Below are 60,948 nucleotides of genomic sequence, written 5' to 3'. Positions count from 1 at the left end.
TATGCCTTTTTAACCCATTGGTGCAAGCCCAGGGAATTCCTAAACTTATTCCCCACAGTCAGGCACTCTAAACGAATGAGCCACCCAGGTGCCCCATTTCTTCTGTTAATTTTAATCTGATAGTTCTGCTCTAAGTTTGTAGGTAAAAATAAAAGTATGCATGTCAGTAGATTAGAAAATATTGGGGTATTGTCTTTTCTAACTTAAACTTTTCTTTTTTTTTTTTAGTTGATTTTTTTTCCAATATATGAAATTTATTGTCCAATTGGTTTCCATACAACACCCAGTGCTCATCCCAAAAGGTGCCCTCCTCAATACCCATCACCCACCCTCCCCTCCCTCCCACCCTCCCCTCCCTCCCACCCTAACTTAAACTTTTCAAAATAAATATTCTAAAATGTAAAATAATACCCTGTTTTGTGGGTTTATGTGCTGTTACAAGACAGACAATGTATGTTTTGCCTCTTAGCCACATTTATAGTCAAGGTAGACATTTAAGCCCCATTAAATGCTGGCAGTCTGAGTAATTTACTATTTGTCTTATTGAAATAATTGCTTTTATAAACCATTATGTGTTTGTTGTAAAAAAAAAATTAAAGCAATGCAGAAAACTCAAATAAAGAAGAATTGTTGAAATACCACCATCCAGAGATAGTTTCCTAAACATCTCTCTACACATAGACTATCTTACATAAATATTTTTGTTCAATAATATATTGACATTTATTTCCTTATTAAAAATCCTTGTTTTACCCCATATACCAAGAAAAATACCTTGTGAAATACCTCTCTGTTGTAGGTCGCGATCGCTTATGAACTCCGGACAGCAAAAACAGGATCAAAACAAGTTATTACGGCCGGGCCAGACAGGGAAATACAACAGGTCCCGAAAGTCTGAACAAGCTTTGGGAATGTCTTATAAAGGCTGTATCGACCAAATGGGTTGCAAAGGGTGGCAGTTAGAAATGGCAGGCACCAATTACACAATGTTGTAGGTTTTTAAAATATAAGGCAGGCACCAATCACACAGTCCTGAAGAATTTTAAGATATAACTTGTTGACTCCAGCCAGTTGAATGCTGAATCATGTTTACAATATTAGTCTTCTATCTATTCGAACAAGATGCGGTGCCCGAGAATGGGGAAGGTGATTACGCCAAGCAGGTTTACAGAAGCTCAAACAAGCAGTTAAGAGGAAGTTGTATTTCTCAGCAACTCAGCAAATGTGGTTCTAAGCAGAACTAACATCTAGGGAACAGGAACAGCATTTCTAGGAGAGCCCAAAACAAACACTGGTTCAGCATCTCAACTCTGGGGTCCTTCTAAGCTTACATAGGTCATAGCTTACTCCCGGGCTACAGGAGGCTAGCCATGCTTGCCCTTTACACTGTCGTGAGGGGCGCCTGGGTGGCTCAGTCGTTTAAATGACTGACTCTTGGTTTCCACTCAGGTTATGATCTCACAGTTCCGCTCAAGTCATGACCTCAAGGATCCCTGCTTGGGATTCTCTCTGTCCCTCTCTCTCTGCCTCTCCCCACTTGCGCTGTCTCTGTCTCTCTCAAAATAAATACACTTAAAAAAGAAAAAAAAACTTAAAAAAAAAAAAACCTGGACACGCGTGCACACAAATGGAATAATACCTCAGGATGGAAAGCCCCTCTCTGAGACCTAACAAGAGCTGAAACTTCTTACTCAAGCCCCTTCTCGTGTTTCTTACATGTCACTTTTCAAAGGTCCGAAGAGGGCGCGATGACTTCACATTTAGCTGAAGTGTGCCGGTGCGCCTGGTGGTTTTCACGTTTGTGCCCTTTCGGTGACCTAGTTGGAAGGTAGCACGTCCAGTGTCACATTCCCACGTTTCTCAATGCCCCACAGAATGGAGCCAACAGCACTGCGGAAATGTATGGTTTTGTTACTGTTTTGTTTCCTCTTATCCTCCCCAGGTGGTAGCCGCAAGGCGCAAGGGTGTGACGTTTTCAGCCAGAGGGGAAGCCTAGAGGCATTGGCACAGGGACGCTGCTGTGCAAGCTCCATTCTGGACCTGCTGCCTGACTGCATCCTCTGTGGGTCAAATGCACATACTGAATCTTTATCAATGGGCTGCACTTATTATGGGGAAAACTGTAAAGTTACATTTCCAGGTTTTTGCAGTTAAAAAAAAAGTTAAACCAAACTATTCAGAGCCCTCGGTGAATTCTGGAGAGAAATCACCTACAATGAGGCTCACCTTGCTACGCTGTGTCCCTAGGGTTGAGAGAGAATAGGGTCAGGACTCGGGGCTCCGCCCCAAACCTTTAACCGACTATACCGTATGGTTAAAACTCCCTAAAGGAAAATTCTTGGGCAATATATCTTACAGGAATGCAGAAAACAGGACATCAGTTTAAAAGAAACTCGCAAAAGGACAGACGGTCAGCTTCCTGCAAACACCAAGCAGAGCCTGAAGGCAAGCGTGCAAAAAATTAGTGATATCCAGCCCAAACCAGTCTGCACCAGGGTGGACCTCTGATGCTGACCTCAGAGTATGCACTGTGACCACCAGGAGTGCCCTCAAGTTAACTTTCCCTCATTGAAATGCTAAAAGTCACACCCAGAGGGGGAGATTTAACATGCTAATGAGGCATGCATTGTTCGGAAAGCATAATCTCTCAGTACACAAGCGCCAAGAAAAACCCCACCTCTACATACTTAAACCTCACCCTTTTCCCACCTAAATTTCTTTACTCGGGGAGTCAGCCTGAGGATTCTTTCCTCTGCTGTCTCCCTTGTGCTGGACCATAAGCCCCAATAAAGCCTTGCCTAAAACTCTCATTTGGCCTCTTGTCAATTTCTTTCTTTTTTTTTTTTTAAGATTTTATTATTTTTTTCAATTTTAATTTTATTTGAGACAGAGAGGGCGAGGAGAGGGCGGGTGGGGGGGAGGAGAGAGAAAGAGAGAGAGAGCAAGAATCTCAAGCAGGCTCCATGCACAGTGCAGAGCCAGAGACAGGGCTTCATCCCACAACCCTGGGATCAGACCTGAGCTAAAATCAAGATTCAGACACTCGACGAACTGAGCCACCCAGGTGCCCCTTAAAGATTTTATTTTAAAATACTCTCTGTACCCAACATGGAGCCCAAACTCACACCCCAGAAATCAAGAACGGCTTGCTTTTCTGACTGAGCCACCAGGTGCCCCCTCTTGTCAATTTGTATCTCTTAGAGAAGCCTAAGGGCCTGGTTCACTAACAGTGAGCTCAGGTCCCAAGGTCTTGCTGTGTCACTTATTCCCTATCTCATCTGGGAGCGCTTGAGGTGGCCAAGGGTCCTCCTTGGCAGTTGGCCCCAGCTCCCCCCTTTCCCCCACCACCCATTTGCATCCAGGCACCAAGCCCTGCGGACTGGGTCTCCTGGCTCCCTTTTCTCCTCTTCCTGCAGCCATGGGCTTGGCCAAGGTCATCTCTTGCAGGTTTGATAAAATTGCCCTCCTGCAGATCCCCACCCTGGCTTTATGTTCCTCAACCACTTTACTGTCATCGCTGCCAGAGTGGTCAACACGAAGGTGACCCCTATGGTGACCGCTTAGAATCCATCGCTGGTTTCCTTCCACTTAGGACGGGTTCCACTCTTGGCCCTGTGCTCCAAACTGACACCAGCAACTCACACTCAGGCAAAAGGACAGATGTGCAGCTTCCTGAAAACATCAAGTAGTACCTGAAGGCGAGAGTGCAGGATGTGGGTGTCCCCAACACTGATCAAGCAGAGCCAGTGACATGCAGAAGAAAAGAAAGCAGATACACGAGATATGAAGGTCTTCCTTCCTTAACTCTGTTAGAACTCATAGCTATTCCCTGGTGTCTAGAAGCTGGGAAGTCCTTGGAGACGCTTCTTTATCCAAGCCCTGGAGGGGGGTCTGAGACTGGGCCAGTAGAGCTGCAGCATAACAGACACTCCAAGTGTCACTAAATGGGTTTGGTTGGCTGGAGGAGGGAGCCCTTTATGTGTCCGATTTACTAGAAGTCTGGCTTTTTCCTTTCTGCTACTGAAGGCCTCTTGCTCAGTCAACTAGGAACTGGGAATTTGCAGCTGGTGGGCATCCATGATGCCCTGGGGGCTCCAGATTGTTGTTGCCCCTCGGTGGGGCAAACTGCTGGGAAAGCTCTTAAATACATTGATCATTCAGTGACAAAGGAAGCCTAGAATTGTACACATTTGTTAAAACATCCTTTTTTGTGGGTGGAGGGGAAGCTTTTTATTAGGATGCAACCCCTGTCTAACATGTTTCAGATTGGGCCTAGCTGCCTTCATTGAATTTGCTAAATATTGCAGACTCTGCTTCCCGGCCTCCTCCCCTAAATTTCCCCTCCCCTCTTACCCAACCCTCTGTTCTGGCCCTTATCTTCATCTTCCCCTTCCCCACCTCTCCAACCCCTCCTGTCCCTCCATTCATTTCTAACAGTTACCCCTCCCCCACCATTTCTTTGCAGATCCAATATTTGGTATTTACCTTAATGATAGACTAATTGCCTGATTTGTCCATTTTTCTTTCTCAGTGAAAGCTCATACCAATATTTCATGGAGATATCCCTTATTTATTTAAGAAACACGCATTTGAACTGGTACACTCATCTCCTGTGGATATAAACTTACCAGTGTTAACGGAAAATACATGGTAAATTATGCTATTTGTTCTCTCGGTTTTGTTATTCACACAGCGCAGGAACCCAGTTACTGAAAAATGTAAATGTGTATGATGTATAGACGTTTCATCCCCAGAACTCTCATAATCCTCCATGTTTTCCCCAAGGGAACAACTAGAAAGTTTTTATTCTCTTAAACCTCATGGACATAATCAAATATATGTATGCCTGGCTGCCAGATGTGGTGTTGTGCTCACTTATACATGTTACATGTAATATGGTGGATTTTCTTCAGTGGTTTTTGTGGGTGGTCAGTATTAATATGTGGCTGACCAACAAGATTGGTAGGTATGGACACTTTCTCCTGTCCCTGGTGATGCTGGAGTAGGGCTGGGAGTTTCTTTCACAGGCTTTGCTTCTAGCAGCAAGGATGGGGAGCAGGCAGGTAAGTTATCACTCCTCCATTCTGGACTATTGGGTTCGTAAAGGAATTGAACTTATCCTGCCTGGCAAATCTGATTTCCTTACTATTATCCTAGCTGTGTGCTTTGAGGTGGCCTAAGTACCCTGTCCATCTCTATGCTTCTGAGATTCTTCCATCCATACTAAACATTTTAAAAATTATTAATTCTATCTCTTGTTATAAATCTGTTCAGATTTTGCATTTCTTCTTGAGTCAATTTCTGTAGGTCGCCTTTTTCTAGAATTTGTCCATTTCATCTGGGTTATCTAATTTGTTGAACAGCATACAATTGTTCATAGTATTTCCTTACACCCATTTTTATTTCTGTAAAGTCAGTAATAGTGTCCCCACTTTCATTTCCTTTTTTTTTTTTTTTTTTCAACGTTTATTTATTTTTGGGACAGAGAGAGACAGAGCATGAACGAGGGAGGGGCAGAGAGAGAGGGAGACACAGAATCGGAAACAGGCTCCAGGCTCCGAGCCATCAGCCCAGAGCCTGACGCGGGGCTCGAACTCACGGACCGCGAGATCGTGACCTGGCTGAAGTCGGACACTTAACCGACTGCGCCACCCAGGCGCCCCCCCACTTTCATTTCCAATATTATTTTCTCTCCTCTCTTTTCTTCTTAGTTTCGCTAAAGGTTTATCAATGTTGTTGATAGAACCAAATTTAGGGTCCATTGATTCTATTTTTATTCCCTATTTCATTTATTTCCTTTCTAACCCTTATTATTTCTTCCTCTGCTAGCTTTGGGTTTAGTTTGTTTTCCTTTTTCTAGTTTCTGAAGGTGGAAGTTTATTATTGTTATGAGACCTTTTTATTTATTTATTTTACAAAGAGAGAGGAGTGGGGAGAGGGAGAGAGGGAGAGAGAGAGAATCCCCAGTAGGCGCCATGCTCAGTGTGGAGCCCAATGCAGAGCTGGAGCCCACAACCCTGGGATCATAACTTGAGCTGAAATCAAGAGTTAGACCCTCAACCGACTGAGCCACCCAGGCACCCCGAGATCTTTTTAAATGTAGATATTTATAACTATGAATTTTGCTTTGAGTACTGGCTTCACTGCATCCCATACATTTTGGTGTGTCGTGTTTTCATTTCATCTCAACGTACTTTCTAATTTCCTTTCTGACGTCTTCTTTGACCCATTCATTATACAGGAGTGTGCTGTTTGAGCCCCACACATCTGTGAATTTTCCAGTCTTCCTTCTGTTATTGATTGCCAGTTGTATTCCACTGTGGCTGGAAAAACTGCTTGGTATGGTTTCAAACCTTTGAACTCTCTCTAGACTTGTTATAACCTAATACATGTTCTGTCTGAAGAGCGTTTCATGTGGACTTGAGGAGTGTGGATTCTGCTTTGCTGTGTGGTGTGCTCTAGAGAGCTGTCCAGTCTGTCAAATCTGGTTGAATGACAGTGTTCAGTTTCCAATTTCCTTGCTCATCTGCTAATTGTTTTATCCATTATTGAAAAGGGAGTACTGAAGTCTCAGTAATTATTGTTGAATGACTGATTTCTCCCTTTAATCCTGTCAGTTTTGCCTTATTTATTTTGAGGCTCTGTTGTTAGGGACATGTTATGTTTTTTGTTTTTGTTTTGTTTTGTTTTGTTTTGTTTTTTTAGAGAGATGGCACAAGTGAGTGAGGGGCAGAGAGAGAGAGACAGAGAGAGAGAGAGAGAGAGAGAGAGAGGATCCCACAAAGGGCAGAAAGGGAGAGAGAGAGAGAAGTAGGGCTCACCTGGGGCTCGTGCTCAACTGAAGCCTGGCTTGAGCTCACCTGATGTGGGACTTAAACTCACAAACTGTGAGATCATGACCTGAACCGAAGTCAGAGGCTTAACAACTGAGCCACCCAGGTGCCCAGAGGAGTATGTTATGCTTACAGAAAGATCTGTTCAGGGCAAGTTAGTCAATCCCTTTAACTTCATTTTCTGTAAAAACTCCTTATTGAAAATGCCAACAACGATATAAATTGAAAACTCAGGACTATTTGTGGAAACAAATCCTTAACAGTGCCAATCCCACTTTGAGTTACTCTGGGTCATTGGTCAGTGAGACTGTCTCTTCTTAAGAATTGTATCCATGGTGCTTAGCTGCCACAGCAACCCACAGATGCCTCCTTACTGCTTTACTAATGGTGTTCCAGAATGGCCTTCCATGAGGTTTATGCATTCTGTGTGTCAGGTTCCTTGCACACAAAAGCACAAACACCTCAAAATGAAGGCTATTTCTGGAGACAGTGGTGGAAGTTTTTCTAGCTATGACCCAATAAGGGTGGTTCCTCCAACCTGCAACAAGTGTTCTATCCATCGTTAAATGTGCTGTCACTCTTCCTGTGACAGTCAAGGCCTGTCCTTTTAGGCTAAATGGCTGCAGGCATTATTCAATTACCCCTGAATGTAAAATTTACCTCTAGAATTTTTATTAGGTTTTGTTTTATAATTTCTAAATCTTTATGGATATTCTCTCTTTGGTGACACATCATTTTCCTGGTTTCCTTGGACTCTTTGAACCTATCTTAAGACAGTCGATTTAAAGTCTTGGCCTAGTGGGGCACCTGGGAGGCTCAGTCAGGCGACCAACTTCAGCTCACGTCATGGTCTTGTGGGTTGTGGGTTTGAGCCCCACATCAGGCTCTATGCTGACAGCTTGGAGCCTGGAGCCTCCTTCAGATTCTGTGTCTCCCTCTCTCTCTACCCCTGCCCCTCACACTCTGTGTCTCTATCTCTCAAAACTAAATAAACATTAAAATTTTTTTTTTTTTAAGTCTTGGTCTAGTAAGCCCAATGTCTAGTCTTCCTCATAGATAGTTATCATTACTTTCTTATTTCCCTGTGAGTGGTTCATAATTTCTTGTTGTTGTTTTTTTTCTGGCATGCCTCATAATTTTTGGTTGAAAACTAGAGATTTTGAATAATATAATGTGGCAGTTCTAAAAATTAGGTTCTGCCCCATCCCAGGGTTTGTTGTTGCTGCTTGTTATGGATTGTTGTTGATTCAGTTACTTTTCTAAACTGTTTTTGTAAAGATTGTATTCTTTGTCATGTATAGCCATTGAAGTCTCTGTTCTCTTAGCTTAGTGGTCAGCTAATGATTTGATAGAGATTTCCTTAAACATCGAGAGCCAAAAATACAAAATACTCTCCAAGTTTTGCAGGTTGGCTCTGTGTGAAATATTTATTTAATGCTTAGCCAGGCTGTCTAAAACTCTGCCTTAGCCTTTACTTTCTCCTTCTGTGGAGCTGAAAAGTTAGCCAGAGGGGACAAATTAGGGTCTTCTCTAGTCTTTTCTGATCATATGTCCAGGCTGTGAGTGCATGCGGCCTTCTAGATTTCCTGGTATATGTGTGGGCTTTTTAAAGCACTCATTCCCCCAAGTGTCTCCTTACTTAACCTCTTCCTTCTCAGACTTTCTGGCTATCGATTGCTCTCCCTATCTGATATCTTGTGCCTCTGGTGGCTGAGGCTAATATGTTAATCTTTAAATGCTTTCAATAAATGCCATCTGAGAAGCTGCTTCTGTCTGGGGAAAGTCCAAGTCAGATGCAGCAAAGGCAAGCCCTCGAGCCAATCCTTCAGGGAGTCACCAGACTCCTCAAAACACACAACCATGGTTCCTTGGGAATAGGGTCCATATTGCTCCCTCTGGTAACAACCTGCACCCAAAATGTAGGCTACTGTCTTCATGGCTGCTGCTGAGCTGGGGGTGGGAGATGTTCAGCAAGTAAGATATAATGCCACAACACTCTCAGAAAAATTCTCCTGTCTTCACTTATCATTCCCTTGGTTGTTGTAAGGTTGTTGTTTTTTAAAATAGATTTCAGAGTTCTGAAAAAGTTGATTCTGACAGTTTCTGCCAACTTTTTCTTTACTTTTGTGGAGAGGAAGAATGTTGGAGTTCCTTACTCTGCCATTTTCAGTGACATCACTCCAGTATGACTGTGTTATCCTGTTAACAGCAATCAGAAGTGTATCATTTCCTTAAAAACAAAGGTCAGAAAAATTATAGGATGTTCAGAACCAGAAACATTCTTGGGAAATTTTTAGTACATGAATCTTTTCATGAACTAGGTGTTGAGTACTGTTGAAGAAATGTGAGAATACAAGACACAACACCAGGGTGCCTGCCTGGGTGGCTCAGTTAGTTAAGCATCCGACTTCAGCTCAGGTCATGATGTCACTGTGTGTAAGTTCAAGCCCCACCTGGTTGGGGGAGGGGGGGTGGCTCTGTGCTGACTGCTCAGAGCCTGGAGCCTGCTTCAGATTCTGTGTCTCCTTCTCTCTGCCCCTCCCCAACTCACGCTCTGTCTCTCTCTCAAAAATAAACATAGTTTTTTAAATAATAAATAAAAAAAAGAAAAAGAAGCGCCAGGCTCTAGAAAATTAAAAACAAACAAACACCTAGCTTCCAAAGAACTTGTATGTGTAGGTAGCATATAAAGGATTCTCATTGGAATAGAAGATGTACAGCCTCTCACATATTCAGAGGCATTAATTCTCTTAGTAAAGACATTTTCAGATACTGATTATGATTAAAATTGGGATATATGGTATAAACATGTGTGTTACGCTTTTTTCGTCCACTGGTAGTTATCCTGGTCAAAACAGTAATTCACTATGCTAGGACTTGAAAACTATCAAAGAGTAACAACCCCAGAAATTTATGATTTATAAAAATTTTGATAAAGGGACCTCAGTCAGTTAAATGTCCAGCTTTGGCTCGGGTCATGATCACGAGATTTGTGAGTTCGAGCCCCGTGTCGGGCTCTGTGCTGACGTCTGGGAGCCTGGAGCCTGCTTCAGATTCTATGTCTCCCTCTCTCTCAGCCCCTCCCCTGCTCAGGCTCTCTCTCTGTCTCTCAAAAATAAATAAATGTTAAAAAAGTTTTTTTTTAAATAAGAAATCATACTTCCAGGTCATTTTAAAAGAATAATCTGGCATAGGATTTATATGCAAATAATCTAGAGTTAGAGACGATCTGAATTAAAAAATCGTATTTCTGGATGACTTTGAAAAAAAATTGCCTTGAGATTTATGTCCAAAAAAATTCTACAATTTGAATATGGATTTAAAAACTTGCATTTCTGTGCCATTCTTTGGAAAAATTATGGTGAATAATTCATGTCCAAAATCTCCCAAGATTTAGCAGATTTGGATAAAATATTTTGTTTTTGCATCATTTTGGAGGAAAAATATGGCATAGAGTTATGTCCAAAAATACATTTTGAGAAAATTTAGATGAGAAGCTATCTTTCTGAACCATGTTGGAAGAAAAAAATTGCATGGGACTTCTATCTAAAGAACCCACTTCTTGGAAGAAAAAGCTAGCATAGAACTTATGTCCAAGAAATTGCATTTTGTAGTGAATTTGGGTTTAAAAAAATATGTTTGGGGATCCACTTTGAAAGAAAATATGCCACAGGACTTATATCTAATAAACCTCATAAATTTAAATAAAAAATAATATTTTATGGCCATTTACAAAGAACAGTCTGTCACAGGGCTTACCAAAAAACCATCTTACAATTTGAGGACATTTGGATGAAATATCACCATTTTAGGCCGCTCTGAAAGAAAATCTGGCATAGGAGTTGTTCAAAAAATGCCAAAAAAAAATATTTGAGCCAATTTGAAAAATCACACTTGCAGGCTTTTTAGAAGAAAAGTCTTACATGGGACTTATGTCCAAAAGATACCAAGATTTGAGTGAATTTGGATCAGAAGTCACATTTTCTGCATATTAAAAAAAAATATATATATATATATATCTGGTGTAGGTCCTAGTTTCAATAAGCCCCCAAATTTGAGCAGACTTGGATGAAAAACATCATATTTCTAGGGCATCTGGGGACAAATACCTAGCATATGACTTATTTCCCAAAACTCCACTACTTATATGAAATTGGATTTTAAAAAATCATGTTTCTTGCCCATTTGGGAGGAAAATTTGATGAAGGATTTATGCCCCCCAAAAACTAATGTTTTGAATGAGTTTGGATGAAAAAGTGTATCTGGGCAATTTTGTAAAATAATGTAACATAGAATAATTTGAGCACAGTTAGATGGAAAGTCACTTTTGGGTCATCTTAGAAAAGTCTGAGGTAAGAATTATTTCCACAAACCCATAAGACTTAATGAATTTGGATGAAAAATTATATTTTCAAGAACATAGTGTATTATAGACAGAAAATCCCAATTATTGTTCTAATTTTGATGAAAAATGTCTTTTTAGACCATTTTAGAAGAAAAACCAAGTGTGTGAGTTTAGGTGCAAAACTTAAGCTATTTGAGTAAGTTTGTATGAAAAGTTGCATTTCGTGGGCTATTTGAGAAGAAAATTTTGCTGTAGGGCTTATGTTCAAGAAACTCCAGTAATTATTGCTGTAGATTTAGTAAGCTTTGAAATTGGGAAGTTTAAGTCTTTCAATTTAGTTCTTATTTTCTAAAAATATGTTATTCTATTGCTTTTTAATGTAAAACATAGCAACACTGGCTGTAGCATTCTTAGACTGTTTTCCTTAACCCTCCCCCTACTGATTAATCTTGGAGATCTTCCCATGTAAATACGTAGAGATGTTTCTCATTCTTTGACAATATACAGCATATTGTTCTATTTATGCATGGCTGACTTTAATTAGATCCTCTATTGGTGAACATTTTTTTCTTTACTAAAATTTGAAGTTACCACTGCACTGAAGAACCTATATAAATGATTTTGCACAAGAACACCTACAGCTATTGGATAAATTCTATTGAGATTATGGACTCATCAGGGGAATATGAAGTTTTAATTTTGGTACATATCACCAAGTTGTCCACCATAAAACTTGTGCCAATTTATATTTCCAAGACTAACATGTAACCGTACCTGTTTCCACAGACTACAAGAGTATGTTTTCAAATTTTATAATTTTTGCCAGTCTGACAGGTTGTAAATCTCTCTGTGTGATTTTCATTTGTATCTTCACCAACATTAAGGACATTTTCAAATGAAAATAAGACTTCCTAAACTGTGATCTGAATCTGATCAGTCAGTTTGAGTATTTTTTGTTGCATTGTTGATTTTAAAAACTCCACTTCTTGGGGTGTCTGGGTGGCTCAGTCAGTTAAGCGTCGAACTTTGGTTCAGGTCATGATCTCACGGTTCGTGAGTTTGAGCCCCACATGGGGTTCTCTGCTGTCAGTGCAGAGCCTGATTTGGATCCTTTGTCTCCCTCTCTCTCTGCTCCTGCCCTGCTTGCACGTGCACTCTCTCTCTCTCTCAAAAATAAGTAGATATTTAAAAAAAGGGGGGGGGATTTCTCTAAAAAAAATAAAAACTCCATTTCTAGAGATATTTTGTAGCTCTTTATGATATGGACTTCAGCATTTTCCTCCAGTTTGTCTTTTGTTTTGGCTGAAGGTGTGAGTTGTCTTGTAGAATTTACCTCTGTGTAGCCAAACTCAATCTATTTTCATTATGGCTTCATGGTTTTAAGTCCTAGTTAGAAAAGTCAGCCCTATGTTACAAAGGTGTTACAACTATCTATTACTATGTAAGGACAACACTAAAATTTAGGGCTTAAGACAATTTTATCATCATCCCTCGCAGTTGTGTGGGTCGACTGAGCTCAGCTGAATAGTTCTCCTTTGAAGTGTGAAGGCTCCGCGATGGCTCAATCATGTAACTGCAGTTGATGTTTGCTGCTGGTTAGTGTAGCTAGGGCTACTGACCAGAATACCTCCATGAGGCCCCTCAGTGTGGCTTTGAGGTTTTTGCAGCATGGAAGTGGGATTCAAAGAGTAGAAACTGTAAGGATTGAACTAGTTTGAAACTGAACTAGCATCAGAAGTCCTGTAATATCACTTCTAGATTCTCTTGATCAAGCAAATCACTAAGGCCAATCCAGATCCATGTGGAGGGTAAATAGACCACACACACGAAGGAATTGATGATGTCCATCTTGGGAGACTATTTTCACAGGTCACCCTCTTGACAACAAACTTCATGTCCATCCCATGTGAAACATACATTCATCCCCAAGACTCCCAAATTCTTAGCCCATTAATGCATTGGCTCAAGGTTCAGAATCTTGTTATCTAAACCATGTCAAACAAAGTATGGATGATTCTTTATATGAAGACTTGAGAGCTAAAGACATGTTATCTAACACTCAATGTTGATTTAGGGATAAAATAACCACAACGAAGGCTTCTATTTTAAAAAAAGTAGAGCAATAACAAATACACAGCAGGCACCAGTTCATATAAATTTTGAAATTCAGCTGGGCACATGCCATCAGTTCCTTAATTAATGTCCAGTACTGCTCCCTGGCAGTGATTCTCCATTGCTTTTATGTCTACACTGAGTTATTCTTCCATTTCTCTAAGAAATGGCCTATTTTTGCAGTGTAGATTTATTTCTTAGCCTGCCTTTCTGCCCATAGAAAAGTAGGGAGTTTTCTCTGTCCTTTTCAGACTAGTCTGGTGTTTCTATTACAAAATCATGGGTTCTCCATGTTTCTTACAGAAGTTCACTATGTTAGACAAAACCACATCTACAAGCTCTTCAAGTGAAGGCTCTCTCTGGTTTGGGTTGCCAGGTGCTGTGGGATGATATCTTTAAAATTCATAGGAACCATTTTGTGTAGTTGAGAATCTAGGAGCTATACACTAATCCTTCTTAAGTCTTAAAAAAAAAAGGGTTTATAGCTGCATCCTTCAGATGACCTTTAAGGTAAAGGTAGTCCTAGTAGCACTATTGTTGGGTCATAGGGTAGCTCTATTTTCAATTTTTTGAGGAACCTCCACACTAAAACAAATTGTGTGGAGGTTATAGTGTGGAGGTTCCTCAAAAAATTAAAAATAGAACTACCCTATGACCCAACAATAGTGCTACTAGGAATTTATCCAGAGGCTACAGGAGTGCTGATTCATCGGGGCACATGTACCCCAATGTTTATAGAGCGCTTTCAATAGCCAAATTATGGAAAGAGCCCAAATGTTCATCAAGTGATGAATGAATAAAGATGTGGTTTATATATACAATGCAATACTACTTGGCAATGAGAAAGAATGAAATCTTGCCATTTGTAACAACATGGATGGAACTGGAGTATATTATGCTAAGTGAAATAAGTCAGTCAGAGAAAGATATCGTATGTTTTCACTCATATATGGAACTTGAGAAACTTAGAAGACCATGGGGGAAGAGAAGGGGAAAAAATAGTTTCAAACAGAGAGGGAGGCAAACCATAAGAGACTCTTAAAAACAGAGAACAGGGGCGCCTGGGTGGCGCAGTCAGTTGAGCGTCCGACTTCAGCCAAGTCACGATCTCGCGGTCCGTGAGTTCGAGCCCCGCGTCAGGCTCTGGGCTGATGGCTCGGAGCCTGGAGCCTGTTTCCGATTCTGTGTCTCCCTCTCTCTCTGCCCCTCGCCCATTCATGCTCTGTCTCTCTCTGTCCCAAAAATAAACGTTGAAAAAAACAAAACAAAACAAAAAAAAAAAAACAGAGAACAAACTAAGGGTTGATGGGGGGGGCAGAGGAGGGGGAAAATGGTGATGGGCGTAGAGAAGGGTACTTGTTGGGATGAGCACTGGGTGTTGTATGTTAGTGATGAATCATGAGAATCTGCCCCCAAAACCAAGAGCACAGTGTATACACACTATATGTTGGCTAACTTGACAATTACATATGTGTATATATGTATATATATATATATATATATATATATATATATGTTATTTGTTTTGAACAAAATCACTTTGGACTGGAACACAGTGAAAGTATGGTTAAGAATCTTCAAATATGCCTGAATATCTTTAACCTTGTGATGGGAGAGCTACTGAGGGTGTGTGGCTAAGGGACCTTGGACCAGTTCCTGGCTGGCTGGCATAGGGCCTGGGCCTAGGATGGAGGGCTGAAGAGTGTGTGATTAACGGTCATTACACTATTGGAGCGAGCTGATGAGGTGGTGTGGCTGGGGGTGGCTGGAGATCATCCATGTTCTTAGTGGTCTGATAGGAATGTGACTGGAGATACCAGGCTCTGAGATGAGAGAACTGGTTGGTCATGGCTGAAAGACCAGGCCTGGGGCCTGGAGTGCTGGCGACACTGTACTGTTGAAGGGACTCCATGGTGGGAGGACCAGGGACTAAATAATGCCTGAGAAAAAGCATTTAAGGTGGTTAGGGGCTGATTTAGCAACGGCAATAAAATGGACATTTGAGAGCTAGGAGGAGAGAAGCAGGAAAGGGAGCTATCACAGAAACCAAAGGAAGAGGATAGTTGCAAATAAAAGTGGACTGCTAGTCCACTTTTTTTGGAAGACACCTGGAAGATTCCCCTCACCTGAAATCCCTGAATACCCTTGCTAGGTTTTCTCCCTATACAAAGGACTGGACTTTCCAGTAGATATTCCACTGATTGTCTTCCAGGGAATTGAAATCTTGTGGAAGAGTGGACTTCAGAGCAATCCCTATCAAAATAACACAAGCATTCATCACAGAGCTAGAATAAACAATCCTAAAATTTGTATGGAACCAGAAAAGATCCTGAATAGCCAAAGCAATCTTGAAAAAGAAAACCAAAGCAGGAGGCATCACAATCCCAGACTTCAAGCTATACTACAAAGCTGTAATCATCAAGACAGTATGGTTCTGGTATAAAAACAGACACTTGGATCAATGGAACAGAACAGAGAACCCAGAAATGAACCCACAAACGTATGGCCAACTAATCTTTGACAAAGCAGTAAAGAATATCTAATGGAATAAAGACAGTCTCTTCAGTAAGTGGTGCTGGGAAAACTGGACAGCAACATGCAGAAAACCTGGATCACTTTTTTACACCAGACACAAAAATAAACTCAAAATGGAAGAAAGGCCTAAACATAAGGCAGGAAGCCACCAAAATCTTCGAGGAGAAAGCAGGCAAAAACCTCTTTGGCCTCGGCTGCAACAACCTCTTACTCAACATGTCTCTGGAGGCAAGGGAAACAAAAGCAAAAATGAACTATTGGGACCTCATCAAAATAAAAAGCTTCTGCACAGTGAAGGAAACAATCAGCAAAACTAAAAGGCAACCGACAGAATGGGAGAAGATATTCGCAAACAACGTATCAGATAAAGGGTTAGTATCCAAAATCTATAAAGAACTTATCAAACTCAACACCCAAAAAACAAATAATCCAGTGAAGAAATGGGTAAAAGACATGAATAGACACTTCTCCAAAGAAGACATCCAGATGGCCAACCGGCACATGAAAAATGCTCAACATCTCGCATCATCAAGGAACTATAAATCAAAACCATAAAGAGATACCACCTCACACCTGTCAAAATGGCTAACATTAACAACTCAGGCAACAACAGATGTTGGTGAGGATGTGGAGAAAGAGGATCTCTTTTGCACTGCTGATGGGAATGCAAGATGGTGCAGCCACTCTGGAAAACAGTGTGGAAGTTTCTGAAAAATTAAAAATAGAACTACCCTACAACCCAAAAATTGCACTACTAATTTATCCAAGGGATACAGGAATGCTGTGTTGTAGGGACACATGCACCCCCATGTTTATAGCAGCACTATCAACAACAGCCAAAGTATGGAAAGAGCCCAAATGTCCATCGATGGATGAATGGATAAAGAAGATGTGGTATATATATACAATGGAGTATTACTCGGCAATCAAAGAGAATGAAATCTTGCCATTTGCAACTACGTGGATGGAACTGAAGGGTATTATGCTAAGTGAAATTAGAGAAAGACAAATATCATATGGCTTCACTCATATGAGGACTTTAAGATACAAAACAGATGAACGTAAGGGAAGGGAAGCAAAAAGAATGTAAAACCAGGGAGGGGGATGAAACATAAAAGACTCATAAATACGGAGAACTAACAGAGGGTTACTGGAGGGAGTGGGGAATGGGCTAAATGGGTAAGGGGCCCTAAGGAATCTACTCCTGAAATCACTGTTGCACTATATGCTAACTAACTTGGATGTAAATTTAAAAAACAAAAAACAAAAAATGAGTGGACTTCGGAGTCCAAGGTATCTGCACCACTCCTTATTCCCTATCTTTACAGATGAGTGAATGAGGTGAGCAGTCAAGGTCACAGATTTGTAAAGAAGCAATGTTTATTAGAACAAAAGGCCACAAAACATGAAGACTTAGTGTGGAGAAAGTGAACTGAGTCAAATGTCCTTTGACCGCTTACGGAACGCATTTCTCTACTTCAATTCAAGGAAGTGTAACAATCTTGATTACTTAGTCCTCCTCACCATCCGCACTTTCAAAGAGAGTGTAAGAGGTCGGGAGACTGTCCGGAACAGGCCTCAGAGTCAGGCGTGAGTGGCGGTTTGTAGTGGACAGATTTCATCCTCCTGTGTCTGCTGAGGTGGGACTTCTGGCTGAAGCCTTGGCCGCACATCTTGCACACATAAGGCTTCTCCCCCTGGTGTGTCATCTGATGTAAGACGAGGTGTGACTTCTGGATAAAGCCCTGGCCACACTCTCTGCACACGCAAGGCTTCTCTTCTGAATGTACCCGTTTATGTGTGATTAAAGCTGACTTGTTGCTAAAGCCTAGTCCACACTGCCTGCACATGTACGGCTTCTCCCTCGAGTGTTTCCTCTTGTGCCTGATGAGACCTGCCTGGTGACCGAAGCCTCGCCCACACTCCCTGCACACGTACGGCTTTTCCCCTGAGTGTGTCCTCTGGTGTGCAACGAGGTTTGACTTCTGGCTGAAGCCTCGCCCGCACTCCTCACACACCATGGGCTTTTCCCCGGAGTGTGTCCTCTGGTGTCTGATGAGATTTGACTGCTGGCTGAAGCCTCGCCCACAATCCTTGCACACGATGGGCCTATCCCCTGAGTGTATGTTCTGGTGTCTGTTGAGGTGTGACTTCAGACTAAAGCCGCGCCCACACACCCCGCACACATAGGGCTTCTCCCCGGTGTGTGTCCGCCTGTGTGAGATGAGGGTTGAATTCTGGCTAAAGCTGTGTCCACACACTCCACACACGTAAGGCTTCTCTTTGGAGTGTGTCCTCTGGTGGTTGACAAGGGTCGTCCTCTGCCTAAAGCAGCGCCCGCACTCCTTGCAGGCGTAAGGTTTCTCCCCCGAGTGTGTTCTCTGGTGTGAGATGAGGTTCGACCGGTCACTGAAGCCCAGCCCACAATCACTGCACACAATGGTCTTCTCCTCTAAGTGTGTCCTCTGGTGTCTCACGACAGCAGACTTCTGGCTAAAGCCTTTCCCACACTCCCGGCACACGTAGGGCTTCTCCCCTGAGTGTGTCCTACGGTGTATGATGAGGTTTGACTTCTGACTGAAGCCTCGCCCGCACTCACTGCACATATAAGGCTTTTCGCCCGAGTGAGTCCTCTCGTGTATGATAAGTGTTGACTTCCGGTTAAATCCTCGGCCACACTCCCTGCACACAATAGGTTTCTCCCCCGAGTGGGCCTTCTGGTGTCTGGCAAGACTCTTCTTCAGACTGAAGCCCTTCTCACACACCCCACACACGTACGGCTTCTCCCCGGAGTGAATCCTCTGGTGACTGAGCAGGTTTGTCATCTTGCTGAAGCCCAGTCCACACTCTCTACAGTTGACCGTCCCAAATCCCAAGACTTCTATCCTCTTCAACAGTCTGTCCGCTTCCCCCGATGGAGCGGGGCTGGACTTGATTTCCACCCCTTTGATGCCGCTCCTAGAGCTCACTGGCTGCCTCTGGGGTGCCCTGGAGAACGTTCCCGAAGTCCTTTTCTTTGTCTTGCCAAACAGAGGCTTGGGGCCTTCTCTCTCTTGGCCTTCTGCTTTATCACTCCAGGAATCTCGATCAGAGGCTGGTTGCTGCTGCTTCCGGTCCCCTGGGCAGGGGTCCCCTGGCTCGACAGGAGTTTCTGCACACAAGCACGTAAAGACCCAGGGGGGATGGTTACACAGCATGTGTTGCATGTGGAACTTCTGACTGGAAAAATCCGAAGGGCAGAAAGGACACAGGTGGAGTTCCGGCTTTGGTTCTGCTGCAGAGAGAGAAGTTGGAGTCAGAATTGAGACTCAGTGAGGCAGCCTGAGCAATTCTGCCTAGTCTGACGGGGAGACTTGATTCCCTTCTTCAAAATGCTTACAACTTGAGCGCTACCCGGTCAAGACTTCCTTTAAATCACCTACTTTTCCAGGCTCAGAAAACCCACATCCTGGGGTGCCTGGATGGCTCAATCAGTTAAGTGTCTGACTTTGGCTCTGGTCATGATCTCACGGTTCATGAGTTCAAGCCCTACATCGGGCTGTCTGCTGTCAGCACAGAGCCTGCTTTGGATCCCCTGTCTCCCTCTCTCTCTGCCCCTCCCCTTCTCTTGCACGTGTGCTCTCTCTCAAAAAGCAAAAAACAAAAAACAGAAGAAAACCTGCTACTCAGCCTCTTCTATGTGGCCAGCTATAAAATAGCACAGGTGGTTTTGGCTCTTTAATTTTTTATTAAAATTTTTTTTCTTTTTGGGGCACCTGGGTGGCTCAGTTGGTTGAGCGTCTGACTTTGGCTCGGGTCGTGATCTCGCAGCTCATGAGTTCGAGCCCCACTTCGGGCTCTGTGCTGACAGCTCGGAGCCTGGAGCCTGCTTCGGATTCTGTGTCTCCCTCTCTCTCTGCCCCTTCCCGGCTCATGCTCTGTCTCTGTCTCTCAAAAATGAATTGGGGCGCCTGGGTGGCTCAGTCGGTTAAGTGGCCGACTTCGGCTCAGGTCATGATCTCGCGGTCCATGAGTTCAAGCCCCGCGTCGGGCTCTGTGCTGACAGCTCAGAGCCTGGAGCCTGTTTCAGATTCTGTGTCTCCCTCTTTCTCTGACCCTCCCCCGTTCATGCTCTGTCTCTCTCTGTCTCAAAAATAAATAAACGTTAAAAAAATTAAAAAAAAAATGAATAAAGGTTAAAAAAATTAACATAAATAAATAAAACATTTTTTCTTTTTAAGTTTATTTTTTTTGGTAATCTCCACACCCAACATGGGGCTTGAACTCACAACCCTGAGATCAAGAGTCATGTGTTCCTCTGACCAAGCCAGCCAGGCACCCCTCAGCTCTTTAAATGGGGCCAATAGGTAACAGTCTTTCCCTGCTATTACAATTACCTTCTAACAACCACCCACACGACATAAACTGTGTCCACAAGTATTTTCTCTGAGAGAGATCTAACCAGAGGACCCATATGTAAATGTCATGTCTTTCCCTATTTCCCCATGAGGACAAAGGGACAGATGGAGAGAGTGGTCATTCAGGTTGGAGAGCCCCTAGTATAGGAAGCAGCATAAAAACGGTTCAAGAATTGTGCGTGAGATGCCTGGAGGTCCCCCAGTCACTAAAAAAATTTATTAGAGGATGACTTTGTGCCAGAATTTCTACAAGGTTTTCAGCAATGGACAACACGAACACAGTCTAGTCCCCCACTGACTTAAAGATGTTCCCTCCTGGTGCCCCTGACCAGTTGAAGCCCTGTTAATTTTCAAAATTAATCTAAATTAAAATTTTCCCAGACATCAATATAGATTTCTTCTTCTAGCACCTCACGTATAGAAGATGTTAACATTGACTGTAATTGTTTCATCAAAGCTGGTTCTAGTCATCTGAATGCAACAAATAACCAAACAATTTGAGAAACCAGGTATTGATTGTACTAGACCAACCTGAACACAATTTTCCTTGATCAATGAACCGAACTTTAAAAACCAACTGTATATACATTTATATTCCAGTGTTCTATCCTATACAGAATGTTACTGTATTTGGAAATGGGGCTTGTTACTTAGTTTTTTCTAAAAATTTTTTTAAAGTTTATTTATTTATTTTGAGAGAAAGAGAGAATGCGCGTGAGAGCGCACAAGTGGGGGAGGGGCAGAGAGGAGAGACAGAATCCCAAGCAGGCTCCACACCATCAGCACAGAGCCCGACGTGGGGCTCGAACTCACAAATTGTGAGGTCATGACCTGAGCTGAGATCAAGAGTTGGACGCTTAACCAACTGTGCCACCCAAGCGCCCTGGAAATGGGGCCTTTAAAGAGGTAATTAAGGTTAAAGGGGGTCACAAGGGTAGAGGCCTGATCCAATGTGTCCTTACAAGAGGAGGAAGACACAGCCCTGCACTTGGGCGAGGATGAAGGTCTGGAAGGGAGGCCTCGCCCAGCAATGCAAACAACGTTCAGGAGTCAGGAGAACGGCTGCCCTCTCCAGCACCTGAGTGATGCCTCCTTTCTCCCACCCCCTGAGCCACCTGAAGCCCTGTGCTCCATTTGCCCAGTCTTCCCCACTCACCTGGACAGGTGGCTGGTGAGCATTTTCTCTCCTCTCTCCAGGTTTCCTTCCCTTGCTCCAGCTGCGTGATAAGTTTCGGTTTAGAAACCGGAATTCCTGTTCACAGGAAAAGAAAACAAGGTGGCTGTAGGTTAATGGCTTCAAGGCCCAACTCAGAAAGTGAGATGGCTACTTCAAGCATAGCCTAAAATGCCCAGCAGCAAGAAGGTGAGTCCTCAGAGATTCCAGGGCTTACCCAGTGAGACCAGGTTGCTGTAGTTTTCCAGCATCACCTCCCTGTACAGGGATCTCTGAGCAGGGCTCAGCAGCATCCACTCCTCCTGGCTGAAATCCACAGCCACATCTCTGAATGCCATGTGTGCCTGTAACAGAAAACACAGTCCTGCTCACTGAGGAGCCAGCCTTGCCCATGACTCAGGGTGAGGGGAAGGCAGAGGGTTGCCCTGTGGGAGGCAGGTGAGCTATTAAGATTCTGCCTTTGATTGTGACCCTGATGCCACGTGTTAAACCTCTGTTGCTATCCAGCCAACAACACTTGAGAGTCTACTACGTTCAAGATCTTGGGTGCGCTGTTTGGAGAATATGTGCAAAAAGGGTCCCCAACTTTTAAGAGCTTTAAATCAAGGCAAAAAGAAGAGGAAATAACATATAAAAATTAAATGAAAGTAAAGCATAACAGACTTTTTCAGAATTTAAATGATTAAATAATATCACCAATCATGTTAGTATTGACGCATCTGAATGACTAAAGTTTATACAATTCAATAGTGGCACAGGCTAAACTGTAACTCAGTCCTATCCCTAAATCCCATGGTCTCTTGGCTTCCTTGGATCTGAGAGGCACAAGTGGGTACTGGTGAAGTGCATGGGGTTGAACGTACTACCTGGGTTTGGGGTTCACTTCTGAGGTCAACAAGTGAAATGTAGACAATACTACATTAAATTTACAGCCCCACACTGTGGATGCTCCGGGTGGACCTTCTTGGCCACTCGACCTACAAATTCATCTCTACATTTGTTCTCATTCCCCTGCCCAGTTTTACTCATCTCCTTAACACTATTTAAAAATGGAGGACACAGATATCAGGAAAGGTATCCTGAGGCAGCCCCAGGAACTTATCTTAAAGGATGGGTAGGAGTCAAGAGGAGAGGGAAGTGCTAGGTATTCCAGATGAAGCATATGGGGAGCAGAGAAGAAGACACTGTGAGCAAAGGAAGGAAGGAAGCCACAACGTGGACAGGGAAGACAACCCGGGAGGAATAAAAGGTAGAATACAGAATAGGTGGAGTGTAGCAGTCTGTAGAACTTTTCATTTTTACTGTAAAATATACATAACAAATATTTTACTATAGCTACCATGTTAAATGTACATTTCAGTAGCATTAAGTGTACAACCATCACCACTCTCCGTCTCTAGAACTTGTTCATCATCCCATGCCGAAACTGTCACCATGAAAGAATAACTCCCTCCTCCTCTCAAACCCTGGTAACCACCATTTAGTTCCTATCTCTATGTATGTGGTTATTCTCCATACTGCAAATAAGTGGAATCACACAATATTTGTCCTTTTGTGTCTGGCTAATTTCAAGGTTCATTCATGCGGAAGCACAAACTCAGAATTTCCTCCCTTTTCAAGACTAAAAAAATACTCAATTTTATGTAAATACTGTTCATCTACTGATGGACATTTGGTTTGTATTCACTTTTTAACCACTATCAATAATACTACCTTGCAAATTGGTATCTAATGACCTGCTTTCAATTCCCTGGGGTATATACCCAGAAGTGAAATTACAAGAGCAAATGGTAATGTCATGTTCACTTTTTTCAAGAACCAGTTTTCCACAGCAACTACATCACTTTACATCCCTACCCAGCAATGCAGACGTGTTTTAATTTCTCCACATCCTCACCAACACTTGCTGCTTTTTTTTGATGACAGCCATCTAATGGGTGCAAAGTGGTACCTCATTGTGGACTTAATTTGCATCTCCCTAACGACTGGTGATGATAAGCATCTTTGCGTGTGCTTATTTGCCATTTGTATAACTTCTTTGCAAAATATCTTCAAGTTCTTGGTCCGTGCTTGAATTGGGGTGTTTGTATTTTCATTGTTGTTGGGTTACAGTTCTTTATATATTCTGAATATTAATCACTTATAAGTGATTTGCAAATATATTTGCACAGAAATTTTAAATTTTGATGATCAACTTATCTGTTTTATTTCTTTTGTTGCCCGGATTTTTTGTGTTAATGTCCAAGAAATCATCACTAAATCCAGTTTCATGAAGGTTTTCCCTTTTTTCCAAAGAGTTTCATAGTTTTAGTTCTTATCTTTTAGGTCTTTGCTCCATTTTGAGTTCATCTTTGTATATGGAGTGAGGTGATGGTCCAACTATATTCTTTTGCATGTAGGTATACTGTTTCCCCAGCAATATTTATTAAATAAGATTGTCCTTTCCACATTGAATGGTCTTGGTACTCTTGTCCAAAATCATTTGACCATATACATAAGGTTTATTTCTGGGCTCTCTGTTCTATTCCATTAGTCCATAATTCTGTTTTTATCCCAGTACCACACAGCTTGGATGACTGTAGCTTTATAGTAAACTTTGAAATCAAGAAGTGTAAGCCCTGCATGTTTGTTCCTTTTCAAGACTGTTTTGGCTATTCAGAGTCCCTTGAAATTTCATATGAATTTTAAGATGAACGTTTCTATTTCTGGGAAAAAAAAAAGTCATTGGGATTTTGGTAGCGATTGCACTGAATCAACTTGGGTCCTATTGTCATCTTAGCAATATTAAAATTTCCATTCATTAACTTGGTGTCTTTCCATTTCTTTAATTATTTCAGCAAGGTTTTGTACCTTTCAATGTACAAATCTTTCACCTCCTTGCTTAAGCTAATTTTTAAGTATTTTATTCTTTTTGATGCTATTAAGTTTTTCTTAATTCCCTTTTCGGATTGTTCATTGTTAGTGTTGTAGAAATGCAGCTGATTTTTGTGTGTTAATTTTGTTTCCTGCTATTTTGTTGAATTTGTGTATTAGTTCTAACAGGTTTTTGTGTGTCATTTGCAAACATAATTTTACTTCTTCCTTTCTGATTTAGATTTCTTCCTTCCTTCCTCCCTCCCTCCCTCCCTTCCTTCCTTCCTTTCTTTCTTTCAACTTTTCTTGCCTACTTACTCTGGCTAGAACTTCCAATACTGTGTTCAACAGAAGTGGCAGAAGTGAGCTTATTTGTCATATTTAATCTTACAGAAAAAGCTTTTAGTCTTCCACCATGGAGTATGATAGCTGTGAATTTTCCACATATGGCCTTTACTATGTTCAGGTAGTTTCCTTCTATTCCTAGTTTATTGAGTATTTTAATCATAAAAGAGTGCTGGATTTTGTCAAATACTTTCTGCATCAGTTGAGATGATCTTGAGGTTTTTGCCTTTCATCTGTTAATGTGGTATATTTGCTGATGTTTATATGTTGAAGCATCCTAGCATTCTAGGACTAAATCCCACTTGGTCAGTGGAATTCTTTTAATATGGTGTCTAATTCTATACAGCAACATAGAATTCTTTTACTAACATAGAAAAGCATGTAATTCTTTTAATATGCTGAATTTGGTTTGCTACAATTATGTTGAGAATTTTTGCACCAGTATTCATAAGGGATTATTGGCCTGTAGTTTCCTTTATTGTCTTTTTCTGGCTTTGGTACCACAGTGATGCTCACAGAATTAGCTAGGTAGTGTTCCTTCTTTGTTTTTGGGGGGAAATGTTTGAGAATTGTTTTTCTTTAAATGTATGGTAGAATTCACCTGTGAAGGTATCATGTCCAGGGCTGTTCTTTGTTGGGAGCTTTTGATTACTGATTCAATCCCCTTACTATTCTATTAAGGAATTTTATTTCTTAATGATTCTGTCCTGAAGTTATTCTGTTTCTAAGAAGCTGTCCATTTTAGCTAGGCGGTCCAGTTTGTTGGGGCACTATAGTTCATAACAGTCTCGCATAATCCTCATTTCCACAGAATCAGTAGTAATGCCCCACTTTTGTTTCTGATTTTAGCAATCTGAGCCCATTTGTTTTCTCAATCGAGCTAGCTAAAAGTTTTCAGTTTTGGTAAACTTTTTGAAGAACCAATTTTTTTGTTTTATTGATTTTCTATATTTAACTCTGTTCTTATCTTTATTATTTCTTTCCATCTGCTACCTTGGGTTTAGTTTGTTCTTTTTCTAGACTCTTAAGTTGTAAAACTACATTGTTTCCTGACAATCTTTTTCCTTTTCAATATACATATTGTAGCTATAAATTTCCCTCGTAGCACTTCTTTTGCTGTATCCCTTAAGTTTTGGTATGCTGTATTTTGTTTTTATTTGTTTATAAATATTTTTTAATGTTTATTTCTTTTGAGAGAGGGAGAGAGAAAATCCCAAGCAGGATCCATGCTGCCAGCACAGAGCCCAACACAGGCCTCAATCCCATGAGCCATGAGATCATGAGCTCAGCTGAAATCAAGAGTTGGACGCTCAACCGACTAAGCCACCCAGACGCCCGTGTTTGTAAGTATTTTCTAATTTCCACTGTGATTTCTTCTTTGGTCCACTGGTTGTTCAGGAGTGTGTTGTTTAATTTCCACAAATATGTGAACTGTCCATTTTCCTTCTGTTATTGGTTCCTAACTTCATCCCACTGTGAGAGAAGATACACAGATCTTTTAAATAAATCTATTGAGACTTAACTTGTTGTGTAACATATGGTCTATCCTGGAGAATGTCCCAGGTCCCAGGGGTACTTTGTTGTCAAGCAGGGTGTTCTGTATAGGTCTGTTAGTTCTGGTTAGTTTATTGTGTTCTTCAAGTCCTCTGTTTCCTTACTTCTGTCTGGTTGCTCTATTCATTGTTGAGGGTGGGGTATTGAAGCCTCCAACTATTGCTGTAGAACTGTCGATATCACCTTTTAATTCTATCAACTTTTGCTTCATGTATTTTGAGGGTCTGTTATTAGGTAGGTAAGTATGCAGAATTTTTATATCCACTTACTGCACTGAACTTTTTATTAATGTATAATGTCTTACCTTTGTAATCTTGTTTGGCTGAAAAATCTATTTTTCTCATACTGGTATAGCCACCTCTATTCTCTCTTGGTCATTATTTGCATGGAGTATCATTTGCTATCCTTTTGCTTTCAATGTATTTGTGTCTTTGAATCTAAAGCAAGTCTCTTATAGACAGTGTATAGTTGGATCATAGTTTTATTGTTGTTGTTGTTATACATTGTGCAAAATCCTGTGTTTTGACTGGAGGGTTTAATACGTTTACATACTATGTAACTTCTGATAAGAAGGGACTTCTGCCATTTTGCTATTTGTTTTCAACATGAGTTGTAGCTTTTCTGAACATCATTTCCTGCATTACTGTCTTGTTATTTAGTTGATTTTAGTACATTAAATTCCCCTCTTATTTCCTTTAGTGTACATTCTATATCTATTTTCATTATAGTTATCACAGTGATTAAATTTAACATCCTAAAGTTGTAAGACCCTAATCTGAATTGATATCAGTTTAACTTCAATACACAATTCTTCTCTCATATAGCTCCATCTTCACCTCCTGTCGTTATTAAAGTCATAAAATTACACCTGTATGCATCATGTGTCCAAAAATATAGACTTACAATTGCGTTTTTTGCTAAGGCATTAGTCTCTTAAATCATGCAGAAAAGAAAAAGTGTAGTAAACCAAAGTGACAATAACACTAGCTTATATAAGTGCAGATTTATTTATTTTTACTGTAGAACTATTTCTTCATATAGCATCAAGTAACTGTCTAGTATCCTCATACTGCAACCTGAAAGACTCCCATTAGCATTTCTTACAAGGCAAGTCTAGTGGCTGAAAACTGTATCACCTCTTATTTTTCTGGGAATGACTTCTCCCTTACTTTTGAAGGACAGTTTTGCTGGATATAGAATTCCTGGTTGACAGTTTTTTTTTCTTTCAGAACTGAATATATCAACCCATTGTCTTCTGGCTTCGAAAGTTACTGATTAGAAATCTGCTGATTTTAGAGCACAGTTTGTATGTGACACACTGCTTCTCTCTTGCTGCTTTCAAGATTTTCTGTTGCCTTTGGCTTTCAAGGGTTTGATTACATTGTATTGTGGTGTGGGTCTCTTTGATAGCTTATCCTACCTGGAATTTGTTGAGCTTCTTAGTTCCTTTTTAAGTTTTCTCTTTATTGATATTTCCATTTTGTCCTAACATAATTCTCTTGACTTTTCCACATCTTCCTTTAGCCCAGAGAATCTTTAAGACAGCTCTTTTAAAGTCTTTGTCTAGTAAGTCCACCATCTGGCCTTTATCAGGGAGTTTCTATTGATTTATTTGTTTCCTTTGAATGGACTGTACTGTCCTGTTTCTTTGTATGCCTCGTGATTTTGTGTGTGTGTAAAACTGGATATCTGAATCTTTTAATATGGCCGCTTTAGAACTCAGATTCTTCAGTATTTTCTGGATTTTAAAACTGCTGTATGCCATCTGCACTGAGATTCAGCCTAAGGTGTAAACTTAGGGTTTCCTCAGGTCTTTCTTATGCTTTTCTGATCCTGTGCTTTTCCATAGGCATGCATGGTAACTTTCTAAATAACCTGTATGTGCAGTTCTTTTGGATGTTCTAGTCTTAAAATGTCTGGCTCCCAAAAGGGGAAAAAGGGAAAAAATAAAGGGGGAAAAAAAACCCTGCCAGGATCTAGTTCTTTAAATACCCTACTTCAGTCAGAAGGAGTTGTAACAATGGTGCCCATTTATGTAATCAGAAGCAGCAATCAGAGCACGGGTCCTCGATATTTGGAGGACAAGGTCCTTACTGTCCACCCTGGCTTCCACAAGCTGTCAAACTGCTCCAGGTACACATGCATGGATTTCTGCCATGGGGATGGGGGTGGGTGATGGTTACTGCACTAAGAGCTGAAACTGACTGTTCCAAGCCTTCCTTTGGACGCTGCAAGCATTCAACTAGACTCCAGAGTTCCAAAATATTACATTAAACAGATTCTGGGTGCTTCCTACCTCATCATTTTCCCTGATGTCACTCTCAGCTTGTAAAAGTTTTAAAGCTGAAGAAAGGAATACAGACTCTATCCTGCCGTATAGAACTGTGTGTTGTTCAGAGTTAGCCACTTGGTGAATGACTTAAGTCATGGGTTGAACAGGTTTCAGGTAAGGTAAATCATACCTCCAGGACTAATGCTAGATTCTGCCAGGTATCATCAAGGCAGTCAGGATAAGAGAATGTGTCCATCCTGAAACAGCCAGTATGGAAATACAGAAAACACTCACCATTACCCTGGCTTTCCGGGACGCTGTGGCCATTTTTCCTGGTATCCCTAAAGAAGGATGATATCTCAGAAGGCAGATCTAGGTAAGGAAAACAGAAATGAAAGGGTGTCAGGTGGAAATGCTCTCCCCAACAGTGAGGCAGGGCCTCACTTGGGGGAAGGGAGAAGGGGGAAGCGTGGCATGATGGGGAATGTAACAGTCTGATTCCCTATCAGGGCCCTGGAAAAAGGTCCAGGGAGCCAAGCCTTCAGCAGGGTCAGTTCCAAACTCTCCTGATCACAACAAATTAAATGTAAAAGGAAATTTCTGAAGTCATTTATTTGGCAGTAGGTGATATTAAATGCACTATTATGAATTTGAAGAGTTGTGAAAATGGTATTCTGGTTGTTTTTCCAAAGAAATACATATTAAAGTATTTATGGATGAAAATGATTAAAAACATTTTAGAAAAAAATGAGACAAAAACGAGAAACAAAGATTGCAACATGGTGATGGCTGTTAAAGCTGAGGCTTTATTATAATATTCTTGCTTCTTTTGAACATGTTTGAAATTCTTCTGTTAATAAAGAGTTATTTTAAAATTCTTAAACACCACCAAAAAAGCTTATGTAATATGGTAAAGCATTAAGAAGTGTTAAATCAAGATGATGTACATAAGGATGGTAATTATGCTACTGTCTCCTTCATTTTTGCGCTTTCTCATTAAAAAGGCAAAAAGTATACAATTTTTCATTGGATAGCCAGGACAGAAAAAAACACAACAACGCTGTATTGAGAACAAAATTAGCAAAATCGAAAGCAATACCTGGGGACAGAAACTGGTAAGAATGAAGTATCAATTCTAAAAGAATAAAGTATGACAACTCAAATTAAACTAATAAATATTATGACTTGGATGAAGTGGTCAGGAAAGAAGTAAAATAAAACTGCAAATCACTCATAAGGGAAGTCAGAAAACATTTTTCAACAAATGTATTTTTGTGGTTTAACTTCATTCTATTTAATTATACAGGCAATTAAAATCTGTTACTGTTAGAAAGAATCCAGAGTAGTCTGAAGATTATAAAGGAAAAAGTTCAGTTCTCTTTCTGGACTCTGCCCCAGGCCCACATTCAGGTAACTGCTGTTAACTATTTTATGAGTACTCTTTGATTTATAATATTGTCTCTTCATTTTCATTCATATTTGGGTACACATGCAAATAATGTTACTTTCCTATAAATAAAAACCATCTGTATAATTCTTTGACTTGTGTGCATTTAATATTTTGGGGTTATGTGTACACCAATACTCACAGACCTAACTCAATTCTTTGATTATTATTACTTTATTAAAATCTTTGTTTATTTTTGAGAGAAAGAGACAGAGAGAGAGAATGTGCAAGCAGGGGAGGCACAGAGAGAGAGGGGAACAGAGGATCTAAAGCAGGGTCTGTGCTGACAGTTGAGATGTGGGGCTCAAACTTGTGAACTGCAAGATCATGACCTGAGCTGAAGTTGGAAGCTCAATAGACTTAGCCACTCAGGTGCCCCTTATTTTTTATGAGAGAGAGAGAGAGAGAGAGAGAGAGAGCACGAGTAGGGGAGAGGGGTAGAGGAAGAGAGAAAGAATCTTAAGCAGTCTCCACACTCAGCACAAAGGCCAATGTAGGGCTCAATCCAAAGACCCTGGGATCCTGACCTGAGCTGAAAACAAGAGTCAAACACTCAACCGACTAAGCGACCCATGCGCCCCTACTCCACTCTTATTGATAACTCATACTATGTCCATCAGCAGACCACATTTTCTTTAACAAAGTGTTCCTCTGTCAACTGACAGACTGTAGTGTTATATCACTAGAAAGTTAAAAGCAATACCTTTTTGCAAACTTTTTGCAAACATGTCAGTATTTCTGTATGAGTGCTAAAGGAGTGTAATTACTGGACTTAATACCAAACATATGCTCACACTGCCAAATTGCCCTCCAAAGGCCGACCAATTTACAATCCCAATGACTACACAATAAGTGTGCCCCTTTCCACACTTTTGGTAACACTTGATTCATCCAAGGGATTCTTCAAGTAAGATGATTATAGGAAAACAGTTGTACACATGCAAGAGTTTGAGGAATTCTATAGTCATGAGCTCTTTGTGAGGAATCTACTGGAAGATGAACATTAGACATAATAGGACAGGACAGGGAAAACCAGGTAAAGACCTGATAGTGAGCATTTAATATACATAATTGTAGATCTAGCACTAAATGGTGGGTAAGAGTGGGGAAGAAAAATATATACTAATGGTATAAGGCCTATGTGTCCAGATAAAGTAGAAATGCCACTAAAATGGGAGAAGAGAAAAGGCAATAGGGAAGTAGAAAAAGTTTACTGAATGTTGCATTAGGTAGGAGGTAAAGGAAAAACAAATGAAACCAAAGAATTTCTAAAAACAATGAAAACACTATGGATGTGTGAGATTTATTTAAAACAGTGAGGTGAGGGAAATGTATAGCTTTAGATATTTCAATAAAGACAAGAACATAAATTAATGAACAGAAAAAAGTATAAAAAGTGAAATCTTAACTTCTTAAAAATTAGTGAAATGAACACAGCTATTTTAGGAAATGAGAAAATATAAATATTCAAAATAAGAAACCACAAAGGGGAAATACTTGACTCCAGTTTTTTGAAGTGTCAATGTACTGGGTTTAAAAAAAACAACCAACTAATTGTTCTCACTTGCCTTCTACTCCAGAAAGTAGGAGAAAAACAAAAACTAAGAAAAGCAGAAGAAAATGTCTTTTTTTTTTTATAAAAAGAACGAGTAGCATTAGATTCTGATACTGAGGACAGCTTCTATCAAACTAACCCTCTTACTAACAACTATAAACCCTACTCAAAATACAAAAAACAACTATTTGAAGACACTACAACCAGAAGCAGTCAGAAACCAGAAGGGATATGATCCTTGAAAGGAAGGACGCACATGGGGTAAGACCTGTATTTAACTGTCTTTTCATTTAAGGGTGCTCCCCAGTACGTGTGGCACATGGGGAACAGATCAAAAGTCTGTGGCTTCCAGACTTCCTGGAAACTATATGGCATAATCCTAGAAAAGTGGCAGCAACAAAGGATGGAGCCTCAAATCTACACAAGCCCCTCCCACAGCTGGCTGAATACAGAAGGTAAGACAACAAAGAGCTAACGTGGATAACAATGGATGGAAGGTCAAATGAGCTGTGCAGGTGTCTGCTACTGTTCACAGGTGAGACTGAGTTCAGAGCTTGAGGCCAATCAAGGAAAAGATTGCTAAATACCTTAGATAACCTTCTACTGAAACACAGGTAATTTACACAAAACATACATCCTGTCAGCATACCTAGACAGAGAATATTCGAACTTCAAATTACTTGTAATAAAAATAAATAAGACATAAAACACTAAACCAGTGAGCTATCTCTTATACTCCCTACACAGAGCCAACGGGGAGCAGAAGAGGAGCTAAGAGGGAAACTACACGAAAGAGAGAAAAGAGGCACTGTGTGGACTTAGTTGAGAGGAAACGACCGCCCAAAAAGAAAAGCTACCATATATGAGAAAATACTGATAGGTTAGAGCACTTATAAAAGGGAAAGGACTTAAAAAGGGTAGGCAGACGGAGCACAGAAGTCTCGGGAAGGTACAGCTCCAGGGGAAAGGGGGATCACAAGCAAGGAAAAGGCACCTCTCGGCAATGTCAAGATAAAGGGAAAAATAAGCAAGGGGGTGGGGGGGAATACAGGGCCTTGCAAAACAGAAGAGAAAGAGGAAGAGGAAGAAGAAGGAGGAGGAGGAGGAGAAGGAAAAGAAGAAGAGGAGGAGGAAGAAGACACAATATCTCCTCCTCCTGCAATCCAGTAAAGAAACCATACTAGCTACATTGACAGAAGAGTTTTCCTGAACTAGAAAATTAGAAACACACTAGATCTTATTTACTAGATTTCTGTCTACAGAAATGCAGATGAGCAGTTCTCTTGTATAGAAAACCAAAACAGAAAATGAGAATCCAAAGTTCAGCTAAAGAAAATTCTACCAAAAACAAGTGACACAGAAATAGCTGTAATAAAACACTCTAAGCTGAGTTCAAGATCCTCAAACATTTGGGCATATGAGAAATCATGTTGAATCAAAAATTCAAATTTGTACCTATGTTATGAAAATGGATAGAATTAAACTTATTGTGATACATTTCCCAGTATATACATGTATCAAATCATTATGTTGTACACCTTAAACTAATGCAATGTTATATGTCAATTATACTTCAACAAAACTGGAAGCAAAATTTGAAAGCTAAAAACAAAAATGGGCCAAAAAGAAAAGAAACAAACAAAATGAAAGTTGATTGAACTTCAGAAAGAAATGAAACTAAGTTACAAGATACTGAAGAAGAATAGATTGAAATGAAAACAGGATGGGCACTTAAGTGTAGCAGGAAAACCACTTAAGAGAATAAAAATGAAATAAAGAATGGGTCGGAGATAAAGTGGTTGAAATGGAAAACAGACAAAAAAAGGATTATCACCCATATAATTGTAGTTCCTGAAGAAGAAAACAAAAACATACAAACAAAAAAGGAAACAGTATACTTAAAACTATAGTCCAAAGGGCACCTGGGTGGCTCAGTCACTTAAGCATCTGACTTCGGCTCAAGTCACGATCTCATGGTTGGTGGGTTCGAGTCCTGCGGCCGGCTCTGTGCTGACAGCTCAGAGCCTGGAGCCTGCTTGGGATTCTGTGTCTCCTTCTCTGTCTGCCCCCCCCCCTGCTCACACTCAGTCTCTCTGTCTCAAAAATAAATAAAACATGAAAAAAAAGTTTTTTTAAGCTATAGCCCAAGAAAACTTCAAAAATAGATGACCTGAATCTAAATATGAAAGGGCCTACTTCTGAGTACCAGAGTTTACTCACAAGCACCAACTTCAAGGTATCTACTGGAAAAATGGTCAGGCTTTTAAGAACAAAACTCCTAAGTGATTCCAAGCAAAAAATTTACCAGACTTCCATCATAATGATCAAAAGCATCATTCAACTGTTGCGCAGTGCTCAGAATGTACAATGGTGCAGCCACTATAGACAACAGTATAGTGGTTGCTCAAAAAATTAAAAATAGAATTACCATGTAATCTACCAATTCCACTTCTGGGAATATCCTAAAAGAATTGGAAGCAGGGACTCAGACAGATATTTGTATACTTATGGTTTGTTTTGTTGCGAGAGAAAGCGTATGTGCACGCACAAGCACGAGTAGGGGAGGGACAGAGAGAGGGGGAAGAGACAGAATCTTAAGCAGGCTCCATGCCCAGTATGGAGTGTGAGGCAGGGCTCAATCTCACAACCTTGAGATCATGATGTGAGCTGAAATCAAGAGTCAGACACTTAACCGACTGAGCCACCTAGGTGCCCTGTACACTTATGTTTATAGCAGTATTCATAATAGCTAAAAACATGGAAACAACCCAAGTGTCCATCAACAGATGAATGGATCAACAAAATATGACAGACACACACATGGATATTAAAAGGAAATTCTTACAAAGGAAGTTTTGACACATGCTACAACATGGATTAAACTTGAAGACATTAGGCTAAGTGAAATAACCTGTTAGAAACAAAAAGAGAAACATTGTATGATTCCACTTATATGAGGTACCTAGAGTAATCAAATTCACATGGACAGAAAGTTGAAGAGTGGTTGAGAGGGGCTCAGGGTAAGGGTAAATAGGGAATTATTGTTTAATGGGCACAAAGTTCCAGTTTGGAAAGGGAAACAGCGAGATGAGGGAAATGTATAGCTGGAGATTTTAAACACAGCTAACTTAATCAGGAAAAGAGAAAGCATAACTATTCCAAATAAGAAACAACAACGGGGAAATAACTACCAAATCACCAAAACACATTTTTTTAAAGTAATTTAAGAGTATTTTTCAGATCTCCATAAAATAATTGTACACCTAGATGAAGTGCATAACTTCTAAGGAAATATAATTGACCCTAAATGGTCACGAGGGAATTCAACCAAACTTTCAAACCAGAGTCCCAGTGCTCTGAATACTGTCCGGGAGCACTGAAAAATGAAGGGAACTTCCTTATTCTTTTTATAAAACAACTATAATGTTGACACCTCAACTTGATGGCAGTTCGGAAAATTAAAAATTAGGCACCTGGGTGGCTCAGTCGGTTGAGCATCTATCTGAATTCAGCTCAGGTCATGATCTCACGGTTTGTGAGTTCAAGCCCCACGTCGGACTTGCTGCTGTCAGTGCAGAGCCTGCTTCAGATCCTCTGTCCCCCTCTTTCTCTGCCCCTACCCCACTTGCACTCTCTCAAAAATAAAACAAAACATCAAAAATTTTTATAAAAAAATTAAAAATTAAAGACCATTATCACTTATGAATTTGGAGCAAAATTCTAGAAATATCAGCTAAGAGACTCCAACACAACAATAAGAAAATATTTCACCAAGACAAAGTGGGATTCCCAGAAATTCAAGATTGGGTCAATATTAGGAAATCCGTTGCTATAATACACCTTATTAATCAACAGATCTAAGGAGAAAAACCACGTGTTTTTATGCATGCTGAAAAATTATTAACAAAACTCAGCACCCATTACTTAAAAAAAAGTAAGTTTTTTCATTACTTAAAAAAAAAAACTCAAGAATATAAGATTGAAGGATTTTTAAAACTTTTTATTTTGAACTGATTTTAGACTTACAGAGAAGGTACAAAAATATCAGTTCTCATATAACCTTCATCCAGCTTCCTCTAGTGTTAACATCTTAGAAAACCATAGTACAATGATCAAAACCAGGAAATTAGCATTGACACAATACTGTTAACTAGACCACAGTCCTTAACCAAATTTTGTCAGTTTTTCACTAATGTCCTTTTTCTGGTCCAGGATTCAAATGAAGTTCCCACATTGTATTTAGTTGCCATGTATGTTTAGTTTTCTCCAATTTGTGACAGTTCCTGTCCTTTCTTGTCTTTCATGAACTTGACACTTTTGAAGAATATCTCTCAATTTTGGATTTGTCAGATGTTTTTTCATGATCAGAAGGAGGTTAGTTCATTTTTGGCTAGATTACTTGAGAAGTGATGTCATGTCCTTTTCAGTGCACTGCATCAAGGGGTTGATGATACTCATATGTCTCATTACTGATGATATTAACCTTGGTCTTGATCACTTGGTTAAGGCGATGTGCTGGGTTTTTATCATTAATAAGTATTTTGGGAGAGATACTTTGAGATCATACAAATATCCTGTTTCTGTTCAAACTTCCACTCACTAATGTCAGCATGCATCTGTGGGACGTGTCCGCAAGACGTATTACTGTGGTATTTACCAAATGACGATGTTCTAGTTCCCTTTTTGATTCTAAATTCGTTAACTGCTCTGTAAGCAAGAGCTGTCCCTTCTCCCTCATTTTTTTTTTTAATTTTTTTTTTATTAAATTTTTTTTTTTCAACGTTTTTATTTATTTTTGGGACAGAGAGAGACAGAGCATGAACGGGGGAGGGGCAGAGAGAGAGGGAGACACAGAATCGGAAACAGGCTCCAGGCTCCGAGCCATCAGCCCAGAGCCTGACGCGGGGCTCGAACTCACGGACCGCGAGATCGTGACCTGGCTGAAGTCAGACGCTTAACCGACTGCGCCACCCAGGCGCCCCTCCCTCATTTTTAAATTTATTCAATTATTTATATCAGTATGGATTCATATCTTATCCTATGAGTTACAAGAGAATATCATCACTATTTTCTTGCTCAAATTATTCCACCTTCAAACATCGGGAGCTCTTGCATGTTGGCCTTGTTCCTGTTTTAACCAATAAATGTGGCACAAGTGACACTGTGCCAGTTACTGATTTAGGTCTTAGGAAGGCTGGAGAGCTTATGTTCTAGGGAGGCCCAAGATACCATGCAACAAGTTCAACTCCTCTGCCAGAGAGACCATGCAGACGCCCTGATACTACATGGAGAGAGTGAGGCCCAATTGTCCCAGCTGACCCCAGCCTTCTAGTCAACCCATAAAGGGCCAAATATGTGAGGGAACCGTCTTTGAGGTTCCAACCCACACAAGTCCCTGAGAGACTGTGGCCACAGCCAGATCTATAACTCACACAGAGCAGAAGAACCACTAAGCTGATCCCAGTGGATACAAAGACTTGTGAGACATTATAGCATGCTGATTCTTTAAGCCGCTAAGTTTTGGGGGGGTTTGTTCTGCAGCAATCAATAATCAGAACCCTTCCAGACATGCTATGGCATCTTCCTCTTCAACCTACTTAATGACAGTAGCACCTTCCCTCTCGCCCATGTGCCTACTCAGGCACCAGGACTACTTCCCCACTTGCCACATCAAGCCCATTACCTGGGCCAACCGGTTCCATCTCCAAGAACTCTCTCAACCCCTCCCCGCTCCCACTCCAGCTGGGGTAAGACAATGGTCACAGTCTCTCCTGATAGGGTCTGCAGACCCTCTCCCAACATTCCAGTTGGCCTCATCCATTCCTACCAGAATTGGCTCCATATACATATGGCTGGATCGTTCATTCATTCAGTAAAATATTTATTAAGCTCCCACTGCACGATAGGCACGATTCAGACATTGGGGATACAAAAGTGAACAAAGGAAAAAGCCTGCCCTCATTGACACGAAAGTCCAGAGGAGGAAGATGAGCATACTCAATTAATGAATAAAACACACAGGATGCCAGGAACTGATGAGTGAGGTGAAGACCAATATGGCAGGGAAGGAGCAAAGTAACAGAAGCAGGGTGGGGTTCTGGAATTGTACCTAACAGTTCGACATGGCCTCTCTGACAAGGCAACAGAGTAGAAATCTGAGGGATATGAAGGAGTGACCAAGCAGGTAACTCTGAAAAGCGACAGTTCACTGTACTTGGTGTGCTGAGCATCACAGGTCAGAGACAGTGCACAGTTAAGGTACAGAGTTCACTGTGGCTGGGGTGCTGCTATGTTTGAGACCGCGTTGGGGAGATATAGTTCAAGTGTAAACACGGGGCGGGGAGATCAGACTCAGCTTTGCAGGATACTGGTTTTGACTTTGGGATAAGAAGCCACTGGAGGCTTTTGAGCAGATGCATGACACAATTTGATTGACATTTTTTTTTTAATTTTTTTTTTAACATTTATTTATTTTTGAGACTGAGAGAGACAGAGCATGAACGGGGGAGGGGCAGAGAGAGAGGGAGACACAGAATCGGAAGCAGGCTCCAGGCTCTGGGCCATCAGCCCAGAGCCTGACACGGGGCTCGAACTCATGGACCGCAAGATCGTGGCCTGAGCTGAAGTCGGATGCTCAACCGACTGAGCCACCCAGACGCCCCTTGATTGACATTTTTTAAAAACAATTTTATTTTTTTAATTTAAATGTTTATTTCTGAGAGAGAGAGAGAGAGAGAAAGAGAGAGAGAGAGATTGTGTGTGGGGGAGGGGCAGAGAGAGAGGGTGACAGAGGTTCTGAAGCAGGCTCTGCACTGGCAGGAGAGCCCAATGTGGGGCTTGAACTCACAAACTGTGAGATCGTGACCTGAGCCAAAGTCGGATGCTTAAACAACTGAGCCACCCAGGTGCCCTGACTGACATTTGAAAAGATTCCTCTGGGGGCGCCTGGGTGGCTCAGTCGGTTAAGCTTCTGACTTCAGCTCAGGTCACGATCTCACGGTCCGTGGGTTCGAGCCCCGCGTCAGACTCTGGGCTGATGGCTCAGAGCCTGGAGCCTGCTTCTGGTTCTGTGTCTCCCTCTCTCTCTGCCCCTCCCCCGTTCATGCTCTGTCTCTCTCTGTCTCAAAAATAAATAAACGTTAAAAAAAAAAATTTGAAAAGATTCCTCTGGTTGCCATACTAATATAGTTTAGGGGGACAAGGGAAGATGCAAAGGGATAATTCAAGGGCTCTGATCATCCAGGTGAGTGAGGTGAAATGGTGGTCCGGGCCCCAGTGGAAATAGTGGAGATTGGAGATAGTTAGAGTCCAGATTTGCTTAGTGGGGATGGAGTGTAAGAGCAAGAAAGAGTCAAGGGTGACTCCAAGGGTTTGAGCTGAGCAATCTGAAGGAAGGAGATGCCATGTCCCTGCTCCTTATTAGAGCTTATTAAACTCCCTGAAAGAGTGGTCTATACTCCACTTGGGCGGAGCATGTTTGGGAGGTGACCAGAGTTTACTGTTGGACACATTAAGTTTGGGATGCCCAAGAGATACCCAGGAGGAAATTCGAAGTAGACAGCAGGAGACTAGAATTTGGAGAGGAAGGCATGGGTCTAGGCTGAACCTCAAAGATGGCATTTAAGGCCTGGAGAGGAGACGGGGTCACAAGGGAGACAGTATGGCTGGAGAAGATGAAAAGTCCAAGAACCAAACCAGGGCCTTCCACAGTAGGGATCTGGGAGAAGGGAAGCTGGCAAGAGAGAGGAGGAGTGACCTATGAAATAGGAGGAAAACCCGGAAACCAGGAGCAACCAACGTGAAAGGGTATTTTAAGGAAGAGGACGTACGCAACTATGTAAAATGTTGCTGAGAACGGACTATGGCTTTAGCCACAGGGAGAGCATGGGCACCTTGACGACAATGTGTTTCAGTGGGGAGGGCCAAAAAGGCCTCATAGGAACATTTAAGAGATGAAGGAAGGACAGACATGGAGACAGCAAGCAGAGGCAATTCTTTCAAGCTTAGCTCTGACGGGGAGGAAAAACACAGAGCAACAGCTGGAGGGGGAAATCACGTCACTGCTCTGCTCCCTGCTGCCCTCAGATCAAGGCCACACTCACTAACTTGTCATTGAGGACTCATTCCAATAACACCCAACCCACACCTTTCCAATCAGATCTCCCCTGTGAACTTCCTTCCCAGCCAGCAAGAACGACAACTCTGTGCCTTCACACTGCATCACCTGCTTAGTTTAATTGGGTGCCCAATCCTCCAAGAACTACATCATGATCCAGTGGGACAGCTGGACAGTCACAGTGCAGCCTGGGAGCCCAAGAGTCCTGAGAGTGTCGACTGTTCTGCTGCTGACAAGGACACTGGAAGTACTGCCTGGGGAAATCCGGGAATGTTCTACAGTGGGATGGCATCTGAGCTCAATCAACAGGGTTTATACTGAAGCAGAGAGGCATGGAGAAATCAAAGGGGTCATGAATGAGGACACAAGGTCTGAAGAAGAGTCCCTGTGAAAACTGTCACCCTGACAATGGGCCTTCTTTCCTGGGGATGGGACATTGTAGGACACAAGATGCAAAGCTGAGCAAAGAAAACCCACTGTGGTTCGCCAAGCAAAAGGTAAAGGGTCCCCACCTGAAGCTGGATTGTCAGGAGCCGGGAGTCCTCTCTTTGCCCACCAGGCAGTCCTCTCTGGGCAGGCAGGGGCTGCGGGGGGCAGAGCAAGAACAAAAAAACGTTCAGAGTTACAGGAAACCCTCATGCTCCAGTAGGGTAGGGCCTCTTCCAACCTTCCTTCCTTTAAGGAGGAATGGACCTATCATAGAAGAAAAGACTGTGCACAGCTTGCTGGGAACACAGCTTGCCCTGACACGCTGCTGACACTGAGCAGGAGCTGATCCTCTCTCACCTTTGTTCTTAGTAAGAATAGTACTTAGTGGGCCCTGAGTATATACGAGTATACACCAGAGACTGTTCCAGGCACTGTGAGTTTTACCTTTCTCCTCACCCAGTGAAGTACAATTTATTATCTTCATTTTACAGATGAAAGAATTGAGGCAGAGCAAGGTCAGTCTCTTACCGGAGGTGGCACAGCTATAAAATGACTGAGCCTGGATGAAATCTGGCTGCAGAGGCCATATTCTTAACCAGTCAGGGCAGTGATGGTGAATCTCTGTGGGTTGCAAGGATTCTCAGTGTATCCACGATAAGAATCAAGAATGCTCCTTGGGTGATAAGCACTGAATTTGAGTAATGGGTCTAAGGAGTTCTATCTACTTCTGACTGTTTGAAATTTCTCCATAAAAAGTAAAAATGGAACTTAAAATTCCAAAGCCCGTTCACACCAGAGACGTGGGAATCTGGGATTCCTGTGGACAATGACGATCCTCGGGACCTTTGAAAAACTTGCCCAGTGGACCCTGGCCCGACCTCTTCCTCCAAAGCCGGAACCCAAGGGCGACCAGCCAAATTGAGAGCCTAGCATCGCGCCAAAATGGCCACTCCACACCCAGTGCAACTCGGGCACGTCTGGCCAAGCCAGCCTGCCCATCGTCCCGCCGCGGCAAAGCTGAGGGGTACACCCGAAAAAAGACGATCAGCACCCACCCACCCAAACCCCAGACACGTGGCCCCAGGGACGGCTCCCACACCACCACCTGGGAAATTATCAGACCCCCAAAGCCTACTTACTAAACTCCCCGCAAACCCGGGGAGTTGTGACACGAGCGACCCCCTCTCCCAATATCGCGATTTTGGCCAAGGCCGAACCTGTCCCCACCCACAAGAATCCCTGGACGAAAGGCCCAAGCCCAGCACCCACCACCACTGGACTTCGCCGCTGAGCTTCCCCCACGTTCCTCGGAGATGCGCGCCCACACCCCCAAAATAAGACATCCGGGAGAGCACGGCCTGAGCCACGACAGCGTGTCCCCACACTACCTCCTCTCCCCGCCATCTGCACCGACCCCAGCCTCAGCCCAAAGACTAGCCTTTCAGGACCTACCTTTCCGCGCCGGGAAGGGCACAGCTGCGGCAAGGGTCCCACGGGAGCCTTACTCGCCAGCACACCAAAGAACAAGGGATCACTCCAGCCACCAGCTGGGGACCTACTTCTGTAGGGCGCCGGGACTACACTCCCCAGCATCCTCGGTGTGGCGCCGGGACCACACTTCCCAAGATGCTCCGCGCAACCAGACGAGGGCTGACATCCCTCGGCTTCCACTGCCCTCCCTGGGAGCCGTTTCTGGGTAATGTGCCCGGTCACTGTGGAGAATGACCACTGTGGCACCTGGATCCCCGGTCTTTTTTCTTAAATCCGCGTCCGCAAAACATGCTTCCCGGGTGAAGCTTCTCGACCTGCCGTGACCTCCACGCTAACGCCTCGGCCTCAAAGACTACACTTCCCAGTGACCCCTACTGTGACTTCCGCAACCGGTGCCGGCCCGCCTCTCGGTGGGCGGAAATGACGCGTCAAGGGGGAAAGATCGGTTTGCCTTCTGGGATTGGCTGAGGTCGGCGGCGGTTGGGTGAAGTCGCCCTTCTCCAGCGGCGGGGTTGCACACCACGGTCGGGGGCGTTCAGTGAGCGCCCCGCAGGCGTGGTCTCGTCCAGCTCACGTGCCCTTTTAACTCGGTTGAGGCCCATGGAGGGCGGAAGCTGAGAGAGGCAGAGCAGTCTTCCCGAGGTCTCCAGTCCCGAGCGAGGTAGACCTGGATTCTGAGCATAAGCCCTCAACCCGAACAACCCATTTCGGATGCCCGGAGACCTTTTTCTTCTGCTGGAGTCCCCAGAGTTTTGGGCAAACTCTCATTTGTCTTCTGGAGAACAGGAGCCTCACTGTTGGACCATAGCTTGGGGTAGAGCCCACTGTCGACTTAGCTCTTTAGGTCTTTGTTCCGGGGTCTGGTTGAGAATAAGGGGTTTTTGTTTGTTTGTTTTTGTTTTTGGAAAATGAATCCATTCCCTTCTTTTGGCCCGCTGCCTGTTCATAGTGAGTTTAGTTCATCCCTGGTTCTGGAGAAATGCTCAGTCTTACTTGGAGCCCTCTTTTGACACTTCCTCTCTGCCCCACCCGTGACTCATTCACCAAGAAATTACCTGTTAACATCCATGAAGGTTCAAAGTAACAATGCAGACACATCCATGTGTAAGTGTCCAGGGATGCTTGCTGTATGCCAAGGGCAGAGATGGCTGGGATCCCAGGGGCCTTGGAGGTGAGAGCCAAGGGAGACTTCCAGGATGAGAGACTGCCTGAGCTCCCCTGAGGGAGTAGATGAGATGAGGAGTTGGAGAAAGGCCGGTGAGAAGAGAGCAAGAAGTAAGGTCAAGGTCTTAGGAGCTTGGTCACTGGGTAAATTGTCCTGGACTCAGTGAGGGAAGTTGTCAAAAGAAATTGACAGGGCACCTGGGTGGCTCAGTCGGTTGAACGTCCGACTTCGGCTCGGGTCATGATCTCACAGTTTGTGAGCTCAGGCCCCACGTTGGGCTCTGTGCTGACAGCTCAGAGCCTGGAGCCTGCTTCCAATTCTGTCTCTCCCTCTCTCTCTCTGCCCCTCCCTCACTTGTAGTCTGCCTCTCTCTCTCAAAAATAAATAAATGTTAAAAAAAAAAAAGAAATTGACACTATCTTTTGTCATCTTCAATCTTCTAAGCCCCTCTGGTAAATTTAAAATTTTTATTTATTATGCTCTTTAGTCCTACAATCCCCACTTGGTTCTTTTTTCATAATTTCCATCTTTCAGATGAGGTGCCCCCATCTGTTCACTCATTATGCACATGTGTTCCTTCATTATATTTATATTACCTGTTGTAAAGTCTTTGCTAAAACCTCTGGGCCATCTCAAGATCTGTTTCTGTTGACTGCTTTTTTTTTTTGTCTTGACTATGTTCCTCTGCATGTCCAGTAATTTTTCAACTTTATCCTGGGCATTTTTGTTAGCAAGACTAAATTCTCTTCTGTTCCTCTCCTCTGAGTGTATTTTTTATTCTTATAGATAGTTTAGTTATTGGCTGGTCATTTTGAACTTGCGTAGGCTTCTTTTATGCTTTATTAAGGTAGGTCTTTGAGCATTCAGGGTATTTATCAAGCCTCTCTAACTTGGCAGCACTCAAATTTAAAGTTCTTTCACCCATGCAAATATTACATCTTTATTCTAGTTTCTGTTAGATCACGTCTAGAGAAGATGTTACTGTAAGATGTGGTTTTTCTCAGTGGCGGATTAAATGTTACATTAGATAGTTGAGAGAGAATAAGTCAACTGGAAGATAAAGGCCACAAACTTACACAAAACGTAGCACAGAAAGACAAAGAGGGAAAATTTTTAAGGAGCAGTTAAGAGATACGGAAGATAAAATAAGAAAGAGACAATATAGGTAGTGGAGGAGAGAGAATAGATAAAGGAATAATGGATGAATTTTTTTCCAAAATTAATTTTTAATCCCTAGCAGCATAAAGGAAATTAATGAAAGAAATAAAAACTAGGAAATAAGAGGAAAGCCATGCCTGCACACATCAGTACTTAAAGACAAAAATTATATCGCAACAACAGAAAGAAATGAAGGAATGATTGGTTACAAAGAAACAGCAATTAGACTGACAGCAGATATTGCAACAGCAACAGTGACGATCAAAACCCTAAATAATATCTTCAGAATACTAAAGAAGAGTAATTCTCAACTTTTAATCCTATGCCGGCTAAATTATTATTCAAGGATAGTGTGTTAAAAAAGATGTTTTCATCTAACCTAAAATTTGGAAATTTGGGATTGTTAACAGTTATAGATGGTAAGATATTAGGTGAATACTGTAAAAAAAAAGATGTGGTTTGACCCCTGTGGCATGGCCTCTCTCGTTTCTCAGCTTGAATGACTGTGTCAGTGAGGCCTCCCCACTCTGGTGGAATCAAAACTGCAGTTGCTAGTCTCAACTTTCAATATTTCTGTCCTCTCAGCTGCACAGTAGCTTGTGTAGTTAATCCTTGTGTAGTTCATACCACACAGGCATGGCCCACCCTCAGCAGGGATGGGTGCTGCCCCTTCTGCACAGTTGCTTCCTCTTGAGATCTGCCCGACGTGTTTTGTCTGCTTTACCAAACCTGAAGTCCTTTTTGCCTCCTCACCTTAGTGGGACCAGAATGCTCTACACCCACCCCGCTATATCATGGTCAGAAATTATCCCCAAGCTTGCCAGTTAACCAGGGAAATGTGAGACTCCTGTAGGAGTTTCCTCTCCCTCAGGGATCACAGTCTTGTGCTGCCTGTGGTCCAGTGCCTAAAAACAGTTACCTCATACTTTCTCCACTGTTAGGATTATTTATCATGGAAATGATGGTTTGGTACCAGCTACTCTGTCATGGCCAACAGAGCACGTTCATCTGGTAGCTATTTTTTTTTTTTTTTTTTTAGAGTACACATGCACATGAACAGGGGAGGGACAGAGGAAGGGAGAGAGAATCTTAAGCATGCTTCATGCTCAGTGTGGCACCCAATGTGGGGCTTGATCTCATGACCCTGGACCATGACCTGAGCCGAAATCAAGAGTCGGACGTCCCTCATCTGGTAACTACTTTTTATTTTTTTTATTTTTTTTTATCCAACGTTTATTTATTTTTGGGACAGAGAGAGACAGAGCATGAATGGGGGAGGGGCGGAGAGAGCGGGAGACACAGAATCAGAAACAGGCTCCAGGCTCTGAGCCATCAGCCCAGAGCCCGACGCGGGGCTCGAACTCACGGACCGCGAGATCGTGACCTGGCTGAAGTCGGACGCTTAAGGACTGCGCCACCCAGGCGCCCCTGGTAACTACTTTTAACAACAAAATTTATATTTATTTTTCCAATCATTCTAATTCTAGGACTAATCCTTTGTATAGGCAACTAATTTGTTAGAATCAATAAGACCACTCATCTTCAGAAGGAAACCCTACCATTTGTGACAACACAGATGGACTTGGAAGACATTCTGCTGAGTGAAATAAGTCAGACACGGAAGGAGAAATACTACATGATTTCTATATGAGGCAGTTAAATAGTTAAAAAGGTACAGAAATAGACAATAGAATGATAGTTGGGGAAGGGGACTTGGGGAATTGTTCAGTGGGTATAAAGTTATAATATTACAAGATAAGTAAGTTCCAGAGACCTGGCAAATAACATAGGGACTATACTTAACAGCAAGATATTGTGCACTTAAAAATTTGTTAAGAGAATAGATCTAATGTCAAGTGTTCACACACACACACACACACACACACACACACACACAAGGACACAAGGAAACTTAGAGATAATAGATATCTTTATTACCTTGATTGTGGTGATAGCAATATGAGTGTACACACATGTCCAAACTCACTAAATTGTATATGTTAATCATGAGCAGTTTTCTGTATACCAGTTATATCTCAATAAAGAATTAGTAAGGCCATGGCTGTACAAGGAATTTTAATTGTTAGGTTTATCATTCTTTCTCTGGAATACTTGTAAGGTACATTTTATTAGGGCACCCTAAAAAAATTTCAGCAGCCATTGTGATAAAGTTCAGCCACAAAGTTAATTATGTTTCTCTTCAACTCACAAAAAAGATCTCACAGGTTAATGATATTCAGAGGAACCAGTTTTCAGGCAAAATAAGTTAGTTTAATGGATTGAACATTTCAAAGGTATGTGATTGGTGTTACTGTTATCCTCAGCTCTATGATAGTTTAGCCTTTTTGTAAAATTTTGTAATGTTTAATTGTGCTGACGTTAGATTACAGGACATAACTAATAATACTACATTAAACTAGTTAATCAATGTCCTTGTTCTGGTTGAATTAATTACACCTTTAAATCATAACCTTATGCATATTTTGTTATATTCCTGACATCTGATAAATACAGTTACAGAATGTATCAAATTTACTCTCGTTGTATCCCCTCCAGGCTTGATGTATTTATGCCAAGGTATGATCACCACATAAAGTCACTTTTGGAAAGAGGAAGAAGTCTGCCCAGGAGGAATGGTTTTATATTGTTATTTAGTTTAATATGTCTACATTCCTTGCCCAGATCTCAAATGACTTAATCTTCCCTCATCAATGTGCCTGTTGAAGTTCAGACTTCCCAGGAGGAAGTGCAGTCTTCCCAGGAGATTACTGGTTTCTATTGCTTTGTGTCCTGCTTTCTCCCTTGGTCTTGAGCACTTGAACTTAGTAGGACACATGTGGAACCTGTCCCTTGTGATGATGGCCATGCCCCATGTAACCTATGTCTACTATACAAACTCAAGAGAAAGCCTTAAATCACTTGCTGCAAAGACAAGGAATTGCTTTGAGATACTTATGTACCAAACAAGTTGGGATTTGTGTAGGGGCCGTCATTTTTGGTTGTATTTGGATACATCCTTCTGAATAATAGAGTGCAAGAACAAGCCAGTTGGTTATCCCAGGTAGGACAAACTCGACCGTCAAATTTTCCTTTACGTGACTCAGTTTGGCCAAATAGGAAGTTGGTTAGAGGATTCTCTACACGTGTTACTTAGGCTATTGTCATACTTGTTCCCAATTGTTGCTTCTGCCAAGTGTGTTGTTGAGAAGGTATTAAATACTTTGGCTACCAACCCATCAGTACAAACCACAGATGATTTTGTATCAAAAAGAAATTGAAGCAAGTCTGATAAAAGCAAAGAAACTCTGTGAGAATGACACTGAAAACACCGTGGAGGTGTAGAACTGAAAACCTGATCATTTGGCTGTGATCTATTTGCATGGCCATCCCATCATTTTAGGAAGGGAAAGGACCAGAAGGAGGGACAGTAAAAGGAAAATATTTTATTCAGAGCAACACTTACTTGGAAGATTATTAGACGCTGTCTCCTTGCAGCTAAATCTATTAAGAACCATGAACTTTGAATGACCCTCATTAGGCCAAAAACTTTCTGGATTTAACTCAAGAATTTTTCCTGACCTCCGAAAAATGGAACCTCTTTTAGCCAATCATGTAGCAGTTTTGTGGACTCATTCCAATCTGTGCAGAGTGCTAGCTTTCAGGCCTTGATGAGCCTAGCCACAGTGAAACACACTTTCTACTTTCAAACATTCTAAAACGTGACCTTTCCCCATTAATGAACAGTCTAGGAAGCTTTGTCAGTGGTGCATATAATAGACTCAGGCCTTTTCTTAAGCCCCAGTCATTTTTGTTTTACATTAGAAACAAAACAATACTATATATGAAAACCAGAATTCTGATCACAGCAAATTCACTATTAAATGATTATCTTATCAAAAGAAAAAATTAAAAAGGTAAGAAAACAAAGCCTTCAACCCAAGTTAGAAAAAAATAGCAAGAAGAAACAGAAAGGCATGAATGGATAAATTAGAAAACAGACACGCAGGTGGTTAGAGCACCTGGCACAGAATGGGAGTTCAATACCTGTTAGCTAGGATTCACCACCACTGTTTCCACATCCCCCCAAAACTGCCTTCTGCTCACCTTCCACCAGGTGGTTTTTCACAAACGTGATTGCACTTTGGTTCCTGATGGTGTGGTGTACTTTTGCTTCGAAAAACATGTCATTGAATAAAATTGTTTTTTAATTTGGAAAGAAATAGTTTTTTTTTAATTTTTAATGTTTATTTATTTTTTGAGAGAAAGAGAGAAACAGAACATGAGCAGGGGAGGGGCAGAAAGAGAGGGAGACACAGAAGCAGGCTCCAGGTTCCAAGCTATCAGCCAGAGCTTGACACAGGGCTTGAACCCAAACTGTGAGATCATGACCTGAGCTGAAGTCGGACGCTTAACCGACAGCCACCCAGGCACCCTAAGAAATAGGTTTTTTTTTTTTTTTAATTTTAGGCTTTTTATTTGGAAATCACTTTAAGCTTATAGAACATTGCAAAAGTAGTACACAGAACATGAGTACACTCATGATGCACCAACAGACGAATTTTGCCCCAGGTGCTCTTATTTGCCCAGTGAGCAAGCTTTCTCTCCCTTCTCTCCCTTTCTCTCTCTCTCTGCCTGTATACACACACACGTACACACATTCCCCCCTGAATCATTTGTGGGTAAGTTGCATACACCATAGACCTTCAGATATGTCAGCACGCATTTCCCAGGAATTAGGACATTCTCGGCCATGACTACAGAAGTTATCAGGTACAGTCAATTTAACACTGATGAGATACTTTTACATAACCTGCCATCCCTATCCCAATTTGACAATTAACCTGGTAATGTGTTTTATGCGTTTCCCCCACTCTAGTACAGAATCTAGTCGAGGACTTTAGTGGTCATGTCCCTCCTTTCCTTTAATCCGGAATAGTTCTCAGTTTTGTTTTTGTTTTTGTCTTTTATGACAATAACATCTTGCAGAACAAGGGCCTTCTTTTTGGCAGGTGAACGTTTCTTGCTTGGGGGTTCCCACTCAAGATGTACACTCAAATGTACAATCCTAGTCAGAGCACTGACACGCCTGGGTTGCGTCTTTCCCATTAGGTGGTGCCCGATTCTGCCTCGTGCAGTTACTACTCTTTCCTCCTACCTCTACCTAAGATCATCCCTGGGGGAGATACCTTAAGACTGTATACCCATTAATGATTCTTGCCTAAGCCAGTCTTCACTGTGATGGTTACAAAGTTACAATTTTCCAATGCAGGCACTCCTTCCATGTTGTCCAGTCGGCACTAGGCACTGGAATGGAATGTTATTTTAAAAAGCAGTGTTGGCTGTCAACAATAGCCAAATTATGGAAAGAGCCTAAATGTCCATCAACTGATGAATGGATAAAGAAATTGTGGTTTATATACACAATGGAGTACTACGTGGCAATGAGAAAGAATGAAATATGGCCCTTTGTAGCAACGTGGATGGAACTGGAGAGTGTTATGCTAAGTGAAATAAGCCATACAGAGAAGGACAGATACCATATGTTTTCACTCTTATGTGGATCCTGAGAAACTTAACAGAAACCCATGGGGGAGAGGAAGGAAAATAAAAAAGAGGTTAGAGTGGGAGAGAGCCAAAGCATAAGAGACTCTTAAAAACTGAGAACAAACTGAGGGTTTATGGGGGGTGGGAGGGAGGGGTGGGTGGGAGATGGGTATTGAGGAGGGCATCTTTTGGGATGAGCACTGGGTGTTGTATGGAAACCAATTTGACAATAAATTTCATATGTTGAAAAAAAAAAACTAGAAAAAAAAAGCAGTGTTGGGGCTCCTGGGTGGCTCAGTAGGTTGGATATCCGACTTCGGCTCAGGTCATAATCTCACAGTTTGTGAGTTCGAGCCCTGCCTTGGCCTCTGTGCTGCTGACAGCTCAGAGCCTGGAGCCTGCTTTGGATTCTGTGTCTCCCTCTCCCTCTGCCCCTCCCCTGCTCATGCTCTTTCTCTCTCTCTGTCTCTCAAAAATAAATAAACATTAAAAAATTTAAAAGAGCAGTGTTTCCAAGTAGCAGTGAGAGATAGATGTGCAAAGCCCTCATCCCAGGGTCACCAAGGCTCTTTGGAGGTGTAGAGAGCTGTGAGGAGCTGGGGAGTGCAGCAGGGGTGGGGTGGCAGGAGGCAAGGCCAGGGGCTCCATGCACTTCTTTGTGTGTCTGGCTCAGGTGTCCAGACTCAATTCTGAACATTGGTGAGCTTATAAAATTATAACAATATAAAACCTAATATTGGAGAAAAGAGCTTTATCAATATAATTTTTTAATGTTTTTTAAAAAGTTTATTTTGGGGCGCCTGGGTGGCACAGTCGGTTAAGCGTCCGACTTCAGCCAGGTCACGATCTCGCGGTCTGTGAGTTCGAGCCCCGCGTCAGGCTCTGGGCTGATGGCTCAGAGCCTGGAGCCTGCTTCGGATTCTGTGTCTCCCTCTCTGCCCCTCCCCCGTTCATGCTCTGTCTCTCTCTGTCCCAAAAATAAACGTTGAAAAAAAAAAGTTTATTTATTTTGAGACAGTGAGAGAGCAAGCAAGGGAGGGGCAGAAAGGGAGGGAGAGAGAGAGAATCCCAAGCAGGCTCTGCACCATCAGCACAGAGTCTGACGTGGGGCTTGAACTCATGAATCATGAGATCATGACCTGAGCCAAAACCAAGAGTTGGGCACTTAACCGACTGAGCCATCCTGGGGCCCCATATCAATGTAATTTTTAATTTAAATAATGCTCCCCTGTACCCATATATTTAATATTTGCAGAAAAGCCAATTGTCCCTTCATTTAATTTTTTATCATATTCAGAGTTAAACAAGCCCGAGCATCATGATCAGATTTTTATAAACAATGACAATAACAGCAACAGTGAAGAGCAGTTTCTGAGGAATGAAGAGATTAGGAGCCATGAGAAGTAAGATAAAGAGAGTAAAGGGCCGTGGACCTCTGCTAAAGACAAATGAGGTTTATAGTCGATGGGCAACTGCGAGTTGTCAGAAATCCCATCTAATGTTGACTGGAGCTTCTCAAAGATGAATATGCTGGGGGTTCTTATAAGATGTAGATCCTGACTCAGGGACCTGAGCTCCACACTGAGATGCTCTTGGTCGGTGCCCACCCTCTGAGCTGTTGGTCCCCAGGAGGCCTGTCGTAAATGACAGGGAGGGTGTGGATAAGGCAAGCTACAGAAGGAGCAGTTGAATGACAAGATACCTCAGTCTTGATGAGAATGAACAGTCACCACCACCACCACCCAGCCCGTTGGGACTGTGGTCCCCAGTAGTTCCTTGAGGGCTCGATGATGCAGGTGTGGCTCAGTCTCAGGTCTCAGGTACTTTTGAAAGCTATCCGCAGGGTCCAGATACTGTGCTTTACCTACATCATCTCACTGAAGCCTCAGAACAGCCAAACAGGGATTACTCCCTTTTTAAAGATGGGGACACAGAATCTCAGAGCTGGTGGCAGCATGTAAGTGCGGAACCCAAATCTGAACCTTCTGGCTCCAAAATCCCGCTCTTACTATGCATTAGTGAAGTGCCCACCACACACCATTCATGGGGTTCATTAAATGATGTGGCATTCCCTGCCCTCCAGCAGCACAGACTAAGAGGAAGAAGGATGTATTGCAAGCAGTTCCCATCCAGCCATGCGAGTAAAGAAAGGTACCACCACGGCATTAGGTTTCTGCTATGCGGACCTCTTTGGCTGGAATGGTAATACACGCCCTTTTAAAATAGAATCTTGAGAATTAAATATGCTGGAGTAACATATTTAAAGATAATAAATGATTGAGCCTACCTTAACTCTTTCCCTCCTAACATTTTACTGTGAAGATTTTTCCAACATAAAAGTTGGGACAATTGTGCGATGAATTTCCAGATGCCCGCCGCAGTTAGCATTTTATTGTGTACTTTTGTCACACACCTCTCTGTCATCCATCAGTCCTTCAATTTTTTTTTAAGAGAAAGAGAGAGCTCAGGTGGGGGAGAGGGGCGGGGAGAGAGAGAGAGAGAGAGATTGAGGGAGAATCCCAAGGAAACACCATGCTGTCAGTGCAGAGCCTGACTCAGGGCTCAATCTCATGAACTGCGAGATCATGAGCTGAGCTGAAATCAAGAGTCAGACGCTCAACGGACTGAGCCACCCAAACGTCCCGGTCGCTCTAATGTTTTAATGCATTACAGAGTTCCAAATATCAGGTACCTTACCTCTAAAAAAGCCTGCATGCATATCATTAACTAGAGTTCAGTATTTGTTTACAGTCCTTTTCTTTAAGTGAAATTTACTTACAATGAAACGCACAAACCTTAGGTGTGTTTTGACAAATTTTGACAAACACAGATGCCCATGGAACCCAAGCCCTTCTCCAGAGGTAGAATGTTCCCATCACTCCATCACTTCCCACTGTCCCTTCCTAGTCAATTCTCATCCCCATGGTCTCAGAGGCAATTGCTAGATTAGTGATTGCTGTCCTAGATCACATAAATGGAATGAGTCCTTTTTTAAAATTTTTTATTGAGAAGCCTGGGGTCTTAGCCAACAGTTGTACATTGAGTAGACTCCAGATACACATCTTTAAAAATTAGTTCATAGGAAACATTTGTTTTAGTTGTGTGGTAAGAAAGGTTGGAGGGTTGGATGGGCCTTCACACCAAGGTACGTACATACATCAACAGTCTCAGTCAAGGAGCATCATAATCCCGTGTGAGAGCAGAGCACCCCTCTCTCCCCCAAAGTAGGAGAGTCAATGGCTGATGGCAGTCAGCCCCAGCCTGTTGCTCCTAGGTCTCCAGGTATTCTCAGAGTCACCTTTGAACACTTATTATTTTTAATATTTCAAAATGTCAAGTAGAAATGATACATTAGGAGCACCTGCGTGGCTCAGTCGGTTAAGCGTCCGACTTTGGCTCAGGTCATGATCTTGCAGTTCTTGAGTTTGAGCCCCACGTTGGGCTCTGTGCTGACAGCTCAGAGCCTGGAACCTGCTTCAGATTCTGTGTCTTCCTCTCTCTCTACCCCTCCCCCGCTCATGATCTGTCTCTCTCTCTTAAAGAAATAAACATTAAAAAAATTAATAAAAAAAAGAGAAATGATACATTAACTTTCCACGAGGCAGCACAGACTGACAAAAATAGCTTTCAGCCCCCTTAGTTTTTGGCTGGCATCACGTAATCATAATAGCTAACGTTTCCAGAATGTTTACTCTGTCTCAGCCTCTGTTTTAAGTGTTTTACACATCTAATTTCATTTGATAATATCAGTCAGTAGCATAGCATTTCATACATGGCAGTTGTATCTATGCTTTTAGAAGCCAGAAAACACATTTTCCTTCTAAATGTGTGTGTCATTTGGTAGATTAAAAAGCCTTCAAAATATGAGGCCTATGGAGAAAAAATAATGAAGGAAATGCCTAGGCTAAAAAGAGGCAGGGGACTCATTAGTGCTTAAGGAGAGCCATTCACAGGGAGCCCTTGAGATACAAAAATGATGCATGATTTTATTTTTAAAATCATGTATTGAAATGTCAACAGTTCACATTATAGCAAGTGGAAGGTATAAATCATAAGAAATGGGCACTGAATTTATAATTAATCATTCTTAATTTTTAAAACATATATGTATATTTATTATATATTTATATAACATATATTACATATAAATTATTTTTTAAGGGACAGCTTTGTGTAATTCATTATAAAACATGAAAAAACACCCAAACACCAAGCAATACAGAACTGCATGAAAAATAAAGGAATCAGCCCAAATGCCATCATCCAGAAACAACTATCATTAACATTTGGTGAATACCATTACAGACATGAATAACAGAGATGGAAGGAGAGATAGTTATAGCTAACATTTGAACCCTGTGCTAAGAGCTTTACGTGGATTACCTGTATGCCATAAAGTAGGGACTATTAATCTCATTTTACAGATGAACTCAGACACAGAGCAGTGAGTAATCTTTGCAGGTCCCATTAGCAATCTGAGTCAAGAATTCAGACTGTTAACCACTTGGCTATTGTTTTACAAAACTGGGATTATATTAGTTATGCTATTTAAATCATTTATTTAAATTAAACACAGTAAACTAGATTTACTTGAATTTAGAGAAAAAAGCGGAAATTAAAATAATCTAAATAAATTCTGAACATCAGCTCAACATTTATTATAATATGACCCTTCTCCTCTAAGTGACTCTTCTGAAGATAAGGAAAAGAAAATCACGAAAGTCATAAAGTGACTAGAGTATTTTTTTTAAACCACATATTTCAGTTTTAGGCAGTACCTATTGATGTTCTGTGAGAAATGTGGAAATCAGCGTATGTATATATAAAGTCAATTTTTGTGAGCTATTTTTATTCTGTCGAAATTGAGATAGTTTACATTCTATCCATTACCCTGTAATTCCCCCCACGGCTCCATCCTGGGTCTGTATTAAACCGAATTCTATGCTCCGTAATAGCCCATTTCCTGCAGCTCCTCTGAATGTGAGTTCTGCATTAATGTCACATTTTGGTTGGCTGGATTTCAGCAAGCCATTTTTATGACGATCTAAATTTTTAAGGAGTCGAGTTCCAAGTTCAATTTCCCTCGTTTGGGAGGCACAGGTCAGGGAATCCAGCTTCTTCCCCCTTTAAAAGACTTAACCAGCTATGTCCCCGTGGATGAGACATTTGACCTCTTTGGGCCTCAGTTCCCCCATCTGTAATACGTGGATTTGAATTAGTCACCTCTGAGGTCCTTTTCAGAAATGAAACAGGTGGTTCTCTGACCTTTCACCCCAATGCCTCATCCTCAGAAAGCCCCGCCCCATTCTCCCAGAGGCACCGCTGAACAGCAGGGGGCGCCCTAAGCACAGCGATCCATTCCCTTCCCTCCAGGCATTCCTGGGGATTCAGGGAGAGAGTGGGAGCCGGACAAGTTCTTGAAATTCAGGGTTCAGTTGTCCAGTGGCCAGCTTCCTCCCTGAACAACACGGGTAGCTAAAGCCTCAGAGGACTCTGTTGGTTTTTGTATCTTTCTAAATATTTGTGAGACTGAAACATTTCATTGTGGGGCGCCTGGGTGGCGCAGTCGGTTAAGCGTCCGACTTCAGCCAGGTCACGATCTCGCGGTCCGTGAGTTCGAGCCCCGCGTCAGGCTCTGGGCTGATGGCTCAGAGCCTGGAGCCTGTTTCTGATTCTGTGTTTCCCTCTCTCTCTGCCCCTCCCCCGTTCATGCTCTGTCTCTCTCTGTCCCGAAAATAAATAAACGTTGAAAAAAAATAAAAAATTAAAAAAAAAAAAAGAAACATTTCATTGTATTCTAAGTATGAATATTATTGAAGAAGATTAAAATAAGGACCCATATTCTTATAGTTCTATGGTAATTTACTGCTTTAGAATTAAACAAAGATAAGTAATAGGGGTATTCTTTTTGGAGGGTGGGTGGGGAGTGGACATAATGTTCCAGGTTCTCAAAACATGAATTCATTCATTCATTCATTCATTCATTCATTCATATTTATTGATAGTCTACTATGTGCCAACCACTGTTTGTTTATAGCATTAAGGAAACAAAGCCCTTGCTCCCATTAAAGCCTATGCTGTGTGAGCATTTGAAGGTGATGGGCTGAGATACGGTCTCAGTGTCAGAATGCATATGTGGAGCCATATTTGAGATAACCACGGGTAACCCTTAAAAACATCATATAGTATTCAAAAGAAACTGCTCATGGGGTAGAAAGTCTGCTTATCTATGCAGGAGTTTTACTACCAGCAAAATGGGGTAATTGAGAAAATTACCGTAAGATGAGTTAAATGCAGAGATACAACATTTTGGAAAGAGAGTTAGACAGAAAGCCAGCTCAGTTTGTATTTATCAGTCTCAAGGGTAGTACCGCAGGTGGAAGGATATTAGCGTTCAAACTAACCCTGGCAACTAATGCATCTCTCATGGTGAACAACACAGGTTCTGGAATTAGGCTGCCCCAGTTTGAATACCAGCTCTGCCACTCACCAACTGGCTGACTTTGGGGAAGTTTCTTATTCTACCTTCAGAGAGTCATGTGAGGATTCCGTGGGTGCATATATTTGAGCCAGTAGAGCAGTGGCTTGGCAGATCATCATCACTCAATAAATATTCACCATAGCCATCAAAATAATTATCATTATGGTTTCAATTTGGCCTGATTTCTTCTCATCCTGACTGGATTTTCAAACCTTAGTTTCAATTTGCTCAGTCCGAAAAAAAAAAAAAAAGATTTACTGAGCACCTACTATGTGTCTGGCACTGTTCTAGGCACTAAGGATTTGGCATACACAAGACAATGTCTACCTTCTCATGAGCTTACAATTTCTGGGGGCAATGCCAGGCAATGAATTGTTTGTTTGTGTGTGTTTTGTTAATAAATAAACAAGTGAGGGTATAATAGATGGAAGTTGTGTTTCTTTCTTTGGAATTAATTTTAACAACATTGAAGTATTATTTATGGTATTCTTTTTTTTTAGTTATAATTAAAACATTTATTTATTTACATAATTAATTGTCAAATTGGCTTACATTACAACAACTCTTATAATGCTCACATTTATGGTATTCTTGATGATGTGCTGCTATAGATTGAATGTTTATGTCCCCTCAAAATCCGTATGTTGAAACCTAATCTCCAGTGTTTGGAGTTTGGAGGTGGGGCCTTTGGGAGGTGATTAGGTGACACAGGCAGAGCCTTCATAAAAGGGATTAGTGCCCTTATAAAAGAGATCCTGGACCATTCCCTCACCCTTTCCACCATGCAAGGACATACGGAGAAGACTGTTGTCTATGAGCCAGGAAGTGGGCTCTCACCAGCCATGGAATGTGCCGGTGACTTGATCTTGGATTTCCAGCATCCAGAACGGTGAGAAATAAATGTTCGTTGTTTAAGCCACCCAGCCTGTGGTATTTTTGTTACAGCAGCAGGAATGGACTAAGACACGTGTTTGTGTAAGAAAACATCTTCCATTTAAGGTATCGATACATGAATCCTAGCGAAGAACTTAAGTCAAGATATCCCGTGGCTTCCTTCTCCACTTTCACAACATGTAAGCAGGAGGTGGAGATCCTAGACCTTCTCTTGGTAACAGAACATTGCATTCGACTGTAACAAGGTTTTAGACCTGATTAAATCTTGAATTGTGTTTGTTCTGGCTGAAGACTGGATTTCAGGCTGATACCTGCAGTATGATTCCGGCAACTAGAGAATGAGTGGATCGTGTTTCCTCAGCCTTCAAATAATGGGTGAAATGGGTATATGGGACTGCTCTTACATTTGTCACCAGTGAAACATCCTCAACTGGAAAAAAGAGTTTCTACTAAGCCAAGACAGTATCTTTGGGCAAATTAGAAAAAGATGTCCCCTTCCTTAAGGCACATTACTTCCATCTTCTTGAAATTTTTCACGTTCAATGTCCATTTCTATAAGGTCTGAGATGTGAATTGCACTCCCTAGTGCCCACCCTGTGCAGTGATATCAAACAGCTCTCCTGATGGGTCTCATCAAGTCCTGTGAAGAAAGAAGCAGGAGAGCAACTTATTTCATAACCTTATTTTGTAATTGCCTTCTTTCTACCCCTTCCTCTCATCACTAGCTCTTCTCACCTGCAGGCAAACATAAATTTTTATGCCAGTGGTTAATAAGTCTATGCCAGATCCTAGCAATTAAGTACATTCTTGGGAGAAGACCATCAGCTCACATCTAGATGACCACAACAAACAAGCAAGCAAATAAAATGGCACACACACACACCCTCAACAAAACAAAACTAAACAAAATTTTAAAACCTGGGAGACATCCCTGTCTGGTCTAGCATCAGGCCATCGTTTTCAGCTGCCACATTAGCTTTCATGCTCTCATCCCATCTTTTGAATGAGTACTGCTCCATCGTTTCAGGATTATGAGAGCCCTGCAATCTCTTGAATCAAAACCAAACTCTGAGGTGCCTGGGTGGCTCAGTTGGGTGAGCCTCTGACTCTTGATTTCGGCACATCATGATCCCAGGGTTGTAGGGTCGGGTCCAATGTCGGACTCTACACTGAATGCTGAGTCTGCTTAAGATTCTCTTTCTCCCTCTGCCCCTCTCCTGCTTGTATACATGCTCTCTCTCTCTCTCTCTCTCTAAAGTAAACAAATATATAGTGGCTCGGTTGGCACCAGACTCCTGATTTTGGCTCAGGTCATGATCTCATGGTTTGTGGGTTTGAGCCCCTCATCGGGCCCCATGCTGACAGTGTGGAGTCTGCTTAGGATTCTCATTCTCTCTCTCTCTCTCAAAATAAATAAACATATATATATATATATGTATATATATATATACACAAAACTCTGCCTGTAGCATATAAGATCCAGCCCTTCTCAGTGTTCTGGAGCTCCAGACCTAGTCTCCGGTGCCAGGTGCACGTCTCTGTGTGGCCATGAGGCACCTAGCTTAGCATGTCTCCGACTCACCCCAGGGCCCTCCTTCCCAGCCGTCTGTCTCCTCTGTCCTCAGTCTCCACCATGTTCATTGCTCTCCTCTCAGCTTCTCCAGTAATTAACCATCTTCTTAGAGTCTTTCTCCACATCTCCCTTTCCCTTCACCCCAACAGCAAATCCATCACCTAGCACCCACTGCCTGTTCTAGATTCTTCAGTCTGTCAGGTTCTCTCTGTGGTGCTGCCCCCCCGGGGAAGAATGCAGCAGCTTCGGAGCCAGGGCTCCAGCATTCGGGAGGCCCCTCCCCTCCTTTCAATTTTCTGCCCTCCTGTTGTCCAAATAGAGCTCTGTCCATTTACCCAGACTACTCATAAACCTCCAGACGCTCCTGCTGCCTTCAGGATAAAAACTGAACTCTGGGGGCGCCTGGGTGGCGCAGTCGGTTAAGCGTCCGACTTCAGCCAGGTCACGATCTCGCGGTCTGTGAGTTCGAGCCCCGCGTCAGGCTCTGGGCTGATGGCTCAGAGCCTGGAGCCTGTTTCCGATTCTGTGTCTCCCTCTCTCTCTGCCCCTCCCCTGTTCATGCTCTGTCTCTCTCTGTCCCAAAAATAAATAAACGTTGAAAAAAAAATTAAAAAAAAAAAAAAAACAAAAAACTGAACTCTGTTCCAGCCTACCCCACTCGCCCCTAGTTTTAGCTGCTATTCGCTGCCCTCTTCTCTGCTCCCCCCGCTCATCTCATGGTTCCTCTCTGCCACTTCAAACGACTTAGAATCTCCTCCAAATGTCGTGCTTCAAGCCCCTCACCTTCCAGTACCCCATGGGTTGAATATCACCTTCCTCCCCCAGCGAACTCTTATCCATTCTTCAAGGTCCCACTCAAGTGTCGCCTCTTCTCTGAAGCCTCCCCACCCACTCCCCACTTCATGTGGCTTTCCTGGCATGTGTGACAAGCCTCTGCCTCGATGCTTCTTATCACGGGGCCGTGCGGCATGTTTCTCCTGGCTTTTTCTCTCATCAGGAACGAGCTCCCCCAGGAGAGGTGCCAGGTCTCATTTTATACCTAACGCCCTCGGAGCTGACACTCAACAAGTCCTCAGGAGTTGGCTGGAACCCTGACGTGGAAAGATAAGAACAATGAGATAGGCAGGTGACTCAGGGGACTGTTGAGCAACGTCCGATGAGCTGCAGAGATAGAAGGGAGGGCACTGCTGTTGCCTGCCAGACCCCTTGTTGTCCAGACAACTAGAAAACTCGGAGTGCTAAGAATCAGAACTTTCCCCAGGATGTTTTCCTGTTTTCTGCCACTTGACATTCTGGGGTCCAGTTGGCCTACGGCTTTACAAAATGAAATAAGAGAATCTGTGCTGTTAACTATAAACTGATCGTCTTTAGAAAGACAGACACTAAGGAATCACTAATTCAGTGAATTGAAATTTCAGAGTTCTGGAGTTGGTTTATGGACTCCAGCAAGGGGGCAGATACTGAATGGTTATTTTTGTCTCTTCTTCCAGTTCATTGTTCAAATATGTTACAAAAGCTAAACCAGTCTTGTTTATATGATACATTTTGAATTCCTTGGAGTTCAAGATTTGACTGAAAATAAAATATGATTGGGACTCATTATCGTGCTTAAATTTCCTTGATGAAATGCCACATTCACTTTCCTTTTGCCTGGAAACAGTTTTTTTGGAAACTTTTTTTTTTAATTTTTTTTTAATATTTATTTATTTTTGAGAGACAGAGTGAGACAAAGTGAGACTGGGGGAGGGGCAGAGAGAGAGGGAGACACAGGATTGGAAACAGGCTCCAGGCTCTGAGCTGTCAGCACAGAGCCCGACGCGGGGCTCGAACCTCTGTGGGTTCTCTGTGAGATCATGACCTGAGCCAAAGTCGGACGCTCAACCGACTGAGCCACCCAGGTGCCCCCCCCTTTTTTTTTTTAAGAAACAAAAATGTCAGATTATTATTGAAGTAAATTAATTTTTTAAAAAATGCATCCTCCACAAATATATCCATATAATATAATTTTATTTATATTAATTTGATATATTACTTATCTATTTATGTTGGTTTGATAAATGCTCTAACATATAGACAACTAACAGCTGTGTATTGAGTACTTACTGGGCCCTGCTCAGCTGGGCTGCTAGGATTCAAAGGAAGAATCCTGTTCCTCACTCAAGACACTCAATCTCGGGGCACCTGGGTGGCTCAGTTGGTTAAGTGTTAGACTCTTGATTTAGGCTCAGGTCATGATCTCACCCTTCGTGGGTTTGAGCCCCACATTGGGCCCCATGCTGACGGTGTGGAGCCTGCTTGTGGTTCTTTCTCTCTCTCTCTGCCCCCTCTCCTGCTAGTTCTCTCTCTTTCTCAAAATAAATGAATAAACTTAAAAGAAGTCACTGAATTAACTTTAAAAAAAAAGGGGGACAGCCTGGGTGGCTCAGTTGGTTAAGCGTCAGACTTTGGCTCAGGTCATGATCTCACGGTTCATGAGTTTGAGCCACGCATCAGATTCTCCGCTGTCAGCGCAGAATCCATTTCAGATCCTCTGTCCCCTCTCTCTCTCTCACCCTCTCCCACTTATGCTCTCTCTCTCTCAAAAATAAATAAACGTTAAAAAAAATTAGTTAATATTAAAATAAAATAGGGGCGCCTGGGTGACTCAGTTAAGTGTCCGACTTTGGCTCAGGTCA

The 60,948-nt window shown here is 42.1% G+C and overlaps 1 protein-coding gene across 2 annotated transcripts; it reads right to left on the bottom strand.

Annotated features, from left to right (window-relative positions):
• Window positions 1–17,187: 17,187 nt before the first annotated feature.
• On the bottom strand, window positions 17,188–41,581 carry ZNF133 (zinc finger protein 133). Of its 2 annotated transcripts, XM_047068916.1 has the most exons (6): window positions 41,420–41,581; window positions 40,051–40,122; window positions 28,715–28,792; window positions 21,614–21,740; window positions 21,379–21,474; window positions 17,188–19,096 (listed from the first exon to the last, which is right to left on the bottom strand). In XM_047068916.1, exons 1-6 carry the CDS (start codon window positions 41,558–41,560, stop codon window positions 17,361–17,363), a joined length of 2,250 nt encoding a protein of 749 aa, XP_046924872.1. In that variant the 5' UTR covers window positions 41,561–41,581; the 3' UTR covers window positions 17,188–17,360. The 2 variants fall into 2 exon arrangements, with proteins under 2 accessions (XP_046924872.1, XP_046924873.1); XM_047068917.1 differs by lacking the exon at window positions 28,715–28,792 and having other exon boundaries at window positions 17,188–19,099.
• Between the last annotated feature and the right edge of the window lie 19,367 nt (window positions 41,582–60,948).

Source organism: Lynx rufus, unplaced genomic scaffold, assembly GCF_022079265.1.
Source record: "Lynx rufus isolate CCGP_SWC_20201006 ecotype Redwood Valley unplaced genomic scaffold, mLynRuf1.p SCAF_8, whole genome shotgun sequence".
Classification (NCBI taxonomy): domain Eukaryota; kingdom Metazoa; phylum Chordata; class Mammalia; order Carnivora; family Felidae; genus Lynx; species Lynx rufus.
The sequence above is the reverse complement of the archived record's forward strand: the minus strand, read 5'-3'. Positions and strand labels throughout refer to the sequence as shown.

Coding starts and splice junctions, on each gene's coding strand:
- ZNF133 (XM_047068916.1), bottom strand. CDS start 41,560: ATGCTGGGGAGTGTAGTCCCGGCGCCCTACAGAAGTAGGTCCCCAGCT. Junction 21,475..21,613: donor CAGCAACCTGGTCTCACTGG/GTAAGCCCTGGA, acceptor TCCTGTGAACAG/GAATTCCGGTTTCTAAACCG. Junction 19,097..21,378: donor CTCACCAGCCACCTGTCCAG/GTGAGTGGGGAA, acceptor TCTCTGCAGCAG/AACCAAAGCCGGAACTCCAC.